The sequence below is a fragment of the Gossypium arboreum genome, chromosome 12 (genome assembly GCF_025698485.1).
Source record: "Gossypium arboreum isolate Shixiya-1 chromosome 12, ASM2569848v2, whole genome shotgun sequence".
NCBI lineage: Eukaryota > Viridiplantae > Streptophyta > Magnoliopsida > Malvales > Malvaceae > Gossypium > Gossypium arboreum.
The window spans coordinates 104,288,916-104,341,782 of NC_069081.1; the positions used below are offsets into that span (position 1 = coordinate 104,288,916).

Below are 52,867 nucleotides of genomic sequence, written 5' to 3' on the forward strand. Positions count from 1 at the left end.
TATTTTTATATACATACTCTTTATTACTCCGTTTTATCTAGTTTTTGTTCCTTTACTTGTTTATTATTATATATATTCTTTTAAAATATAATCGTTTATAATCTCCTATTTTCGCAAAATTTTACTATTATCATCATTACGTTATTTTACTCCTTCTTTGTTTCTTATTTATTCTTTTTGATACTTTCATGTTTATTGTTATGCATATTCCACTTTCTTTCGTTACTACTTTTTATGTAAATCATTGTCTAATTGACATTAGATTTAATTGATCATTGTCATTGCTTATTCGTTGCCTCATTATTATAAGTATATTGTCATTTGGCTTATTCGTGTTATCATTCTATTAATACTCCAATCATGTTGCGAGTCATGTTCGAATATTCATTCTTTACACTACACTCCAAACAAACTGAATAAATGCATTTCATGATTTTATAATCGCTTTTACTCAAAGTTTTCTCAAAATGAGGCAATGTTTCATGTTTTGGGAATTAGAGATATCGTACCTTAACTTATGGGGTTTCAATTTTCTCATTCAACCCAAATTAGCCAAATATCCTTTTGAATTTCAAAATTATGAATTTTAAATAAAGGCAATATTCCGTATTTGAAAATTCGAGAAATCGTGCCCTAACATGCTGGGTTTCGATTTTTCATTTGACCCAAATAACCGAATATCATTTTTAATTAAAATATATGAGTTTTGAAAATTAAAAAACAAGCTTATTCTCGGGGTTTAAAATGACATGTCCTAACAAACTGGATGTGTCATTACTTCGAGATAAGAAGGTCTTTAAACATCTATCTCGATTTATCTAAGCATTTTTTTGTAAAATTAACATTAATATAAAGAGGAATCGTATTTAAAAACTCTTCCTAAGTTTTCTACTTTCGACACTAAGACACCAATTAATCAATTAGGTACCAATTTTGGGCGTGACGAGAGTGCTAATCTTTCCTCGAACATGACCGGCTCCCGAACCCGGTTTTCCAAATTTCGTAGATCAAAATCACCATTTTAATAAATCGAAACATTTATTAACATGACCAAATTACAAGGTGACCCGATCATACCTCATAAAAAAAAGGATTGGTGGCGACTCCCATTTTCATTTTCATTTTCAAAATCAGAGTCGACCCGTTTTCAAAAAATGGTTTCGACAATATGCATAGTCAGCTATTTACTCAGGATTGAGGTAAGCTATCTTATGAATGTCACAAGTGAATTAATCCATAAACAGATCTAAGATAAATTCAACATGGATCATATCTAATGTATTGTCAATCCAAACAATTACACCTATGACTTTTTTTTTGGGAGTCATCCACTTTAATACCCAAGATAAGTTATCTCCCTAATTGAACTTGATAGATGACATAATAGTTCATTGAATTAATTGTTCATTTTGATTCCTTAGACTCTGGATAATTTAGATCACCTATTAACATAAGTTGTCTTCCTACAATCATAATCCATCCATATGATACAACTTACTATCAATTAAACCTTAAGTAATTAATGAGTTAATATTTGATTTGTTCATTTTACTTTTCATTGAAAAATCAGTGAAGACAATTATATAAAATATAATAATTTAACTATGAAATTTTATTACCAATATATTAAAATTTTACTAGTATGTTTGACGAAATAAATGTACTTAGGGCCAAAATCTGATGGATTAACTGACAATTTTTTTATTTATCTTTATACCGGTAGTATAAGCTCTTTGATGCTTCGTTCTTCTGGTTCTTGGTGGATTATTGCATAAACTGATTATGGTTATAACAATATTTTCTTTTTGTATCGTGGTTGGTTATTCATCTTTGTTAGAATTAAGTGACCCGAATTCTTATTTAAATAAAATACGATGGAAAATAAAATAAAAGTAAAATCCATATAAAACTAGACTTCTTTTATTTTATTTTAGAATAAGATTTTTCAATCCTACTAGAATATGGCTTTACAAGCCTATAAATAGACATAGTCTATGCCTCTTGTAGTGATTTAAATTTTCGATATAGTGAATTTTCTTCTCCTCTGCCCGTGGTTTTTTTTCCGAAAGGGTTTTCCACGTAAAATTTGTGTGTTCTTTATTTTATTTTTTATTTTATTTTATTTTTCACAAATTGGTATCCGAGCTTCCGGGTTATTCATCTCAATCACAGTAATGGTGTCTTTGAATTATTAAATTTCGTTGTTGGATCTCAACACCAGATTTGCATTGTGACAGATTAAGATGCAAGCAGTTCTTGCGCAGATGGATTTGGAGGATGCCCTGCTAGGGATAGATAAGATGCCTTCGACATTAACATATGGAGAGAAGAAGCGTAATGATCGAAAGGCGTTAACACAATTACATCTGCATTTATCCAACGAAATTTTGCAGGATGTGATGAAAGAGAAGACTACCGCTACATTATGGAAGAGGCTAGAACAAATATGTATGTCGAAAACTCTAACAAGCAAGTTGCATATGAAGCAGCGTCTTTATGTTCATCGTTTGAGGAAGGTGCGTCTGTACACAAACACCAAATAGTGTTTAAAGAAATTCTCTCAAACTTGGAGGCCATGGAGGTTCAGTATAATAAGGAAGATCTAGGGTTGATTCTACTTTGTTCGTTGCCCTCGTCTTATTCAACCTTTAGAGACACGATTTTATATAGCCGCGAGTCTCTTACAGTTGATGAGGTTTATGATTCTTTAACCTCGTATGATAAGATGAAGCATCTTTTGGTTAAACCCGACTCTCAGGGAGAGGGTCTCATTATTCATGAGAGATAAGATCGGAATGCTGAAGATGATCGTGGTAGGATACAGGAACGGAATCCTCGTGGTAAATCTAAAGATAGATCGAAGTCTTTAAACAGAGGTAAAACTTGTAACTTCTACAAGAAGAAAGGGCACATTAAATTTGAGTGCTATAAGCTACAAAATAAGATTAAAAGGGAGGCTGCGAATCAAAAGAGAAAACAACTAGAAAATTCTGGTGAAGCTGATGTTGTAGAAGACTACAGCAATGGTGAACTTCTAGTCGCTTCTGTCAATGATTCTAAAGTAAGCGAGAAGTGGATACTTGATTCAGGCTACACATTCCACATGAGTCCCAATCAGGATTGGTTTACAACTTACGAAACAGTGTCTGAATGTGTTGTTTTGATGGGAAATAATACTTCGTATAAAATCGCAGGTGTTAGAACAATTAAAGTTAATATATTTGATGGAGTTATCAGAAAACTTAGTGACGTACGGCATGTTCCAGAATTGAAAAGAAATTTAATTTCGTTGAGTACTCTTGATTCAAAAGGGTACAGATACACAGCTGAAATTAGGGTTTTAAAGATTTCCAAAGGGTCCATTGTTGTGATGAAAGGGCAGAGAAAGATTGCCAAGTTATATGTTTCGCAGGGTTCTACTGTTACTGGTGATGCAGCTGTCGCTTCCTCTTCCTTGTCAGATGATGATATTACTAAACTTTAGCATATGCGCCTAGGGCATATGAGTGAGAATAGCATGGCAGAATTGAGCAAAATAGGACTTCTTGATGGGTAAGGAATTTGCAAACTGAATTTTTATGAGCACTGTGTTTTTGGGAAGCAAAAGAGAGTTCGATTCACTAGAGGAATCCATAACACGAAGGGAACATTGGAGTATATTCATTCTGATCTGTGGGGGCCATCCACAGTGCCTTCGAGAGGTGGAGCTAATTATATGCTAACCTTTATTGATGATTTTTCCAGAAAAGTTTGGGCGTTCTTCCTGAAGCAGAAAAGCGATGTGTTTTCTGCATTTAAGTCTTAGAAAATTATGATTGAAAAATAGACGGAAAAACAGATAAAATACCTCCGCACAGACAATGGCTTAGAGTTCTGTTCTGATGAGTTTAATATATTGTACAAGTCAGAAGGGATCATGAGACACTTGACAGTTCGTCATACTCCACAGCAAAACGGCGTTGTAGAACGAATGAACAGAACGATCATGGAGAAGGTTTGATGTATGTTGTCAAATGCCAACTTACCGAAGTCATTTTGGGCAGAAGCAGCCTCTACTGCATATTTTTTGATCAACCGATCTCCATCCGTTGCCATTGAGAAAAAGACTCCATAAGAGATATGGTCTGGTAATCCTGCTAATTATTCTGATTTAAAGATTTTTGGGTGTCCTGCGTATGCTCATGTTGATAATGAAAAATTAGAACTGAGTTCCATTAAATGCGTTTTTCTTGATTATAAAGCTGGTGTAAAAGGGTATAAGCTATGGTGTCCTGAAAATAGAAAAGTTATGATTAACAGAGATGTTGTTTTTGATGAAACTGCTATGCTACCTAACTTATCTCTTAAAGACTCTTCCAATAAAGAAAATTAAAAACATGTGGAGCATCAGATTAATACAGAGTCAACTCCTCAAGCCAGAACAAAAATTGAGAATAGAGTTGCTTCTTCACCACAATATTCTATCGCCAAAAACAGAACTAGAAGAGAAATTAAACCTCCAAAGAAGTATCCCGAGGCTGATCTAGTTGCTTATGCTTTAAATGTGGCTGAAGATATAGATGCGAATCAAGAGCAATCTAATTATTCTGAGGCGGTTAGCTGTGAAGACTCAGAAAAGTGGATGTTTGCTATGCAAGAAAAGATTGAATCACTCCACAAAAACAGAACATGGGACCTTGTGAAACTTCCTAAAGGTAAAAAGGTTGTTCGTTGTAAATGGGTGTTTAAAAAGAAAGAAGGGATTCCAGGAGTTGAAGAAGTCAGATATAAAGCAAGGCTTGTTGCAAAGGGTTACAGTCAAATTCCAGGAGTGGACTTCACAGATAAGTTCTCTCCAGTTGTTAAGCATAGTTTGATTCGAGCTTTGCTTGGTATTGTGGCCATGCATGATTTGGAGCTTGAGCAGTTAGATGTAAAAACTGTATTTCTGCATGGAGAACTTGAGGATGATATTTACATGCAACAACCAGAAGGTTTTATAGTCTCAGAAAAAGAAGACTATGTTTGCTTGCTGAGAAAGTCCCTTTAAGGTATGAAACAGTCACCAAGACAGTGGTACAAGTGGTTTGATTCCTTTATGACTTCTCATGATTTCAAAAGAAGTAGTTTAGACAGTTGTGTTTACTTTAAGAAAAATAGTGATGGTTCTTTTGTGTATCTACTTCTTTATGTTGATGACATGTTGATAGCAGCAAAAGATAAAGGAGAGATAAGAAAGGTCAAAGCCCAACTAAGTGAAGAATTTGAGATGAAAGATTTAGGACTAGCAAAGAAGATACTTGGTATGAATATTCTCAGAGATCGAAAAGCAAGTAAATTGTACCTAAGTCAGAAGGGGTACATTGAGAAAGTTCTTTGCAGGTTCAATATGCAGAGTGCTAAACCTGTTAGTACTCCTTTAGCAGCCCATTTCAGACTTTCATCGGCTTTGTCTCCACAATCAGATGATGAGATTGAGTACATGTCACATGTTCCATACTCTAGTGCAGTGGGATCTCTCATGTATGCTATGGTTTTTTCACGTCCAGATTTATCATATGCAGTCAGTGCAGTTAGCAGATACATGGCAAATCCCGGTAAAAAATATTGGAAAGTAGTTCAGTTGATTTTAAGATACTTACGAGGCACTACTGATGTTTGCTTACAGTTTGGAAGAACTAAAGATGGAGTCATAGGGTATGTTGATATTGATTTTGCTGGAGACCTTGATAGAAGAAGATCTCTCACAAGTTACGTCTTTACAATCGGAGGTTGTGCAATTAGTTGGAAAGCTACTTTGCAAACTACAGTTGCTTTGTCTACCACTGAAGCTGAGTACATAGCAATTACTAAGGCTTGTAAAGAAGCTATTTGGTTGAAGGGACTAATTAGTGAACTCAATGAAGACCTTCAAATCAGTACAGTATTTTGTGACAGTCAGAGTGCCATCTTCCTTACAAAAGATCAAATGTTTCATGAGAGGACAAAACATATTGATGTTCGGTATCATTTTGTTCGTGATATTATTGCTCGTGGTGATACTGTTGTGAGCAAAATTAGTACTCATGAAAATCCTGCAGATATGATGACTAAGTCACTTCCTATAACCAAGTTTGAGCATTGCTTAGACTTGGTTGGTGTTCATTGTTGAAGTTAAACCCTTAAGGGGTTTTATGGAAGAGGTGGAGAACTTGTTCATTAAAAGTTCGCGATGAAGAACTTGTTCATTGAGAATTTGTGTCAAGGTGGAGATTGTTAGAATTAAGTGACCCGAATTCTTATTTAAATAAAGTACAATAGAAAATAAAATAAAAGTGAAATCCATATAAAACTAGACTTCTTTTATTTTATTTTAGAATAAGGTTTTTTAAACCTTATTAAACACCAACTATTTTATATTGATTAGGATAAGGTGTTTCAATCCTACTAGAATATGGCTTTACAAGCCTATAAATAGATATAGTCTATTCCTCTTGTATTGATTCAAATTTTTGACATAGTGAATTTTCTTCTCCTCTGCCCGTGATTTTTTTTCCCGAAAGGGTTTTCCACGTAAAATTTATGTGTTCTTTATTTTATTTTATTTTTCACAATCTTCATGGTCCACATGACGAGTCTCGCCCAACAAGTGGTAATCCTACATTAGCTCAAAGAGATGCTACATGTTTAACAACTAAAGCGAATGGTATAAGTCTAGTAATGGTTTACACTCTAGTTTCTCTAATTCTTTTCAGATAGTAGATATTGTTCTTTTATATTTTATGGAAACATCAAACCATGCCGATTATAGAAGCATATGGTTTGACTGGATATATTCCAGGCACAACGGAGATACCAGCGCTTAGATCATTCAAGGAGAGAATGGAAAGTTGACTGAAAATCCTGAGTTTTTGCTCCATATACAATAAGACAAGTTATTGGCATATTCGCTTTTGACTACTATTTGTAATAGCATTTATCTTCATTTCACTAGTCACAGTACCTCTTTAGCAATTTGGAATGCTATCTCCAGGCTATGTGCACCTAGTACACATACAAAAATCTCAAATTAAGGCATACTCTCCACTACCAAAAGAAGCGGAATCTCACTATCGTTGAATATCTAGCTAAAATGAAGTTGATATGCGAAACTTTAAATCCTTCAAGTCAACGTGTCTATAAGCAAGAACAAATAAGTGTCATATTAGTTAGTCTTTCTTGTAAGTATGAGTTTGTGATAGCAGTGGTGTCTTCCTACCAAGAGTCTCTTTCTTTTGATGAGGTAACTGAAATGTTACTTAACTGTGAATCTAGGCAGCAAGATTTTGTAGATGAAGTGGCTATGCATGCAAATTTTGATTATTTTTAGCACTAGTAGTGGTGGTTCTCCTGGTGGTGCATCTTGTATTGAGTCTTCCTTTCCTCGTGGTTCCGGATTTCGACTAATGCAATCTCCATATGACTTTTCATAGCAGTAGCAAACTTCTTATTCTCGGTTGTTTACTTATAATGGTTCTTCTCAGTATGGTGGATTTCAATCTCCCTTTTAACCTCACGATGGTCGTGGCAACTTTCACGACAAAGGTCGTGGGTAATTTAACAATGGAAATCGGCCTCAATGTCAGTTGTACAAATGGTTTGGTCATCTAGTTCAGCGCTATTACTACCGCTTTGATCACTCATTTACGTGTCCTTTATAAATAGCATTTTTAGACTTGATTATGATCCAACCCGAAGGTACGTTTGAAAAGTGAGAGAATTTAGATAAAAATATAGATCTAAAAAATGAGATTGGGCAAAAAAAAATGAGACCCATGACTCAGGTAAGTTATTTTGGTCCAGACCCAGCCCGGCCCGAATTTGCCAGAAAAAAGAAACATGTTTTTTTTTTAAAGAAAAAAAAGAAACATGTTGTTTCTATTGTTTTGGTGTTGTTTTGCTGCCATTTTGTTATTATATGGCTACTATTTTGTTGTTATTGTTTTGACATTATATAACTATTGTTTTATTTTTAATTTTCCTACTATTTTAGAGGCGTTTGCTTACTAAGTTGCACATATATTAGTGTTATATAAGCATAAATATTAAATAATTTTTTAATTTATTTTCAATTTATTGGAAAATATTTATTTTAATGTTTTTAGTATATTTGATGTATTATATTTTTAAATTTATTTTATATAAAAATAGTAATATAAAAAAATTTAATACGAGCGAACCGAACTGAGTTTGGACAAAATTTTAAGTTCATTTTTCGAGTTGGGCTTAGACCTAAAATTATATTAAAATCCGGCCTGACCCATGATCACCTCTAATAGCATTAACATTTTAACATTTAATTAAAATCAATCTTAATCATACAATTCCCAAGTATGAAGCAAGATTTAAACACTGAAAGTAGATAATAGGTTTCGTTTTATCAACTTTATTTTTATATCCATATATAATGTAATATTATGATGATAATATTTGTTTACATTTTTTATTCTCTAAATTGGACCGTGCCTTGTGATATTGGTTAGGTAATAATAGAGTATGAAAGGAATGATGATAGTCTATTTCGGACAGAATCCATGCTAGAATAAGCTTTCGGTTTTTTTTTTTTTCTCATTTATTCACAGTGCTTGTCCAAACAGATGTATAAATATGCTGTACAACATGTTGAATGCAAATCAAAGTGATATTATTTTGTTCATTGAACCCGCATGGCATTGCAATGCATTCTTTGTCTGACGTTTGAAAATTGCTTGTAAGACTTCTGTTCCCTTCTTTGAGTTACAATCCACTAATCTAGATTGCCTCATACTGAATCGGGTCTGAATTGAATTACATAATTTTGTTTAAATGATAAAATATTTTATAATTTTTAAATTGTTATTATTGTAATTTTATATTTGCTTAATCAATTTGCTATTTGAAAGTAATTAATTGCATTAGAAATTCAATGTTGATCGAAAATGATGACAATAATGATAGATTGAAAGAGGATATCAAAATCCAATCTGACTGAAGATGATAAGAAGAATGATAATTTGAAACGAAAGATTAAGATAAAACATTTAAATATATTTATAATTTTATTAGTATTTATCTTTAAATTATATATAATTTTAGTTTTTTAGGAAGTTAGATTTTTTAAGTTGTCTAAATATACTTTTATTTGAATTGTTTTAAAGGAAGTTGAAGTTTTTATTTGTCTTTAAATTATTTATATTATTTTTAAATATATATATAATTAGATGATTTAATCTAAATAGTGGTTTCACCTATGAAAATAAATTATTATAAAATTTAAAAATATATTATAATAATTTCATCTTAATTATATATGTTGATGTTGAACAAAATTCATAAAGTTTACTTTGACTGTATTTGATACAATTTGAATTAACTTTTTAATTAATAACATTGTTATATTGTTTTAAAATAGAAAAATATATTTAAAATTATAAGATGTTAAAATAGTTTTTAATATTAAAAAAAGGATAAAGTTAATGTTTTAACAAATTTTTTTTTAGTGAAAGGTGGGAATTTATTAAGGAAATAAAAAAGACACAACAACAACAAATAAGTACAACAAAAAGAAACAAGCAAGCCCTTAAGAAAACAAGAAAACAAACAAAAATGAACACAAAACTCCCAACCGCCTCTAATGAGCTCTCTCCGGCCAATTCTGTATATGCAAAGGAAAAGAGAAGCTCCCAACACCAATCTGTTGGTGCTAGGGTAAAGTGTAAAACGAACAGCCAGCACCTCACCATCTGCACTCGACCAACTAATGAGAAAATAGACACCAGAAAAAGAGAAGGCTGAAGCGGGTGCCTCAGTTGACGAACCCTGAGCCAATCCACCTGACACCCCTCCCCCAAACTGACCAACCACAGCCTCGCACACCACCGACCAGATCCAAGCCCAACACCCCATTGCTACAAACGCACTAGACCACAGGGGAAGCTAGAACATAACACCCACATGCCGACTCAGAGTTAATTTTATCTATTATTAGTGTACACATAAAAATTAAATCAAAGTCTAATCTTAATTACTTTTATCATTATTTGAATTTTTAAAATTATTATATAATTTTCATAATTTTAATAATAATTACATATTACTTATATGAAATAAAAATATTTATTAAATAATAAAATATAAATGCGTATATTCATGTGTAAGGCACGATATATCGAAAACTAGTAATATTAAAATATATAATAAAAATACTATTTTAGTTGATTTGGTAAAGTTAAACTTTTATAAATGTTAGTGGAATGGGGATTTCTTCAAATATAAATTTTTATTGGATTTATTAAAAACAAAAAGGACAAAATCATCCTCATAATAGTATAACTCATTTTAAATATAGAAGGATATTTTTATAATTTTTCCAATTAAATTGATGTCTAATTAACTTATGATATCAACTCATTCAAAAGTTTAAAGTCGATAAAGATATGTGAAAATATTTTCATAACATTTTCAATCGAACTAATATTTTATTAATCTATGAGACTAACTCAATAAAATATTTAAAATTAATAGAAATATATTCGTACTTCAAACATTACAATACTTGCCCCAAAATACAATGAAACAACTTTGTGTTTTTGGTCCAGATAACTAAAACAAATTCCATGAGTAGACCAGAAAATTTAAGTAAAAATGTCCATGGCGGTGGCATTTTGATTGAGAATATTTGCCCACAATTTTACCCTCGCAACTTTATCCCTTGTGTTCTTGATGTTATTAAAAGCAACTGATAATATTATTATTAATTATTTTAGCAGGCTATATGGATAGAGGTAAAAAACCTCTAAAAAAAAGTTGGTGAATGGACTATTGTCCATAAAAGACCGAGCAAAGGGAAAACGAATAAATCTTAATCAAGAATTTGTGACATTACCTGCACAAATATCTTTTTATACTAATCAAGGATATTATATTCCATATCCAATGGTAAGACAACCAGTTGGAACTCATTTATCTTTTACACCAAGAATGGTAAGTCAATTTCTTTGGCCCCAATATCCAAATTCAGTATATCAAGCCAGTTATGCTGAAATAATAAATAGAGCAGAAAAGTTTTGTTTATCAGAAAATTTGTTGAAACTACAACAAATTCAAGAAATAAAAGATATTTATAATACAGGCTTACCACTAAAATTATATAATTTAATTAATGAAATATGGAAAACCCATATTTCTGAACAAAGAGCTAATTTCAAAAGAGCCCTTACTAAGTTTTCACAATTTTTAGTTGAAAAAACAACTAAGGAAAATGAAGCTCATGATATATTACTAAAATCTATTTTATATTGAGATTGGAAAGAATTAGAAATAGTTTATTTAGATATTAAGGAGATAAATAATCTTTTTGATATATTTTAGTATTTTATTAATAAAGGATCAAATAGTTCTATTGTAACACCCCAAACCCGGCCCAGACGTTATGACCGGATCCGACATGCCACATCGAAGCGTTCAAAACATTTTATATTGTTGATCCAGAAAAACTTACATAGTGTTTTAAAAGATAATTTCATTATAGGTTAAAGTGAATGGAAGTTGTGCACCAGGTAGGAAACCGGAAAAGAGGTGGTGAGTCCATCGGACTGCTTAAGTACCAAGCTCCCTTCGGATCCAATCCTAGACATGCATACCGCCATTGTCACACCTTAATGTCATGGATATTTCTAGGAAACTGATTTGATTAAGTCATTTTTAGGAAAAGTGATTAATTTTAGAAAATACTTTCATTGCGGAAGCTTTGCTTGTTGTCGTGTTATTTTGAAATCAATTGTTGTTTTTTTTTTTTTGAAAATACACCCTAAAGCTATCCAATTTCAACAGTTAAAATAAGTAATACCTATCTTAGTAATACATATTAAAACCATCAAAAAATAATTAAGCGGCCTTATTACATTTAAAAACCCAAAACTTCAAACGTAAATAAAATGATGTCCATTCACGGAAGAAAATCAAACTTTCGAGCGGGTGGCCACTCAATTCCTCACGACTCCAAGCCCACTATGGTTGGGGATTACCTGCGTGGATGAAAATAAAAGGGATGAGTTTAGGGAAACTCAGTGTGTGTTATAGTGTGTAAATATGCACGTGTTAAATATTAGTAAAGTGGTTATGGAATTAGTTTTATTGTTACGGGTTGTTTTCAGCAGTTAGATCTTTCCTTAGTATATAAATACTCTAAGCATGTATATTGGAAGGTAGCTAAGAAATTAAAAGAAGAGTTTACTTTTAGATATTTCTCTTGGATTGTTTAACATTTCTTGTAGTTTCTATCAGTGTGTAAATTAACCCAACCATAGCCTATATCAGCTCAAACCACAGAAACAGAATAAATTGGCCTTAGCCTGAATGTATTTCGAATGAAGCCCATAAGCCCATAATGAACGAGCGGATATTACATGTTTATGCAGAAACCCAATCCAGATTCATCCATAACACCCCCGTACCAGCCTTACACCATGTGGGGAGACTACTCGACCCACCCAACCGCTATACACCATAGAAATCGTAGCGAGGATGCCAGATATTGTGACGAAGTCACTAGATACAGATATTGTGGCAGAGCCACCAGAATAGATATATGTGGCAGAGCCACCAGATCAGATAATCGTGGCATAGCCACCAAAACAGATATATGTGGCAGAGCCACCAGATCAGATAATTGTGGCATAGCCACCAGGACGCTTCCTCCATAATATAACCCATGTCCCCATGCAATGATATATAATCATGGCATACATCATACGTAATCGGATCGTCATGCTTTTCAGGTCAAAATTAACCTAGGGTATAACCGTAATTTTGCACCTAGGGGTATAACAATAATTTTCCATACATAGGGTATTATAGTAATTTAGCTGCTTTTAGGGTTTTCATGCATATCCTAACTATTTACGTACTATCGAACACTTACACAAGATACTTATCAATTGGGCCGTTGGCCCATGAACCCGACCTTTGGCCCATTAAGCCCAAATTATCAAAATGTACGAAATCGCGCATACTACAGTTTATTACTTTAGATTACCAAATATACAAACCCAACTATCTTACGAGCATTCGCACATCAGAAATTCCCAAAATACCGACTTTTCTAAGATTTCGACTTTTCGCTTTTGCCAATCTAGTCTATGAGAGGTGTCGATTACACACATTTGCACGATATCTTGATTTAGATCCACACACGAACCGCCTACAATTGGATTACTAACACGTTAATCTAACTATTCAAATACAAACTACGTACTAACCCCTTACAATATTTGGCCAACCACACCTACAGATCATAGTAAGCTTATAAGAAAACAATAAGCAACTCATTAACAATTTTTTGCCAATGTTTACCACATAATCATAATTTCACTGCAAGCTGTCTTCCTGAGCAATAGTCACTAAATTATTTATAACTGGAGCTACAAAACTCCAAATCAAGTGCCGCTAATTTTCCCTGAAAATAGACTCATATATCTTCTATCCATAAAATTTTCAGAATTTTTGGTATGCCCAATCAATACCAGATTTTTCTTAAAGTTTCCCATGTTTCACTGTTTGACTAATCTGACCACTTGTCATTACGAATCAAATTTCTCATTGTACAGAATTCAAAATATGTTCTAGACTCATTAAGCTTTAATTACATAATTTATGCAGCTTCTAACTCATCTCCCACAATTTATGGTGATTTTCCAAAGTCACGTTCTCGCTCTCGTCCCAAGCAGATTATTACCAAATCCTCTTTCACACCTAACTTGCATGCTTGTTATTTAAACATGTATATCACCAATCAATCATCACATATCTATGATTTTACTTAAGTATAATCTCCATTTCATCATTTTAGAGCACAACATGTTAGCCGATTTTTCCCCTTAGCATCTAAGGCACATGCATGCTCATTTATTTGGCTCAACTTTACCTATCTTCCATTTTTCATCAAAAGAACATGAAACAACAACCATTTCCTTCATTTTAATTCATGATTAAATGCTCACAACACAACTAAAAACCAAAATATGCTTCAAGAGTTAAGGTAGAATCAAGAAGAACTCATGAACATCAAGATAGAAGCAAACTACCATGAACTTACCTTCAATTTTCTTCCCCAAGTGACCGAACATTCAAGAGCTTTCTCCTCTTCTTTCTCTTCTCTAACTTTCGGCTATGATGAACAAAGATGGACAAAACTTTGTTCTTTTCACCCCTTTTTCTTTTAATAAAATTTGATATTTCATCCATTTAATTCTTTAATACAAAAGACATGAAATGCTTATCATGGAACATTTACCTAAACCATTATCATGGAACATTTACCTAACCCATTATTATGGAATATTTACCTAATCCATTATCATGGAACATTTACCTAACCCATTATCAATTTGTACCATGAATTATGGATATCAAGTGCTCATATTGTCTACAACAACATGATGGCTGCCAACTTCATGTAAAATGGGAGGTTTGTCATGCAAATCCTCCTATTTTGCACTCCTATTTATTTGGCCACTTCAATTTAGCCTATAGCATTTTCAAACATTTTCACATAGGTTCTATTTCATAATTTCACCCTATTTTTCTTATAGAACAAAAATTAACTAAAATTGCCGGGTTCTATCTTAAGCTTGGGCCTTCTAGAGGCCCACTAACATAATTAAACTTATGCCAACATTCACAGAATTCCCGAAAATTAGGGCGTTACAACTCTACCCTCCTTAAAGAAATTTTTTCCTCGAAATTTACCTGATCCAACTAGTTGAGGGTATTGTTGACGTATAGTCTCTTCTGATTCCCAAATAGCTTCTTCCCTTCCATGATTATGCCAAAGTACTTTCACTAACGGGACAAATTTCCTTCTGAGAACCTTAACATCTCGAGCCAATATTTGCACAAGCTCCTCCTCAAAGGTCAAATCAGTCTGAACTTCAATTTCTGCAACTGGCAGGACATGAGCAGGGTCAGCACGATAACGCCTTAACATGGAGACGTGAAAAACATCGTGAATCCTGTCTAACTCTGGAAACAATTCCAACTGATAAGCCACTGGGCCTACTCGCTTCAAAACCTGATAAGGCCCAATGAACCGCAGACTCAACTTTCCCTTCTTACCAAACCTTAATATCTTCTTCCAAGAAGAAACCTTTAAGAAGACCATATCACCTACTGAGTACTCAATCTCTTTACGCTTCAAATCTGCATACGAATTTTTCCTATCATATGCTTCTCTTAACCGATCCCTAATTATTCTGACCTTATCCTCAGTATCAGCTACCAACTCTGGTCCAAGAACTTGTCGCTCTCCTAGTTCAGTCCAACAACTAGGTGTACGACACATTCGTCCATACAGTGCTTCATACGGTGCCATTTGAATACTCGCTTGGTAACTGTTGTTGTACGCAAATTTTGCCAACGGCAAGTAATCCTCCCAACTACTTCGAAAGTCAATCACGCATCCCCTCAACATATCCTCCAGAATCTGAATAACCCTTTCCAATTGACTATCAGTCTGGGGATGGAAAGCCGTACTAAAATTCAATCGCGTCCCCAACGCCTCATGCAACTTTTGCCAAAACCGAGATATAAATCTGAGATCCCGATCAGAAATAATTGAAACTGGGACTCCGTGAAGTCGTACAATCTCCGCCATATACAGCTTGGCTAACTTTTGAAGCGAAAAGTCAGTACGTACAGGTATGAAATGGGCTGATTTGGTCATCCTATCCACAATCACCCACACCAAGTCTTTCTTTGATGGTGTCAAAGGCAACCCACTCACAAAGTCCATGGTTACCCTCTCCCACTTCCAAAGTGGTATCTTCACCGGCTGTAACAGTCCAGAAGGTAATTGATGCTCAGCTTTCACTTGTTGGCATGTCGACATTTTCCTACAAACTCACATACTTCTCGCTAAGTCCGTGCCACTAGTACAATTCTCGCAAGTCGTGATACAACTTATTCCCTCCAGGATGCATGGCACATAGTCCCCCATGAGCTTCCTTCAATATTGTCTGCCTTAAATCAGAGTCCCTCGGAACACAAATTCTTCTTCGGAAACACAGAACTCCATCACCATTTAAACCGAACTCAGAAGTTTCCCCTTCCTTAACTTTTCCTTAATCTGGTCAACCCAGGTTGGCCTCACTTGCAACTCAGCCAACAGGCTTCTATCATCATACAGACTCAGACGAGCAAACATTGCTCTCAGATCAGATACAGCTCTACGACTTAGAGCATCGGCTACCACATTAGCCTTGCCAGGTGATACTCGATTGAATAGTCATAATCCTTAAGCAACTCAATCCATCTCCTTTGCATAAAGTTCAGCTCATTCTAAGTCAACAAATACTTAAGACCCTTGTGGTCTGTGTATATAATACACCTCTCCCCGTACAAGTAATGTCTCCAAATCTTAAGTGCAAATATCACTACCGCCAACTCCAAATCATGAGTAAGATAGTTCCCTTCGTGATGTTTAAGCTGTCGTGATGCATATGCAACCACCTTACCCTCTTGCATTAACACGCAGCCCAAACCCACGTGTTATGCGTCATCAGACACGTAAAATCCTTCCTGCACTCGCGAATTAACACAGTGCTTCAATGAACTTTCTTTAACTTCTCAAAAGCCTCTTGTTGGGTCTCAGTCCATACAAACGGTACCCCTTTCCTTATGAGTTTTGTCAGAGGTGCTGCCATCACAGAAAAACCTTCCACAAACCTTTTGTAATATCCTGCCAACCCTAGGAAACTTCGAATTTCCGACACTGTCCTAGGTGCCTTCCACTCTAAAATTGCTTCAATCTTTCGAGGGTCCACCTTAATCCCTTCGGCAGAGACCATATGTCCTAAGAAGGTTACCTCCCTCAACCAAAATTCACATTTGTTGAACTTCGCAAAGAGTTTCTTCTCCCTTAACACTCGCAGCACTATACGGAGATGCTCATCATATTTCGCTTCAGTTTCAGAATATACCAGGATATCGTCAATAAAGACGACTACGAACTGATCTAAAAATGGTTCGAACATACAATTCATCAGATCCATAAACGCTGCAGGAGCATTCGTCAGTCCAAATGGCATAACTAGAAACTCGTAATGACCATACCGAGTCCTGAATGCTGTCTTATGGATATCTGTCTCATTGACCCTTAACTGATGATATCCAGATCGAAGGTCGATCTTGGAAAATACAGAAGCTTCTCTAAGCTAGTCGAACAGATCATCAATCCTTGGCAGTGGATACTTATTCTTAATCGTCAGTTTGTTCAAATGGCGATAATCAATGCACATCCGCATCGTACCATCCTTTTTTTTCACGAATAGCACCGGTGCTCCCCATGGAGACACGCTTAGCCTAATGAAGCCCCTATCCAACAACTCTTGAATTTAAGCCTTTAACTCCACTAACTCCTTCGGTGCCATCCTATACGGTGTGATGGACACGGGTGCCGTTCCAGGCAACAAATCTATTCCAAACTCAACTTCTCGGTTCGGAGGCAATCCTAGAAGCTCCTCCGGAAAAACATGTTGGAACTCCTTTACGGTCCTAACCTTATCCACTGTCAGTCCCTCCTCTTCTGACTGACTTACAAATGCCAAATAGGCCTCACAACCTTTCCGAATCCACTTTTCGGCTCTTAAAGTCGACACCACATTGGACAAATAATCCTTTCGCTCACCTATCACCATAACCTCCTCATCCTTTGTGGTCCTTAACACCATTCGTTTAGCAGCACAATCCAGAGTCGCCTTATACTTAATAAGCCACCCATTCCCGAATGAGGTCAAACTCTCCAACAAGAACTCTATCGATCTCCGTGGAAAACCTTGCCTTGAGTTTCTAAGGGTACGTCCCTATATAGTTTGTCTACCCTAAGCGAATGACCTAAAGGACTTAACACAGATACCCCACTCACCATCTTCTCAGAGTGCACACCCAACAACCCAGATATGGCACATGCAACATAGGAATGAGTAGATCCAATATCTACTAAAGCAGTATACGGCATGCTAGAAACCAAAAATGTACCAGTTATGACATCGAGTGCATCGCCCTCTTCTCGACGGTGAGCTGCATACACCAATGCTGGCTGTCGAGCTTCAGCATTCCCAGTAACCTTACCAGGTGCCCCTCGTCCTCGACCATTTCTATTTTTGCCCCTACCTTGTCCACGTCCTCTCGGTGGTTGTGGTCCACCTCTTACGGGTTGAGCAACTTGAATCTAATCAGCTCTCTGAGGACAGTCCTTAACTCTATGCTCCATAGATCTGCATCGAAAACAAGCAACGGAACGTTTCCTACACTCGCCCAAATGTACCTTACCACAGTCTTCACAGATTTGTGGTCTAACAACATTCATCGGCACTGCTCGAATTGGTTCCTCCACAGATAATTTCATTATAGGTTAAAGTGAATGGAAGTTGTGCACCAGGTAGGAAACCGGAAAAGAGGTGGTGAGTCCATCGGACTGCTTAAGTACCAAGCTTCCTTCGGATCCAATCCTAGACATGCATACCGCCATTGCCACACCTTAACTTCATGGATATTTCTAGGAAACCGATTTGATTAAGCTATTTTTAGGAAAAGTGATTAATTTTGGAAAATACTTTCATTGCGGAAGCTTTGCTTGTTGTCGTGTTATTTTGAAATCAATTGTTGTTTTTTTTTTTTTGAAAACGCGCCCTAAAGCTATCCAATTTCAACGGTTAAAATAAGTAATACCTATCTTAGTAATACATATTAAAACCATCAAAAATAATTAAGCGGTCTTATTACATTTAAAAACCTAAAACTTCAAACGTAAAAAAAAGGATGTCAGTTCACCAGAAGAAAATCAAACTTTCAGAACGGGTGGCCACTTCGAATTCCCTCATAGCTCCAAGCCCACTATGGTTGGGGATTACCTGCGTGGATGAAAATAAAAGGGATGAGTTTGAGGAAACTCGGTGTAAATTAACCCAACCATAGCCTATATCACTCAAACCACGAAAATGAATAAGTTGGCCTTAGCCGAATGTATTTCAGAATGAAGCCCATAGGCCCATAATGAGCGAGTAATGATATTACATGTTTATGCGAAAACCCAACCCAGATTCATCCATAACACCCCGTGCATCAACCTTACACCATGTGGGAGACTACTCGACCTACCCAACCGCTACACACCACGTAAATTGTAGCGAGATCGCGGATATTGTGACGAAGTCACCAGATACAGATATTGTGGCAGAGCCACCAGAACAGATATATGTGGCAGAGCCACCAGATCAGATAATCGTGGCATAGCCACCAGAATAGATATATGTGGTAGAGCCACCAGATCAGATAATTGTGGCATAGCCACCAGGACGCTTCCTCCATAATATAACCCATGTCCCCATGCAATGATATATAATCATGGCATACATCATACGTAATCGATCGTCATGCTTTTCGGTCAAAATTAACCCTAGGGGTATAACGGTAATTTTACACCTGGGGTATAACATAATTTTCCATACATAGGGGTATTATAGTAATTTAGCTGCTTTTAGGGTTTTCATGCATATCCTAACTATTTACGTACTATCGAACACTTACACAAGATACTTACGAATTGGGCCGTTGGCCCGAACCTAACCTTTGGCCCATTAAGCCTAAATTATCAAAATGTACGAAATCGCGCATCGCAGTTTATTACTTTAGATTACCAAATATACAAACCCAACTATCTTACGAGCATTCGACACTCAAGAAATTCCTAAAATACCGACTTTTCGGCATTTCAGCTTATTCGCTTTTGCCAATCTAGTCTATGAGAGGTGTCGATTTACACACTGCTTGCGACGATATCTTGTGAGATCCACACACGAACCGCCTACAATTGGATTACTAACACGTTAATCTAACTATTCAAATACAAACTACGATTAACCCCTTACAATATTCGCCAACCACACCTACAGATTATAGTAAGCTTATAAGAAAACAATAAGCAACTCATTAACAATTTTTGTCAATGTTTACCACATAATCATAATTTCACTGCAATCTGTCTTCCTGAGCAACAGTCACTAAATTATTTATAACTGGAGCTACGAAACTCCAAATCAAGTGCCGTTAATTTTCCCTGAAAATAGACTCATATATCTTCTATCCATAAAATTTTTAGAATTTTTGGTATGGCCAATCAATACCAGATTTTTCTTAAAGTTTCCCATGTTTCACTGTTTGACTAATCTGACCACTCTTCATTATGAATCAAATTTCTCATTGTACAGAATTCAAAATATGTTCTCGTTTATTCCATTTGAAACTAGACTCATTAAGCTTTAATTACATAATTTATGCAGCTTCTAACATATCTCCCACAATTTATGGTGATTTTCCAAAGTCACGTTACTGCTGCTATCCCAAGCAGATTTATTACCAAATCCCTCTTTCACACCTAACTTGCATGCTTGTTATTTAAACATGTATATCGCCAATCAATCATCGCATATCTATGATTTTACTTAAGTATAATCTCCATTTCATCATTTTAAAGCACAACATGTTAGCCGATTTTTCCCCTTAGCATCTAAGGCACATGCATGCTCATTTGTTTGGCTCAACTTCACCTATCTTCCATTTTTCATCAAAAGAACATGAAACAACAACCATTTCCTTCATTTTAATTCATGACTAAATGCTCACAACACAACTAAAAACCAAAATATGCTTCAAGAGTTAAGGTAGAATCAAGAAGAACTCATGAACATCAAGATAGAAGCAAACTACCATGAACTTACCTTCAATTTTCTTCCCCAAGTGACCGAACATTCAAGAGCTTTCTCATCTCCTTTCTCTTCTCTAACTTTCGGCTATGATGAACAAAGATAGACAAAACTTTGTTCTTTTCACCCCTTTTTCTTTTAATAAAATTTGATATTTCATCCATTTAATTCTTTAATACAAAAGACATGAAATGCCCATCACGGAACATTTACCTAAACCATCATCATGGAACATTTACCTAACCCATTATCATGGAATATTTACCTAATCCATTATCATGGAACATTTACCTAACCCATTATCAATTTGTACCATGAATTATGGATATCAAGTGCTCATATTGTCTACAACAACATGATGGCTGGCCACTTCATGTAAAATGGGAGGTTTGTCATGCAAATCCTCCTATTTTGCACTCCTATTTATTTGGCCACTTCAATTTAGCCTATAGCATTTTCAAACATTTTCACATAGGTTCTATTTCATAATTTCACCCTATTTTTCTTATAGAACAAAAATTAACTAAAATTGCCGGGTTTTATCTTAAGCTTGGGCCTTCTAGAGGCCCACTAACATAATTAAACCTATGCCAACATTCACAGAATTCCCAAAAATTGGGGCGTTACATCTATTATGAATAAAATATATAGGTTATGTTTATATAATAAAGTTAGAAAAATTTTACCAGTGGAAATTTTTACAAAAATAAATGGAGCTATTTGCAGACAGTAAGCTCAATTTCAAAAAGCTTTTTCAGAATATTTTCTACAAGCTTATGTTTTTACAAATGATTTAGATGAAATTTTTCCTACTATAAAATTTAGACTGGATCATGAACCATTTGATATAAACAGTATTGGATGGGGTTCTGTTAAAGAAATAATAGTTCAAAATTTTTCTTTTCATCTATTAAAAAATTTCCCTGCATCTATTAAGTCTATATTATTAAGCATAATAAATGAAGATGACTTTTATTATTATTTTATCTTGAAATAATCAATCTTATTGGTATTGCTGAAAAGAAAAATTTTATGAGCCATATCAAATTTAAATTATTCAAATAATGATTGGAAGTCTCAAACTTTCAGCAGTCAAATAAGACAAAAGGATACTTGACAAAAAATATTGACAAGTGTTATAATAATCCCAGTTATTATCAAATCCAAGCAGGGATAAATTTAATGACAAAAACTCAATATTTACTTCAGCAAATGACTCATAGACTCCAGACTGATGGAAGAAGAATATTGGCATATGAAACTGGAAACATCCAAAAAAACAGAGATGAAGAATCTGTGCAACTATTAAAAAAGGTAGCTGACATGGAGATAGATGATTTTCCATCACACATAATAGAAGAAATCAAGAACATGTGGGAGATTTGGAACTCACCAAGACTGCTAACAAATTCATTACATCTAGATGAAATAGAGTTAATGAATATAGATAATATTCAAGAAAGATAAAGCCAAACAATGAAGCCACGTGGGAGAATAACATCCAAGAAAGGAATATTCAAGTTTAGAGGTTACTTAAAGAATAAGGCAATCCATATACAAACAAAAAAAGATCGCAACCTAGAAGCAACCATTAATGATGTGACAAGACAAAAGGAAAATTATGTGGAAATAACCATTAATTTATCATTAATAAGATATTATATTTATCAGAAACATTGTGCGGGATTCAAAAAAATAAAATAGAGTTTAAGAATTCTCTTATAAATAAAGATAGAGGAAGCCTGAATAAGGCATCAAAAAATATTTTAGAAATCTTTCTTTTTACTTTTCATTCAACATCCTCTCTTTGTAAAAACTTTTCATTTACTTTTACTAAATATTATCTACTTCCACATCTCCTTTTATCCGTTATGTAATTGGTGATTTTATAATAGGATATATTGCAAGCAAGATTGCTGATGGGTTTTATTTTTTATTTATAAGAATAATATTATAAAATTAATTAAATATAAACATAAAATAAGAAATGCATTAAATACGAAAATAAAATATACGAGGAATCCTTTCTAGAATTAATAATAAAACTATTTTATCTTATTAAAAATACTAGTAGAGAACAATAAGATTTTATTAAGTAAAATAGGTTATCAATTCTAAGGAAGTTTGATCAAATGATGTGTTTTCAGTTCACACTTGTATCCTGGATTTTAAGGGTTTAAGTTTACGCAATTCGCCCACCAGCCCACCCATATCCTGGACGGAGCTTCCCTCCTTACTCACCTCTTCCAATGCTTTTTCCTTCAATTTTTTAGCCTTATCTTTCAACCCACCCGCCTTGCTCATTGACTCACCAATCACACGGCTCAACTCACCCGCCTCAGGAACTGACCCAGCACCCTTACACACCCTCACTCCTACCCCCATATCCTCCACCAGCAGCCTCGTATTCACAAATTGGTCAGCTTCCATAGGTCATGCCAGTATCACCACCCCACCCACTATCCCTTCCAACACCGAGTTCCACCCACAATGACTCAGAAACCCACCCACCGCCTCGTGATTCAGTATCGACACTTGCGGTGCCCATTCTCTTATCACCAAACCCCGACTCGCCACCTGCTCTTCAAACCCATCTGGTACATTTTCAAACTCGTCTTCTCGTGCTTGGGTCGAACCCGTTTTCACGACCCAAACAAATCGGGTGCCACTCTTTTCAAGCCCAAGAGCCAAAGCTTCCATTTGTTCCCTTTTTAACAGCTTTTGACTCCCAAACCAAACATAAACAACAGACGCTTTGGGGCATTCGTCAAGCCAAGTCAGTAGTCGCTCATTCAGATCAGACTCAGAACCCAAATTTTCCGGACTTGGCAAGTTTAGTGGACCAACCCCGAAAATCCAATCGTGGCTCAATTTTTTCTTCAGATAATCCATGTACTCGCCTTCAAATGCGTCAAAAGAATTGAAAACGCAACCCCAATTCTTCGTATTTGCAAGCTTGAGATCCTTGATGAACTCCCAGTCAGGATCAGATTTTTTATACAAACGAAACAAAGAAGGCAAATGATTGGATTTAAAAACATGAGAACCAGGCAAAGCAGAAAGCTCAACCTGCTCCAAAGTTTTAAGTTGTTCAATATTGTTCCATACATAATCGTCTATAGCAGCCAAAAAAGCACCGGAAAGGAAAAAAAACGAGTCTGGATATGTTTAATTGGTGGGCAAGGTGTAGCGTCCAACCAAGAAAGAAATCAGAGATGATGGCAATGGGTGGGTCGGGGTGAGAGTTGAACTAATGGAGTAAAGGGTCGTGAAGTTTGGAAAGAGAGGTTAGCATAGGGAAGTTACCAGAGTGGCCGAGGTCTTTGACGTTTTCGACTCCGGGAGGGATGGAAGGGTGAGAAGGGAAAAGGAGGATGAGGGAAGTGATGGAAGAAGGGTGAGAGGAAAGAAGGGAGGAAAGGTAAGTGAGGTTTTTTGGGGTGATAACGATGGTGATGGTTAGGCCGTGGAGGGAGAGGCGGTGGGCTAGGTGGAGGAGCGGGAGCATGTGGCCTTGCGCTAGGAAGGGGAATAGCAAGATATGACAGTTGTTGATAGTGGTTGACATGGTGAGTTGAAAGACTGGAGGATGGATGCCGGTGAGTTGAAGGAACTGCCTGCTTTATTATTACAACTTTTGTCGATGGTAGGCTGGCCAGGAGTGAGATTTTTGTTGCCAATTTGTGGCGGTAGTGTGGACAGTGAAAAAAAATGTGAATAGGTTGATTTTAATAAAAATTACGGGGAATAGATTTTTTTAGGGTTACTGAGGTTTAAAGTTAAGGTTTTTGGCGATTAAAATAGGAATTTAAGTTTAGTGTTTAGGGTTTTAGCTTTTAATTATTTATTTTGTAATAATTTTTGAGACGTTAAATAAAAATTGTTTATTTCAAAATTTTAAAATATTGTATTTACACAATTATATATTCAAATTGAAAATTTGAATTGGATTTATAATTGAAACTCAATTTACTAGACGGAATGAAATATTCGTTATTAATTTTTTGTTTTCTTAATATTGTTTGATTTGATTTTTCAGTAAATTATTTATTCTCTCATCTATTCTTTTTGAATAGAGGGTCCAAAAATTATATCCCGAAATCTCGGGATATATGATTGATTTTTTAGAATAAGGTTGAGGTTGGAATTTAGAGAGAGAAAACACTTCAAATAGGATGTATTATCATCAAAAGCACCGAAAGTGTGTCCACCTAGAAGCGTTTTCAATTGACATGGTATTAAAAATGCTTTTAACTGGACGCTCTTTTAATGCTTTTGCTAACAATGCGTCTTATTTAAAACGTTTTCTCTTTACAATTTTTCTTAAAATTAGTCGGGAGTGTTATGAATTTTCCATAATTTATTTTTTGATTTGACAGAGTAAAGTTCAAAGGAAAAGAAAATTTTGCTATGTTGGGCATTAGCCTTCTCCACCGGTGAAGAAAAAAAAAGAATTGGCTATGTTTAAAGAAACTGTGTCCTCCGTATCTTTGTCTGGTTAAAAAGGTTCGAATTTTAAGTTCATTTTAAAATTTGAAATTAATTGGATATTCCTATTAGGTTTGTTCATTTAATAATAAAGAATCAATCAAATTCCAAATAAATCAATACTTAAAACATAATGAAAGAAAGGGGTCTGAAGTTAGCTTGCGTGCCAATGTAAATTTCACCTATTCATAAATTAGACTATCTATCTAAGTTTGAAGGTAGATTTGAAAATGAGTTTAAGCAAAAAAAAAATTAAGCAGCTCGAGCTTAAAATCTAAAGTACTTACTTAACTTATTTTAAGTTTATAATAAATTATATTATGTAATTTACATTAAAAACAAATTTATATTAAATACATAATAGCATTCTAATGTAAACATCAAAATAATGTTAAGATGATTGAAAATTTTCAATAAATAATAAAATATATAAAATTATTAAATATTAAAATAATATAATATATATATATATATATATTAAAAAAGTAATAATAATATAGACAGGGCTAAATAGGTTTGGGTTAATTTTTTCCAAATATGGATGGATTTAAGCAAAATTTTATACTCATATTTCAAGTTAGGCCAGGCTTAAAAAATATGAAATATGTTAATATCATATTTAGACCTAACCTAAACCCAACTTGATCCAACCTATGAATATCTCTAATGTGAATTATGGCATGATGGTGTTTGTTAATTTGCAGGAAAGATTAGAGTTTTATTTGATAGAACTTGTGTCTAAATGGGCTTACAACTGCCTCCCTCCATGGTCCCATTGCTTCTCTAATGGGCTATCTGTTGGATACATCCAATCCAACTTTAATTTCTTTACTCCCACATGGGTTGTAGATTAAGACTGTAACTAAAAAGTATTTGGGTTTATAAATTACATTAATCATGTTTGAATTTAAGAGATTGATTGAATCAATTCAAGTATTATATCAACTATAATTTCATATTATTTTTATTTTTTCAGTAGGAGAATGATGAATAAGATTTTTTTCTTAAAAAATTCAAACTTAATTAAAATGCTAAAAAATTATAAGAATGATGATGAATTACAGTTTCATACAATCATTTTCTTATAATGCTTAACTTGAGTAATTTGTGAGTTAATCTAACTTTTTAATATTGAAAATCTAAAACTTAAACTGAATTGATTATGAAATTAGATAAGTTTAGCAAACTTCTTTTTTAAGGATACAAGTCCCTTTAAACATGAATATGTAGTTATGGGAAGCCTCTTACTTGAAATATGACAAAGGGACATAACCTAAATATGTAGTGTATTGGCTAGATGATTCCTTTAGGCTAATTAGCTCCTCTCCTTTTCTTTACTTAATCATATATATATATATATATATGCAAATCATTTAACAAAGTTAAGAGATCAAATATATATTTAAGCTTTTAAAGAAGATCTATTCAACTCACATTTAACAATCAAATAATAAAATCATGAAAAATTTACCCTTGAGTATAAAATAAATTTGTTTATTTCAGAAGATGCTCATGATCTAAGCAATAAAGAGAAACAAATGTAGAATTTTCAGAAAAAGGCAAAAAACTGAATTTATGAGAAGCAAATAGAAGGATGGGAGTATAAAAATCCAAAGTTTGAGAAAAGGAAAATGAATATGGAATGAAGTTGATGGGTGTAAGCAGTTAATGTTAGAGAAGCTGGGAAGAGCCTGTCTTCTTTATGTTATTATTTTCTTTTCTTCTTTTACATGTTTGTTTGGTTTGGCTTTAAATTTGCCGACAAAGATTGATATTTGGACACCATCATTCAACTCATCTCAAATTTGTTGATGGTTGGTGCCGCTGATTTTTCTTTTTCTAGAAAGATATCAACAAAATACAAGTTCTTGGATATTGTGTGTTAAGGATGAGATATCTTTGTCTATGCAGACCAGAGGTTTGCCTCAACCTGGAGAGGGGTTATAAGGAGTGCAAGTTAAGAATTTATATACATTTGGACCCCATTCCTCTTTGCTATTCAGAAAAACCCACTGCAACTAAAAAAAACCCTAATTAATATATCTCTTCTTTCATCATGCCATTGTCATTTCACCTAAAATAGACCCTTCACAATATAATTTTATTCCTAAAATGGTTTATATGAACATTTTAAGTTATTTTATTTGATCTAATTATTTATATCTTTTAATCTTCTAAATATATTTAAAACTTTAAAACAATGAGTATAATTATGTGAAAAAAAAAAGCAAATTATTCTTTAGTACTCATTATCTTTCATATTAATTAGCATGATCAGTAATATAACAAAATCAATGAATAATCCAAATATTAAAATTTGGAACAAACTAAAGACATGAACTAAGTTACCGGACACACACTGATGACATTTAAAACAGCTGTTTGACACAAATTTTGCATGTAATTTTTATTAACTCAATATTAATCAGTTTAGCTAAGGCGTATAACTAATATTATTTGAATTTTTTTAAATAAAATCTTAATATTTGTTTTTATTGTAAAACAAAGACTAAATTAATATCTAAAATCTGTCTAGTATCAAAAATAAAAATAAAAAATTGATCCCTTGTTATTTGTTTTGCTTACAAAATAGGGAGCCAAAAACTTGAATAATATTCACATGAAATTCACATTTCACCAGCTTAGGAATGGCCGACATTACATTCCTTCACATAATATACATATATAAACCCCAAACTTTTACATCTACCGACATCAAAGTAGAGAGGAAACACACACACACACACACAAAAAAAAAAACCCCATAGAAACAAGTCCATGTTGTTTTCAAACATGTCTAAAACAAATATGGTAAGGAGACATGTATTAGAGAAGAAGAGATCATGTTCCAAAGAGAAAGAAAGTGGCTGTTTATCTAAACATCTGAAGAAAATCTACCCGATTGGGCTTCAAAGAACCTCTTCATCTTTATCGTTATCATCCTTGTCCTTGTCTTTGTCACAAAACTCCAATGATTCATCTCTTACAGACCATTCCAGCACTCCCTTGGAACAAAAGATTTCATTGGCACTTAGCTTGATTGCTCCTCACCGTGAGCGAAGAGAGTTCCCCATGGTTGTCAAAACTCATGTCCATCATCACCAGCAGCAGCAGCAGGATCCTCCTGGCAATGGTGAAGTGAGGAGGTGCCATTGGGTTACAAAGAACAGTGGTAAGTTTCTTCACACGGCAACATTGTCGGAATTCTCAACACAACTCTGAATACTAATAATGGTCGTTGGTTTTTAGTGTTAAAGTTTGATAGCAGATCTTCAATCTTTGTCTTCCTTAATTAATTTTTACCACATCCAAGACACAGTAATCAACCTCATTTAAACTATTTTATTACATTTCACAACCAATGTGTTGGATGGCCAGAATTTTCTTTTCATTAGTGAATTAAAATTCATGCTTAATAATAATAAGATATATGATATTTACAGTGTCAAAGTAGTTGCTTTAGTAACAGATAGAAATAAAACAAAGAGAAGAAAAAGAAAGAGTAAAAAGGATGGAAGAAGCTGTTAATAACTTGATGCCAAAGAAACTAAGAAAAGTTTTTGATACAGATAAGGTTTACATATCATTTCACGATGAACAATGGGGTGTTCCTGTTTATGATGACAAGTAAGTTTTAAGTTCCAATTCATTAACATCAAATTTCAGACATCTAATCAACTAATGTTTTTATTGACATCTTCAACTGACATATCAATCAAACAGCAAATTGTTCGAGCTGCTTGCACTGTCTGGTATGCTGATGGATTATAATTGGACAGAGATTTTGAAAAGGAAAGATCTATACAGGTGCAATGTTCTTCAATTTGCAGATACATACTGCAACTTTTCTTTTTCTTTTTCTTTTTGGTATGAACACTGAACTAAAGCTTGCAGTTACCTATTTTTTTTTTTTCTTAAATTAATCATGTAGAGAATCCTTCTTGGGTTTTGATCCTGAAATTGTTGCTAAAATGGGGGATAAGGAAATCCATGAGATATCATCAAACAAAGCAATGATGTTGGCAGAGAGTAGAGTAAGGTGCATAGTAGACAACGCCAAGTGCATACTCAAGGCAAGTTCTAAACGCAACATTTTAATTCATTCTGGTATTCATTTTCCGAAACTAAAAGTGAATGAATTTTGGGGATGAAAATACAGATAGTGAGGCAATATGGATCCTTCAGCAGCTTCATGTGGGGATATGTGAATTATAAACCAACCATCAACAAATACAAATACCCCAGAAATGTTCCACTTAGAACTCCAAAAGCGGAAGCCATTAGCAAGGACTTAGTGAAGCATGGATTCAGGTTTGTTGGGCCAGTGATTGTGTATTCATTCATGCAAGCAGCAGGGTTGACCATCGATCATCTGGTTGATTGTTTCAGATACAGTGAATGTGTAAGCCTAGCTGAAAGACCATGGAGGCACATTTAACTTCATTTCTCTGCTAACCCTAATTCTTTATCTTTTTCCATCGTCCTTTTTGCTCTTACTCAAACACAAACTAAGCTCTTCATGTATAAATTGGCCTGTAAAGATAGCTTTATATAATACGATTGTTTTGTATACATATATATCAAGTGAAATAGAAACCTTGGGTTGTAATTATAAGATCACATGATCCCACAAGTATATAAACATATACGTATTATATCCAACCTCATATTGGTATCTCTGAGTATAGATATGATGGAATTGATGTCCTAACAACACTAGAATAATTGAAAGGATTACATGGTAAACCTGTTTCAGTCTATATCCGCGGGTAGTTGGGAGGGTTAGGTAGATGAAATGTAGTGTTAATATATGGGAGCCAATCATTAACCAAAACTTACTTGTTTTATTGATTTAAACAATTTGCACATATGAGTAAACAGGTGGGCATCAGTACGTGTGTCTCCATCATCAGTCAAGAGTGTGAGGAACGCAAATCAACCATCCACCTTGAAACTTCAACTGGTTTCATTTTGCCCTGAAGGCCCAATGGCCTGCAAAATCCATGGATTTCCCTGCGGCCTGCACCGGCGGTTTAATTCCAACTATCTGCAAAATCCAATTATTCTTTACCTCAACATTGTTAATGTGTGTTTGCCATGAATCTGCTGAAATTCTCAATCCCCTGGAATATATGCAGGCAGCTTATATGGGCTCCTTGTTTTAACTAATCACGCTTTGTCAAATTGGAGTTCTCACAATAATATATGGATTAGGTCTCAATTCCCAAGCTGGATCATGGGGTTGATTCATCTCAGTGCTAATATTGGGTTACAAGTTGTTTAAAATCAAATGATATACATGTAAAACCGGCCCAGCTTTTGCTACTCATCCGGTTCTTAAAAATAAGTTGCATGAAACCGCTGGTTTAAGAGTTCCGGTGAGATTAAAATAATCGGTAAAATTAATGTAATAGTAAGATTGAATAATATAATGATAAAAATATGTTTGGATTCAACCGTGGTAATAGTTAGATAATAATTAAAATTACCATTAAAGATATTTGATTAAACTTATATATAAATAAATAATTAAAAATATATTTTTACATTAAAAATAAAATATATACTAAATTTGTATTATTAATTCATATATCTTTTATTATATATTTATTAAATTATTACAAAAATCAAAATATATATTTTATATAATAATATTAATAAATAGAAAATTTTTGCTTCATTTATTTTGTAAATTTAAAAATACTTCACCTCTCACCTTTTGATCTGAAAAATGATAAATAAAATATATTCTTAAATTCCATCTCACCATAGCTGTGGTGAAATCTAAAAACAACTTAAGTTAGAACTAATATGATATTACTTTAGATTCTTTTTGTTGTTGTAATTAAGGCATTCATTGTCCGTAATAGTGACTAATTTTCTCATCATGATATTTTTCGAAGAGATAAACAATTGGTCACGAAATGTGCTTCATTCTCATGAGTGGAATCAAACGCCGACCACATGATTAAGAGAAGAGATGAGTAATATTCACTACACCGTACCTCATAATTTACTTTAGATTTTCAAACGCAACACAAATTAGACTCTAAAATCAATTATTAATGTTAAGTGCTAGCTTCCTCCACTTTTATCCCATATTAAAGAGCCATTTAGACTCAATTTATGGAATTCATGTTTGTCTCCATGACTGAAATACTTCACCTAAACCCCAAGTTATTATGTTACTCGAACATCTACCCCAATAATATTATCTTCCCAAAAATTATTATGTTATTGAGATATGGGGTTATGTAGGTGTTGGACGTGGATACTAATTTAAAACTGTTAAATATGACTCTTATTTTCAGTCAAATTTGAAAAATAGTCTTTCAGTTAAACTCTGTTTACTTGTTTCAATCAAATACTGATTAGTTTAGATTATTTTACTATTATTTGACTTATGAATTTAGCCTATAAATAGGCTCTTTTACAACCTTAGAAAACAACCATTAGAGATTAGAACTCATAACACATTTAGAGAATTTTGTGTTTACGTTTTGTGGGTTCTTTATTTTCGAGTTTTCGGGGTTTAGTTTTTATCTCCATCTTTTGTACTCTTCGTTCTTTTGCCATTATAATAAAATTATCTTTGCCCGTGGTTTTTTATCCTCTTTGGAGGGGTTTTTCCACGTTAAATTTGTGTGTTCAATTTCTCAATTTATTCTGCTATTTTCTTGTTCGTTGCTTAATCGGGTCGAAATCCTAACAAGTGGTATCAGAGCTAGTTCAATTTTCACAGATCAGCCCATTCAGAGATGGCAACAACAAGGTTTGAAATTGAGAAGCTCGATGGTGAGACAAATTTCAATCTGTGGCAAGTTCGAATGATGGCAATTCTAGTTCAATCAGGCTTGAAAAAGGTTGTTATCGGGAAAAAGCCTGAGAATCTAAATAAAACAGAATGGGAAGAGCTTGATGAAAAGGCTTTATCTGCAATCCAGTTGTGCCTCACAAATACGGTATTGCAGGAGGTATTGATGGAGAAGACCTCATCTGCCTTGTGGAAAAGGTTAGAAACTCTTTATGTGACTAAGTCTCTGGCTAACCGTTTAGTGTTGAAACAACGTCTATTTACGTTTCGCATGAACGAAGGTGAGCTTCTTAGAGATCACATCAGTCAATTCATTACTCTTTTAAATGATTTAAAGAATGTTGAGGTTCATATTGACGATGAAGATCAGGCTATGCTATTATTGTGCTATTTACTCCCTTCATACAAGTCTTTCAGGGAGACCCTGATTTATGGCATAGACAAACTCTCGTTCGAAGATGTGAAGGGTCATTTGTTGAGTAGAGACAAACTCGACAATGAGCTTCATTTGGATAGCAAGACAGATAGGCAAGCTTCCGTTTTGGTAGCATCAAAGAAACGAGATAAAAGGTGTCGCTATTGTAAAAAGTTAGGTCACGTCCAAAGCGATTGTTATAAAGCTGCGAAATAAAAAAATTCTTGAGAGTAACGAGGAAGATGTAGTGGTGCTAATTTGGCCGATGAAAATGGGGATGATTTCTTGTTAGTGTCAACAAGTGATAACACCAAGCTCACGTCCAGTGGATCCTAGATTCAGGATGTTCTTTCCACATGTGTCCCAATAGAGAATGGTTCTCCACATACGATTCGATTGAAGGTGGAGTTGTGCGCATGGAAACAATTCATCTAGTAAGGTAATTGGTATTGGTACTGTTAAAATTAAGATGCACGATGGGACGATTAGGACACTCTCGGATGTCGATATGTACACGATTTGAAAGAATCTCATCTCCTTAAGTATTTTAGACTTGAAAGGATGCAAAATCAACATCGAGACGAGCGGTATTAAAGTATCTCGTGGAGCTCTCGTTTTGTTAAAAGGTAAAAGAACCGCGATCTTTATATTCGGAAGGTTATCGATGGCCGATGAAATCGAACGTCCCTCGTCTGCTTCTGAGTTGAAGTCAACTTGTTTGGAGCGGAGGCAACTTGGTCATAGGAGGGAAAAAGGTATGACTGTTTACGTTGAAGAGGTTCTCTTTTAGATGCGAGTTTTGAAAAGTTAGAACCTTGTGTTCGTGAAAATCGGACCGGGTTAGTTTTGATTTGGCGATGTACAAGTCGAAGGCTAGAAGTCTTCCAGTTTCTAAGCACAAATTCGACTCAGTTAATTCCCTGCATAGTTCAAGATAGGCTCGTGGTGGGCTTTGGCAAAGATGGCGTTGTGGAAATATGAGTCAAGGTGGAGATTTGTTAAATATGACTCCTATTTTCATCAAATTTGAAAAATAGTCTTTCGGTTAAACTCATTTACTTGTTTCAATCAAACACTGATTAGTTTAGATTATTTTACTATTATTTGACTTATGAATTTAGCCTATAAATAGGCTCTTTTACAACCTTAGAAAACAACCATTAGAGATTAGAACTCATAACACATTTAGAGAATTTTGTGTTTACGTTTTGTGGGTTCTTTATTTTCAGGTTTTCGGGGTTTAGTTTTTATCTCCATCTTTTGTACTCTTCGTTCTTTTGCCATTATAATAAAATTATCTTTGCCCGTGATTTTTTATCCTCTTTGGAGGGGTTTTTCCACGTTAAATTTGTATGTTCAATTTTTCAATTTATTCTACTATTTTTTTGTTCGTTGCTTAATCGGATCGAAATCCTAACAAAAACATTAATGGTGATCAATTAGTTTGGTGGTGGAAGCAAAAGAAACATAAATTATCCAAAAAGATGGTCAGAAAAGTGAGATGCAATAAGGATCATTGAATCCCCTTTTTCTTGCACATGCTGATGAATTGTTCCCTAAAGTTAATCTTCCACCAAATGTAACCATCATTTTGCTTCAATGATATTGGGGACGACAAACAACCTACCAAAGCCTCCCCCCTTCCCCCTCCCCCACTTTTTGCCTGCCCCTCACCTTCTCTCTCCTCATTTATCATTTTACCTTCAACTACAATCAATGTGAATATACTAATAATATAATACCAATAAACCCCCCCCCCCCATTGCAAAAAACAAAAAAACAAATGGCAGCAAGAGATTAGGGTTTGCCTTGCCATGTCCAAATTGTCCACAACAGTTCGGTAAGCTTTTAATTTTACACTAAATTGTTATATATAACTTTATGGTCAAATTAAGCAGCTGCTGCTGCTCCATGATTACAATCTTAGGTGGAAAGGCTAAATCTGCTAGCTACAATTACTTCATCAAAACCTGAATGTTTATGAACTTTGGGTTGCACCCATGATTGTAACTTTGTTGATGTTGACCTCTATATAAAACCCAATCTCTTTCCAACTACTATACTACTCCAGTTCCTTCATTTTTAAATATATATATACATACATATATGCTTGACCATTGTCATGACTAGTTTGGAATATAAAGTAGTAAATCATTTGTGCACTGACTTGCGTGTTATATTTTGAGTTAAAATTCGTAGATGAACATTCATTTATTTGAATACGTAGAAGCAAACTAAATAAATTGGTATCTATTATACGAGTGTATTAATTTATATGTTATTTTTTAGTTCGAATTTGTAGAGTAAATATTCAAAAAGACAACATCAGATTATACATTCATGACACAGTTCAACAAGTCGAGCTTAATTGTAGCAATAGTTGTAATCAAATTATATTACCTGAATTCAAATATAAATATCAAATTTGAATAGGATTATGACTATATGTTTTACTTTTTCATTAATTATTTTGCCAATATACTTATCATGGTCATTCATCATTATGCATGGTTTTATAAATGATGAATGACCATATATAAATATATATTATTTATAACAATTATTTAAATTTTTGTCTATTAGTTAAAAATAGAAGAATATCTACTTTTATCGAAGTTTAGAAAATAGTAAAACTTTTAATTTTACATTATGGTTTGATTTTATTTTATAAATGGAATATAAAATATGATTATTATAATACTAAAATCATATATATTCTTTCTTATCTATAACAAATAATAAAAGTTGTCCCCAAATTGAGAATTTAGAATTGAGAAGCGCTTATTAACAAACACAATCAAATTTAAAAATAGAAAATTTAAGGAAATTTTACGTATTTAGGGTTTAAGTTTAATTTATTATTAATAATTTAAAAGCCAGTTGGGGATTTATATTATGTTATCACATTTATGTATTCATATTTTATTGATAAAAGATCTTTTAAGTCTTTCTCAATATCGATATTGAGTAAATTGGTCCATTTTAAAAGAAAATTAGAGCAATTTAATCATTGTCAATTTAAAAGTGAGCAACTAAAGACAATTGATAATCACATTAAAGTTTTCTATCAATTGTACATAATTTTAATTGGTATAATAACAAATTTAACCCTTAAAATTTACACATTCTATCAATTTGGTCATGATTTAAAAAGTTTAGCCTGAAACTTTTATGTGAATGTATAAATGTTGAGGCTAAATTTGCTAGATTTTTTTAGAATCAAGACCAAATTGACAAAATATATAAACATCAATGACTAAATTTATTATTACACCAAACAATATTTTGTACAATTGATGGAAGACATTAACACTATAATTAATTATCCTTAGTTACTCACTTTTAAAATTGACATAAATTAAATTACTCTATTTTTTTTTAAAGGGACTAATTTACGCCATATCAAAATGAAAAGGGACTGGAGATGTTTTTTACCTATTTTATTCATATTACTTTTTAATTATGTGTATTTTTGGTCTGTTCAAAAGTATCATACATTTACATTTTAATTATTTTGCATTTTAATTCTTTGGTTAATATATTTTTATAAACTCGTATATGTATTTTATGTTGATGATATTTTACATAATATTTTCATAGTGATGCAATATAGTAAATAATTTATGTCGCTTAGTTTTTAAATACATATATTTTTATAATGGTATAATGATTTATTTGGCCCTTCAATTTTATTTTTAAAAAATTCATTTTAGCCTTTCATTTAATTTTTTACCTTTTTAGCCTTTAAATTTGAGTTTTTTGTCAAATCACCTTAAAATAGTTAAAAAATTAACGTTTTCTCACTTTGCTAACGTGGTATATATCTAGACTGTCATGTGGATGACACATGAGCATTTAATTAATTTTAAAAATTAAAATTGTTAAAATTATTTAAAAGTAAAAAAATATAAAAATATTTTTAAAAATTTTAAAAATTTTCAAAATTAATTAAATGTTAACATGTCATCGACGTGATAACTTTACTATCTATTTTGAGGTGATTTGACAAAAATATAAATTCAAAAGTTAAAAGAAAAAAGTAAATAGAGAATTAAAATATAGTTAGAAATAATCATTATGCTTTTATAATTTGTGATGGCCGTTCAATAAAGAGAATTTATTTTTGTCATATTTGCATTATTGTTCTGTTTAAAGTATTATCAATTTATATATTTACACATTAATAATTATATTATGCACCTTCATTATTTGTGTCTATTTATGTTATTTTTCATATTTTATGCAATGTCTCAATTAATTTCATAAATTACATAGTATTTCATTTTAATTATAAATTTATTTAGACAAAATTAATCATTAAATCTAGTCTAACATTATTTTGTGTTAATATTCTAGTCTAATATTAGATCTCCATAAATACACAAATTATTAGACCTATATTGGAAACCAAAGAAAAGTAAGCTTATCATAATGATTATTGTATTAGATATTGATGGATGCAAAGAAATAGAATGAATCCTGACTTAGTTCATATTAAATTTTTATGTCCGACTTTTAGTATTTACTAATTTGATAGCTTTGATTTGATATTTCGATCGAATACTAATTATACTTAAAAAGAGTTAACCATGCATCAACTCTGATAACTATTACTAATTTATGCTTTATATCAATCATGTTTTTAGTAAAAATAACATCCAAGTACATAAAGCAATAATCGTTGTTGACAACTTTTCCTTCACTGGATCTAACCCAATTTTGGCAGAAAGATTTAACAAACGGAAACTGATGGCATTTGATTTGTGTATAACGATAGAACACCCTTAATCCTATTAATTGTTGTGGTTACTTCAAACCATTTCACTTGATAATCTACATAAATGTGGCATATGAATATTTACATGTTATTCGGCTTTTCCTTTGAAAACAAAATGGATGAAGTCATCCACAAATTGAAAAACAATAATATATAGAAGATGTGGATGACAGGCGGAAGCACTTTCGGAACAATGAAAATGACATCAATGATGATCAATCTGTGTTTAGCAAATACCGACGTTTTCCTAACCAACAGTAGCTGTACCCCAAAATCAATTTAATAATATCTGCTTCGCAAATCATTTTTATCATGCACTGCTATCAACAACATTTAAATTATTATATTTGTTTGTTAACCTCACTTGCATAACAAAATACATGCAAGACACACTCACCTCCCTAAATACACTACTTCAGATTTCAATACAAAATATGATAAAATGGTTGGATTCAACAACTCGTTTGTCACATATATTCATAAAAAATGGGATGCGATTATACACTACGAGCAATAGTATAATTATAATCTCCACCATGGAAATGCCCAAAGTCACATAAATATTCATTTCCTTTTTAACTTCAATCTACAGATTATTTATCAAACAAAGTTAAGGTGGAAAGTCAAAGGGGACCAAAGGAAGAAAATCAAAGCTAAAGGGTTTAAGGAAAAAAAAAATACAAGCAATTCTACTAACCTCATCTCCCTCTCCACTTGGCTGAAGCCAAAGAATATTTACAGGGGAATTCATCCTACAACATTCCATGCAAAATCCATATCACTGTATCTATCCTAACAATCCATGCATCTCAACTCCCAACAAACCTACAATCTCTTATTTCTTCTTCACTCAACTCAACTTGCCTCTTTTGGTATCACCTCAAATCTCAAAACTGGCACGATGTACCAAGCCTCTGCATCTGCTTTTGACCTATGGTAACAGATTTTCGTTTACTGAAAGCCGGCTTCAGCAACTCCTGGAACTTCTCCAAGAATAAGATCCATTCCTCTTCATTCAAGTCAGCCAGCTTCACAAAGCTCACACTTGCAGGAAGTTGCTCATTTGCACTCCTATGCCCGGATGAGCTTGTAAGATACCCATTTTCTTGTTTTGTTCCTGAAAATTTGGAATATTTCTGGCTCTTGTCACATAAGCAAGTATCTCTAAGTGACATTGAAAGCTTCGAAATGGATGGGATCCTTTCAAGAGCTTCGAAAGGAGAAAAACCATTCTGCTCAGCTTCCAATTCACTTTCTTCATCTTCCTCAAAGCATTCCTCCAGCTTCGAAAGTGGTAAACGGTGGTGGTTATTCACAAATCCATTTCCAAATTGGAATGATGCTCTGGTCATAGAATCATCAGTTACCATTTTTGGGATGAACTCCAATTCTGGCTCCTCACAGTCAATTTCAAACTGGAACTCTGCATCTCCCACTTCAGACTTAGGAGATGACAGCTCCCGCTCTGCAATCAACCTCCTTGCCTCAAGACAAACAACTTCTAGCTCACTAGGTTCCTCCTCTCCAGCTCGAAATTCTCTACTCATCATCTGACCAATTTCAGCAAGACAGAGACCGAAGGCTGCAGCTTCCTTGAGGAAAATTGTGCAGAGAACCAGAACACGTAGGCAAGCTTCCCGTATCATGGGGAGTTCCCTTCGCAGCATCTCGCAATCTTTAACAGGATCAAGCTTCTCTATGTACTCAAGTTCATCCTCGGAGAAAGGAATTGAAGCCTGAGGCCAATGAATCCACTCAAAGTATGGATCTTCCAAAGTTTCTGGCAAGCAAAGGCCATGATCAATAGGAATGAGTTCTACCTGACCAAACCTCCCAATGCCATCAAGCTTCCGCACTAAAAGGTTTCCTGCATGCCTGTCTGTGTTAAATATTCGTATATCAAGTATCCCTATGCGGTGCACGGCAGAAACGGGGAAGCTTGAGGTTCCATGATCGCTAGCATCAAAATCATGTGGTATAAATTGTTGGAAAGACGCAATCTTGCTAACCAGATTCTTCTTGAGAGGCTTATGTGCATTCACCCCATCATTGACATTGAAGACTGAGTGAGTAATCTTCACCAGAGCAGTCGGAGGCACATTCGCAAAATGACCGTAGTCCAGAAGGTAAGCCACAACTTCTCTAAAACCTGTCTCCCCTACTCGGACAGATAGTTTCAAACCAGGTTGTCCAAGGGCTTTCCCAACAAAGCCTTTTGGATTGTTTGGTGCAAAAGGTTCTTCATCTGTTGGCTTCACGATTGCAACACTCTCACCTCTGGAATTCCTGAAGTAATAGGCACCTCCAAGGCCACTATGAACAGGAAGTGGATCAACACCCATCTTAATCGCCTTAACAACATCCTTAACCAGAATTTTTAATACGTTAAAGCTATCAGAATGCCCCAGTATCTCAATAGGACCACTCCTATCTCTCTGCTGAAGGTCCCTTCCAGTAGGCGACAGACAAGGAGTAGAGGAGCTTCTATGGAGATAGTTCCGTGTCAGGAGAAGTGGAGAATCATTCCGAACGGCACTAAGATCATTCTTCAACTCCACATCGCCAAAAGTCAGCGAGCTTTGCTCTGTAGGGAAATTAAGGGCAACCTGCAACCTTCTCTTAACTGTATGAGCATTGTCACTGCGATCTAACTCCATGCCCAAGACACAGCCGGTCTCAGTCTGAACAAAAACCCGTCTTCTTCGGGTAGGTTGTTTCTCTTCCATCGCATTGTTCCTAGGATATTCCCCTCCAAGAGGACTCTTGAACACTGCCACAGCCATCTGAGTTTGAACAGGACTGTCCAACTTACGCGACATGAAAAATCGAGAAAAACCGATCACGGCTTTCCTGGTAGCCGGCAGAGTCGAGGATGGAAGAGAACTTCTTGTCCTTCAAGAAGACCCCAAACTCCAAAGCCAATAGCAAATGAACCAGAAAAAACTCTAATTTACCAACAATCATCAAATAATAAAACCAAAGCCAAAAAGCCCAACACAGAAGCTAGAAGAGAAAAAGAAAAAAAAAAAAAAACCCAGACACCAGATCGCAGACGAAAATGAAGATCTATCCCTACACTACATTAAATGAGCCATCTTTAGCACCCATAAACAGAATCGAAGCCCAGAAAACCTGTAAAAAAAACCAAGATTTGATTCAAAACACTATTCTGATTTAGCACATAAAAGAAATACTATCATTATATAAGCCAAAGCATTCTCCAAATGGTTAGATTTAGCTTAGTAAAGTAGCAGTTACTACAATGAATGCATTCGTGAAATACAAAACAAACAGAATCTCACATCCAAAACAGAGTGAAATTAATGCATTTCTTCTAACATATTCAAGGAATCTACTAAAAGACAAGGAAGCCGCTAATATGAATATTAGCTTAAAATGCATCCATATTAATAACTGATCCAAGAAACTTCCACAGTAAATAAAAAAACGCCTAAAGAAAATTAAAGATTTTTAATTAATTCCAAAAAAAACATAACATGGATAAAATCTCAAGACATTGATCTTCAACGTTCCATTCTACTTAATACCCGACACTGAACCTACGAGTTGAAGAAAATTAACTTACCAAATTCCGAGATCTGAAGGAAAAGGAACAAAGAAATGCCGATTGAACTTTAATTTCGAAGAAAACAAAAAAAAAAACAGAAATAAAATCTCAAGTGGACGAGTTCAATAAAGAGAACGAATCAGGGAGAGGGGGGAGTGTAAAAGGAGGCAAGGAATCGTCCGAGTTGACACAGTTGTCTAAACACAGTAAAGCTTCCTTGTCTCTCTCTTTCTCTCTCAATCTTTTTTTTTTTTTTTTAATTCCTTTCAGCTAGGTCTCTCCTTCAACGAAGAAACGCTCTTTAACTCAGTTTTTGCCCTTACCTTGCTATTGAGTTAAATTGACTAACCCTAGTTAACTCTATTACTACTTTCATTTTTCATGTTAAGGGGGGCAATGGAAGGATCTAGAACTGGGAATTTTGGCCGTTGGATGTAGGGGGAAGAGGGCTTGGGCCGTTGGATGTGCTTTTGTTTTTATTCTGCATTTAGTCTTTAAACATTTTAATACTTGTGGAGGCGACGTGGACATAGTGGATTGGATGGTGACGTGGCGGGAGTCACCGTCTTTCCAGGAAGTGTTAGCAAATGGCCCGGTTATTGCTAACTTTTTATTTGCCGATTTGATCTGCGATACCTAAATGACCCTTGTGATGAAATCACCAAAATACCCCAATTTTGTTGAAAAAGCTGGACTTCTTGGTTAAATTCTGTTCTTAGTCCCTGTATTTTGTAAATGTTATGGGTTTAGTCAATCCATTAAATGAATGTGGAAATAACATGCTAAATTGTCATTACACATATGATAATATGTCTAGAAAATTAGATTTTGAAAATATCAGAACTTGACTTAAAATGGACTTCAATTGGTGAGGACTAAAATTCCAAAAATTGAAAAGTAACAGAGGCTAGAAATGACAAAATTAATGTACAGGGAGTAAATTCATAAATTTCGAAAAGTATGGGGACTAATAGCAGAGTTTAACCCGTAATTCTACTTCTGCTTAGGTTGGGTCCTAGCGTATCTGATAACTTCCATTTCAGGAAATTTGATCGTACGGTTTTGATTTGACGGAATTCTCAATCTTTGACCTCAATTTATTTGGTGTTAATCAGTGGACTGAACAAACTCCACAACCAAATTTATTAATTTTTTTATTTCAAATAAAACTTTTAATACATTGAAAATATTTTATAAAGATTGATTAAAAAAACTGCAAATTTTAATTAAAAAGGCAAAATAATTTAAAACTCTTTACATGTCTTACATTAATTAATCCGTCAAACAAAACTCATGTTTGGTGCACTATTTTAATTTAAATAAAGTAAAAAATGGTTTACATCTTAAAATATGTATACGGAATTTTATATTCCACAATATATTGTCTCTATGGAAATACAACGAGTAGAAGTACACTGTCTAATATAAATGGTTGGGTTTACTCGCTTAGCCCGAAGGTATATTCGAAATTTGAGAGTATTTAGATAAAAATATTTTACCTAAAAATAAATTTGAGTAAAAAAATTAGGCATGTTTACAATATGAGTTAGACTCGAGCTTGAACGTTCAAGGCTTGAGCTTAGCTTCTCATTTTTAATTTATAATACTTTATATTATATTATTTTTATATATTATATAATTTAGAATAATTAAAAATAAACTTATACTAAATATATAATATTACTCTAATATAAATATTAAAATAATGTTAAGATCACTATATAAAATATTTTAATAAATAAAAATTATAAAAATATTAAATATTTAAAATAATATGATAAAAAATTAAAAATTAAAGAAATAATATGGACGGACTTAAAATGGACTTGAGTTAACTTTTGCAAATATAAATGGGTTTGGACAAAATTTTAAACCCATATTTTAGATTAGGCCAGATTTGGACAAATATAAATATATTAAAATTATGATTAAGCCCGACCCGACTCGTGAGCACCTCTAATGTCAATATCTAATATTGATTCAGCATTTATTATACGTGAGCCTAATTAGTTAATGTAATACAAGACATGTCAACACGGTAAATATCGAGGTCATTTTTTACAAATACCCCCACACCGTTCTTTTATGTTTTAATCGAAAACCTTTGCTGATGAAGAATTTTAAAACTTAGGAAATTTTCAAAATGCTACTTTTTTAGAATTTATAAATTTAAAATACTAATTTGTTTTGTTTAGATAACTAATTGTTTTAGAAAAATTAAATTATAAAAATTATAAAAAACTAATGATATTAAAAAATAATATAAAAATAATCAATATGGAACACTAGAGTTTTTAAAAGTTCAAAATATTTTTAATAAAACAAAATTTAAAAATTACATCGAAATTAAATAAAATTGAATTTTAGACATTAAGTTTTTATTTTATAGTAGAACAAGATTTTTTAATGAAAAAAATTGAGAATTTTAATAAAACCATCTCTTCAGATAAAATTTGAAAAGGAAAATAAAAATACTGAAATCATCTCTTAAAATTCTTTATTATTTTATCTAAATAAATAATTTTATTTTTAAATTTTCGAAAACTTTGATATAAAAAAATTTCTCTCCACCTAACCAAAAAAGGCCCTTAAATTTTCTACTTCTCTTTTAAAAAATTTTGCTCTAAAGTTTCAAGAGAAACACATAAATTATCATACCATAAACATGGTAAAATTACTCACACTATCTTTTTAATTTTGTTTTTATTAGATTTTATTATTATAAAATATTTTTTTAATTTTATGGAAGTAAATATTATTTTTATATATTAAACAAGAAAGGGATCGAAGTGTTCATACCAACAAGAAAGAGATTGAAGTGTTCATACTTGATATAATTTAAATTTCTCGAAGCCTAGAATGTCACTTAAAGAGACCTAGTCTATTAGCTGACATCTAGATTAATCAAGTTTGCAATGATGCCAAAGTTACTTGCATTGTCACTGGAAAGATGGAGGCCAAAATAGTATACCGTTCATTTTTCATGTATGGAAGCAACTACAACTCTAATAAATGTAGCTTTAATAATCAACCTTTGGATCGACAAAAAGGCAGTAATCAAAGTTAGCAACATTATATTAGTATCTTCATGTAATATTATGATAATCAGTTGAAGATACTTATCGAATTGATATTTTCACGTAACGCAATTATGGATCAAATGAAATTATATGCGGCATGTGGTAAGTGTTTAATTTATATATACTTTTGAGTCAAATTCGTGCTTAAAAGCTTTTTTTTATTTTCCCATACCATTGTAGGTGGTGAAGCAAAGTACAGAGGCGGCCCTCGCCCCGAAGGGGGTATTTCTCTATCATACTATTCCCTCTATTAACTACCATACTAGATAGTAGTTTTTTTGCACTAACATAGAGAAACCTCTTAAAAACTCAACCACGGAATCATATTATACACATCTCTTAGCCTTTATAGCGCCCTTAACTCAAGGGCAATAAAAAGCCAATGAACTCAATGACCAAAATAAGCACATTTAGTGGCATCATATAATACCACTAAACCCATGACCCAATGCTTGACAAAGGAACGCAAAATCAAGACATTTATTGGCCAATTGTCGAGGATTCTTGACAATTTGGATCACAAAATCCTCGACATTTATGCTTCTTTTAATTGTGAATCATAGGTAAAGTCCTAATTAAAAAAAATATATTCTCATCAATCTTGAGTTAGTATTGAATTGACTTATAACACTAACTCAATCAACAAAGCTTTAGTTGAAGTGGTCAAGTTGATGTGCTATTGATGTTGGTGATTAGGTTCAAATATTTTCATATGCAATTTTTTATTGGTTTTCTTTAAATATAAAAAAAGACTAAAATTTTCTCATAATAATATAATTTATTCCAAGTATTAAGGGATTAATTAGTAATTTAATTAACTGATTCGGTGTCATGAGACTAAACTTAGAAACGACTTAATATTAATGGAGATACAAATTTTTTAATAAATTTTTTTAAAAAATATAACATGACAAAAATATTTTCTTGATAATATAATTCATCTTAATTATTAAGAATTAATTAAATTTTAAACCAATTAAATTAGTGATACAAAAGTCGAATATTTTATAAAATAGTGAAAATTGAAAAGGTTAGGTTGAAGTTGTTTGTTATTGAACATTACATGTCCAGAGGTTGACATAAACATGGGTAGCATAGGTTGCTTACTTTGAACTGTTGAAAATGGCTTTAATTGGACATAAGTGCCCTTTATTTGTTGTGGGGCTGTCATGTCTAACTTCTATATTACCAGATTCAAACCATCACTAACTCTCTTTTTTGTGGTAAGTGATTTGAAAATGATAGATTAGGACTATAGCTTTTTAATTTAATTTTGTTTTTATATGTTGTAATTAGTTTTAGGTAATAATTAATAATTCCAATGAGATTAAATCAAATCTAAAGTGCATAAATTTTAATATCTTTTATGTTCATTTTATGAATTATGAAGATTAATTTTTTTTTGGAGTTCATACCTATCCTTTTTAATAATATTTTTCTAAGGTTTAAATTTGAATTTTGTCTTTAAAAGTACAATATATCTTTAATTATATTAACAAATAATTTAATTTATACAAATTAATTAATCAGAATAATTCCATGGATGGATTTGAATAAGGAATTTCAAATTTATAAATTTTAAAATTTGAAATGCATGATTTTGATATTCATTATTCTGTTAGGATAAATAATTAAAAAAGGTTAATAAAATTAATAATTTTAATAAATTATATAAGAAAAATAATGAGATTAAAATATATAATACAAGAATTTTGATAAATTGTTTCTTTTTAATCAAGTAATTTCTTTTAGATTTTAAAAGCCTCTTCCAAATCCTTCACCTAAAAAAACTCTAAAACAGAACTCACACATAAATTACACGCAATTTAACTCAAACCTAAAATATTAAAAATTATAAAGGTTGTTAGTAGTAAATGAATAGGATTGGCAAATCTAAAAGTTTTTACCTTTGATTCTATTAAATTCAAATCAAATCTAAAGATAATCAATTTTTTTATCCACAAAATAAATTACGCCTTTTTAGTTGAGTATAGTATCAAATTAATGCAATTTAATAGATGTTGCATTCATCTTAGATGTGTTCATGGGCTGGGTTACTCGGCCCGGCCTGAAGGTCCGTCTGAAATGTGAGAGGGTTTGGACAAAAATATAAGTCCGAAAAATGAGCTTGGACAAAAAAATAACGTCCATTTTAAAAATGTGTCGGGCCTTGGGTAAGGTATTTTTAACTAGGGCTCGGCTCGAATTCACTAAAGAAAAAAAAAATCTACATTTTTTTTTATTTTTTAATATTATTTTCTTGTTGTTTTCTCCCTATTTTGCTATCATTTTACGATTATGTTGCTACTATTTTGTTGTTATTTTTTGGATATTATATAAAACTTATTTTATTGTTAATTTTGTTATTATTTTAAAGGCATTTGTTAATTTTTATTATTTTAGAGGCATTTGCTTATTAAGTTATATCTATCTTAGTGTTATTTAAGTCTACATATTTTTAAAATTTATTTTTAATTTGTTGGGAAATATTTATTTTGATGTATTATATATATATTTAAAAATAATATAAAAATTAATACGGTGGGCTGGGCTGGACCGGGCCGGGCCAAGACCGATTTTTAGTATTTTTATCCGGGTCGGGCTTGGGCAAAATTTTAGGCCTTTTTTTTAGCCCGGCCAAGCTCGTACCCAATAAATAAGCATAATTTTTTAGTTGAACCTAACCCAAACCCAGCCTATGAACACCTCTAATTCATCTTTCCAAATTAAATTTCTTTTAAGAAAATGGATTCTTAATAGTGAAAGTGGAAGCTAGACCTTTAACTATACTTTTACTTTTCTTTTTGTCTTTTAAGGTTTCTTTCTTACTAATCACCTTTTCAGTGTTTTTCATGGCGATTTAGTATCCAGATACTACCGTATCAAATTTCTATATAAATAATTTGTGATATTTTACTTTTTAATTTTCATTTTTTTTTCAGATCTATTAAGAAATATTATTGGATGATCTCATCGAGATTAAGAATTATGATGGTGTTCACAAAATTAGATTTTAAAGTGTTGTAGAGAAAGATATATCATTTGAGACATAACTTTTTGTGCATCATTAATGTAGTGGACCTCTTGAGATTTTTTGGTTGAGCTATGTTCGTCATCAAGGAGGTCTAATGATAATGGGGTGAGGATGCAATTATTGACAGTTGATTAAGGTGATACATTTTTAATTGTTTTTAAATTTTTGGGTTAAATATAAAATTGGTATTTGAACTTGTCTGCTTCTTCCAGACTAGTACTTATGACTTTTTTTTTATCCTAGATTGGTACATGAACTTTTTTTCCATTAACTAAATTAGTACTTGAATCTAATATCGCTAAGTTCAGGACACATAACGAAACAAAATTGTGACAAAAAAAAGGAAATTAATTATAGACAAAAAAAATTTGGGGGAGAAGAGTCAAAAAGGAAAAAAATTAGATTATGACATCATCATGATATTAGATATGCCACGTGTCACAATCTTATTCAACCATGTGTCCTAAATTTAACAACGTTAGAATCAGATACCAATTTAGTTGAGAGAAAAAAAAGGCCTAATACTAATTTGAGACAAAAAAAACTATAAATAATAATATAAGAGAAGTGAACAAATTCGAATACGAATTCTATATTTAACCATTTTTAAATTATATGGATATTGTGTTACTATCTGTTTATATTTCTCATTTATTTGGATTTTTTAAACAATGATATATAATATATTTATAGTTTATATTATATGCAATATCTATGTATGCCTTATTTATGGTTGATTGGTTGGTATTAATAATAAATATTATTCTTAAAAGAATATCATTGTAACTGTCGGCCATGATCAAACAAAACAAAATATTATATAGTGTGTGTTGAATTGTGGAGAGAAGGACAGAGGTGAGGTGATGGAATAACTTAAAAGTCAAGATTTATGGGAGTGAAAAAAATTAAGAGGGTAGAATTTAATTATCATTTTCTGAATTTTTGTTTAGAAATGTAATCCGATTGAATTCACCAATTTGCTATTATTTTTACTAAAAGACTTTTCCATATAACAGCCTTTTCTTCCTCTCTTTTTAACCCATTACCTCCTATATATATATATATATATATATATATCTATAAAAGTTGAGCATTTAACACTAATAAGATTTGACGGTTTCTTATTTTATCCATATTTATATTTAAACATTTTATTATATTGATGTCAATCTTTATCTAATAGTGAATTCAATTATGAAACTATAAAAATATTTCTTTTTAAAATTATTGTTATTATGACATTTTTGTTTTCTTATACTTTTATACTATTTTAAATAAAATTACAAATGCTAGGATCAAATATATGTTCAATAGTATTAAAATACAAGTATGTTATTATTCTATCTATATTTTATTGAATCAATTTTAATATATATTAACAAAAATATTTTATTTTATCCATATTGTAGGTGTGACAAAATCTAGTAATAATAAGAAACATAATTATATCTTAATATTGAATATTCATGTAAAAGCGAGTAAAGATATTATACATCTACTAAATTATGACACCCACGATGTAAGTAAAAACATTTATATAACAAATATATATATATATATATATATAACTTAATATAAAAAAGATATGTGTTTTGATTGAAATGATAAAATTGAGATAACTAAGATTTCAATAATATATTGGGTTCAAATATCATTATTCTCATATATATATATATATATATATATATATATATTTAGATTTATTAAATATAAAAATTATAAATACTAGCAAAATAATATTTTCTATTTTTATAATATGAAAGAATATTTGGTAATTTCCTAACTGAGTTAGGATTCACCTAATGGGTGACATCAACTTAATTACTCTCTTAATGTGTAGTATAAATAATATATAAAGCGAGTAAAGATATTATAAATATAATATTATATAAAATTTTGTCTAGAGTGGTGTTATGAATTAATCAAACACTAATTCAATCAATAAAAAGTTTAAAACAATTATTTTAATAAACAATAACTATTATTACAAGGTTATTTATATATTTTATTAATTTATACAAAATCTTAAAAATAATATACCTAAAAATTACAATGCTGGAGTTTGAATTATAAACCTTGTGATAGAAAAGTCTTAACATTTGCTTCTAAGATGATATATTTTTTTAATTTTAAAATAAAATTATAAATTATATAAATTTTATCATACGCATATATATGTGGAAATTACATATTTATAACACAAATATGTTTAAAAATAACATAAAATAAAATATGAAGCCTATGATTTGAAATTAATTAATAATAACTGAAAATTCTATCACCCGCATAAGCATGTGGAAACCACGAATCTAGAACACAAAATTGTATTTAAAAATAGCATGCAATAAATAATGAAATGTATAGTTTGAAATTAATTGATGACTCTAATATCTTTGAGTTATTTGTTTTTTATTATTATTATTCTAGTAGGACTTTAGTTTATTTTCTAGATTAATTTTAGTAGAATTTAGGAATTTTCTTTTATTTATATTTAATTTGTATTTTAAGTTATTATATATTATTAGTGTTAGTTCAAACTCATTTTCTAGAATTTCTTACCTATTATAGGTTCTTCAATAACGTATAGAAAAGGATAACTTGATAAATGCAAGTAATGTAGGTTTTTCGCTTCGTTGAAAGATTTGTCCACTAGAGCGTGCATAGCATGTGAATAGTGACAGGCAACTTTCCGCTCCAACCCAGCGAAAGATTTGTCTGCTGGAGTAACACAATTACTCGATAAATTACGGGCTACGAACTTTTATGGAATAAACAAGGAAAGAAAAGACCTAACTTTAAGAAAAAAGTGTGGGGAAAAAGGGAGAAGCCACTAAAATCTTCAAGCATCAAGGATCGACGAATATCATTGAGAAGGCTCAATTTCTTCATCTATTTTCTTTCTATCATTAGTTTTTGTTTTTATTTCAAGATGTTTTCAAATTTTCCATGAACTAAATTTTTTTTTCTACGGTTACATGCTTATTTAATTGAATATTTTTCTATTTCAATATCTTTTTATTATTGATAGGATTTGACTATTTATTCATTATTATTCTTTATTGATAATAGTCTAACCAACAATTAAATTGGCAAAACCTAAAGAAATTGGAAAATGTTTTTATTTTTAGGTTTTGAAATGAATAGCTATTGATCTAAATTAGATGAATCAAAACTTTATTTGTAATTAGAATAGGAATATATTTGATTACATTAAGTAGCTGTAGCTATAATTGGGGTTTGTTTTTAGTCGATTTGGTCTAAATTATTAGCATGAGAATATAGTTTAATAATTAGATTAAGTTAATTCTTTAATTGCTTAGAAGAGAACTGAGGGAAAATTAGTACCCAAGTTAGTATTCAACTTTATTAGGATAAATTGGGTGAAGATAGAACAATTAGCCAATACACTAAATGATATTGTAATCTTAGGCTTTTATTATTGATGAACGATTTTGTTTTAAATTTGTTTCGCTATTTTTTTATTTACTAGAGTTAGTTTGAAATTTTTTACTACCGATTTATTTGGATAAGTTATAGAGTAATAATTGGTAATTAATGTTCGAATTAATAATAATTCTCAATTAACGTTAGAATTAATAATAGCCCTATGTGGAAACAATATTTTTACACTACTTGTCACAACATATATACTTGTTATGCATTATTCAACCAACACTAATTAATAATAGTAACACAAGAAATATATACTATATTAAAATGAAAAAATATTAAATTCTAAGTAAAATAAAATTTATACACAAATACATCAAATTAAGAATTATTGTATACATACAATTATTTATTATGACGTTGTCATTAATCTTGTGTTGGTGTTGAGTTAATTTGTGACGCCAACTCAATCCACAATGTTAATAATACATACAATTGATGAAAATAATAAAATTAAAATGTATAAAAAAACAAAATAAAGCTTTGGTTGTGTGGTAAAATTAAGGTTTTTCTAACGCATTTAGCGTAGGTTTAAATCCTACTACATGCATATTTTATTGTTTTTTAAATAAAAAGTCTAAAGTACCATCGAATAATATAACTTAATTTAAATAGGGAAGGACATATAGTATTTTTCATAATGAGTTGGTGTCCAATTGACTCGTGACACCAACTCAGTCAGAGGTTTAAATAAATAAATAAATATATAAATATATATAATTGATGGAGTTAATAAAATGTACATAATAAAATTAAAATGTATAAAAAATTAAAATAATACTTTGGTTGAATGATAAATTTAAGGTTTTTTTTAATGCAATTGGCATGAGTTTAAATCTCATTATATGCATATTTTTTTTATTGTTTTAATAAAAAATACTAATGTATCATTGAAAAATATAACTTATTTTAAATACCAAATGAGATTTAATAATTTCCCGACTAGGTTTTTGCTCAGTTGACTTGTGGTATTAACTCAATAAATGGTTTAAATAATAATATTAGTTATTCATAAAACCGAGTTGTTGTCCAGTTAACTCGTAATACCAACTCTATTACATGCATATTCGTATGGAAACCATATATTTGGAACATAGATGTGCGTTTAAAAATAACAAATAACAAATATGATTTGAAATTGAATAATAATAACACATGAAATATGTACAATATTAAAATGAAAAAAATAGATTAAATCGTGAGTATAAAAAAATTTAAATACATAAATACATCATATTAATGATATTAAAAGAACACAATTATTTATAACGATGTTGTCATCAATTCTAAGTAGGTGTCAAGTTAATTGGTGTGACATCATCTCAATTAGAGGTGTGCATGGGCCGGGCCCAGAAAAAAATTTAGGCCCTTTTTCTAGGCCCAGACTCGGCCCGGCCTGAAATATTGGCCTAAAAATTTGTTCAAGCCTGGCCTGAAATAAAATTGTTAAGCCTAAGTCCGGCCCGCTGACTCATATTAAATTTTTTAGCATATTTCATTAAATAAAAAATTTAAAATATAATAAATCAAATAAATTTAAAAACATAAAAACAAATATTAAAAGAAGAAACAACTAAAAAGTGTGAGTAAAACAATTCTTAAAACAATACACAAATTGAAAATATAATAAAAAGTGGTTATATTAAAATTAAAAATAAAATGTAAATATGATTAAAAATAAAAAATATATATTTAGTATATAATCGGGCCGGGCCCAAAAAAGTTTTACCCGAGGCCAGGCCCATTTTCTAAACAAGCCTCTTTTTTTGCCTAAACTCATATTTCGGGCCTATATTTTTTCCCGAAACCTCCTATTTTTGGGCTGGCCTTCGGGCCAGCCCGGGTAGCCCAGCCCATGCACACCTCTAATCTCAATCAACAACATTATTAATATCTACAATTGAGGAAGGTAATAAAATGTACATAAAAATTAAAATGTAAAAAAAAAATTAAAATAAATCTTTAGTTGAGTGGTAAATTTAAAGTGTTTCTAAAATAATTAGTATGAGTTCAAATCCCATAGTATGAATATTTTTTTATTATTCGTAAGGGTAAACTACATAGGTAGTCACCCAACTATAAAAAAAATTCATTTTAGGCACAAAAATAAAAGGTTTGCAATTTAAGTACCCATGTTACATAGTTCGGTCGTTTTTGTCATTCTCGTTAAAATCACAAATGACAAGCTAATGTGGTAGTTAAAAATCGATATAATAACAAATTTAGTCATCAACATTTACATATTATATCGATTTAGTCATAGTTATAAAGTTAACCTCAAAATTACAAATGATCTCAATTTGATCCTAATTCTTAAAAATCAAGAAAATATATAAAAGTCATAAATATTTTTAAAATATATAATAATAATCTTATATTTTATATTAATATTTTTATTAATATTAAATAAATATGATTATATTAATATAAATAAAATAAAAATCCCTCCACCTCTCTCCTACCGAACCTCCCCCACCATCGTCTCTATCTCTCTCTGCTACTGTTG

General features: G+C 32.1%; 2 protein-coding genes and 1 pseudogene across 2 annotated transcripts; 1 reads left to right on the plus strand and 2 right to left on the minus strand.

The window, feature by feature from the left end:
• Positions 1-22,883: 22,883 nt before the first annotated feature.
• Positions 22,884-24,303, minus strand: LOC108477836 (UDP-glycosyltransferase 89A2-like; annotated as a pseudogene).
• Positions 24,304-27,907: 3,604 nt separating this feature from the next.
• On the plus strand, positions 27,908-29,885 carry LOC108478834 (uncharacterized). The gene is made up of 5 exons (XM_017781290.2): positions 27,908-28,395; positions 28,793-28,850; positions 28,947-29,030; positions 29,155-29,296; positions 29,383-29,885. Exons 1-5 carry the CDS (start codon positions 28,002-28,004, stop codon positions 29,659-29,661), a joined length of 957 nt encoding a protein of 318 aa, XP_017636779.1. The 5' UTR covers positions 27,908-28,001; the 3' UTR covers positions 29,662-29,885.
• Positions 29,886-37,772: 7,887 nt separating this feature from the next.
• Positions 37,773-41,137, minus strand: LOC108479308 (phosphatidylinositol 4-kinase gamma 5). Its single transcript, XM_017781830.2, has 2 exons — positions 40,816-41,137; positions 37,773-40,361 (listed from the first exon to the last, which is right to left on the minus strand). The coding sequence occupies exon 2, from the start codon at positions 40,046-40,048 to the stop codon at positions 38,117-38,119; it is 1,932 nt and encodes a 643-aa protein (XP_017637319.1). The 5' UTR covers positions 40,049-40,361; positions 40,816-41,137; the 3' UTR covers positions 37,773-38,116.
• Between the last annotated feature and the right edge of the window lie 11,730 nt (positions 41,138-52,867).

Bases quoted from the DNA above. Each gene is read 5' to 3' on its own strand.
- LOC108478834 (XM_017781290.2), top strand. From the start codon at position 28,002: ATGTTGTTTTCAAACATGTCTAAAACAAATATGGTAAGGAGACATGTA. The intron at 29,031-29,154 runs GTGCAATGTTCT...TTAATCATGTAG, and splicing joins AAAAGGAAAGATCTATACAG to AGAATCCTTCTTGGGTTTTG. The intron at 29,297-29,382 runs GCAAGTTCTAAA...ATGAAAATACAG, and splicing joins ACGCCAAGTGCATACTCAAG to ATAGTGAGGCAATATGGATC.
- LOC108479308 (XM_017781830.2), bottom strand. From the start codon at position 40,048: ATGTCGCGTAAGTTGGACAGTCCTGTTCAAACTCAGATGGCTGTGGCA.